At 33.5% G+C, this 50,552-nt stretch overlaps 5 protein-coding genes across 17 annotated transcripts; 2 read left to right on the top strand and 3 right to left on the bottom strand.

Moving 5' to 3' along the window:
- Positions 9,732-11,874, top strand: LOC109325088 (probable glucan endo-1,3-beta-glucosidase A6). The gene is made up of 3 exons (XM_019557234.1): positions 9,732-9,862; positions 9,998-11,287; positions 11,819-11,874. Exons 1-3 carry the CDS (start codon positions 9,805-9,807, stop codon positions 11,854-11,856), a joined length of 1,386 nt encoding a protein of 461 aa, XP_019412779.1. The 5' UTR covers positions 9,732-9,804; the 3' UTR covers positions 11,857-11,874.
- Positions 12,908-22,755, bottom strand: LOC109325246 (cyclin-C1-2-like). 7 transcript variants are annotated; one of them, XM_019557476.1, is made up of 12 exons: positions 22,632-22,738; positions 22,232-22,263; positions 21,313-21,489; positions 19,792-19,887; positions 19,584-19,690; positions 18,964-19,003; positions 17,955-17,999; positions 17,248-17,366; positions 17,006-17,120; positions 16,152-16,202; positions 15,033-15,180; positions 12,908-13,327 (listed from the first exon to the last, which is right to left on the bottom strand). In XM_019557476.1, the coding sequence occupies exons 4-12, from the start codon at positions 19,821-19,823 to the stop codon at positions 13,223-13,225; spliced, it is 762 nt and encodes a 253-aa protein (XP_019413021.1). In that variant the 5' UTR covers positions 19,824-19,887; positions 21,313-21,489; positions 22,232-22,263; positions 22,632-22,738; the 3' UTR covers positions 12,908-13,222. The 7 variants fall into 7 exon arrangements, 6 of the variants coding, with proteins under 6 accessions (XP_019413021.1, XP_019413023.1, XP_019413022.1 ...); XR_002105109.1 differs by lacking the exons at positions 21,313-21,489; positions 22,232-22,263 and having other exon boundaries at positions 12,908-13,025; positions 13,068-13,327; positions 22,632-22,755; XM_019557478.1 differs by lacking the exon at positions 21,313-21,489.
- Positions 25,129-35,248, top strand: LOC109325244 (putative G3BP-like protein). Of its 5 annotated transcripts, XM_019557471.1 has the most exons (11): positions 25,130-25,271; positions 26,202-26,279; positions 26,372-26,509; positions 26,737-27,013; positions 27,108-27,337; positions 27,546-27,723; positions 27,837-27,958; positions 28,036-28,095; positions 33,913-33,976; positions 34,525-34,768; positions 34,802-35,248. In XM_019557471.1, exons 2-11 carry the CDS (start codon positions 26,229-26,231, stop codon positions 34,875-34,877), a joined length of 1,440 nt encoding a protein of 479 aa, XP_019413016.1. In that variant the 5' UTR covers positions 25,130-25,271; positions 26,202-26,228; the 3' UTR covers positions 34,878-35,248. The 5 variants fall into 5 exon arrangements, with proteins under 5 accessions (XP_019413015.1, XP_019413016.1, XP_019413012.1 ...); XM_019557470.1 differs by having other exon boundaries at positions 25,129-25,271; positions 27,114-27,337; positions 34,525-35,248; XM_019557467.1 differs by having other exon boundaries at positions 34,525-35,248.
- Positions 40,043-42,807, bottom strand: LOC109325243 (cyclin-D-binding Myb-like transcription factor 1). Of its 2 annotated transcripts, XM_019557466.1 has the most exons (3): positions 42,629-42,807; positions 41,341-41,878; positions 40,043-41,265 (listed from the first exon to the last, which is right to left on the bottom strand). In XM_019557466.1, the coding sequence occupies exons 2-3, from the start codon at positions 41,855-41,857 to the stop codon at positions 40,265-40,267; spliced, it is 1,518 nt and encodes a 505-aa protein (XP_019413011.1). In that variant the 5' UTR covers positions 41,858-41,878; positions 42,629-42,807; the 3' UTR covers positions 40,043-40,264. The 2 variants fall into 2 exon arrangements, with proteins under 2 accessions (XP_019413011.1, XP_019413010.1); XM_019557465.1 differs by having other exon boundaries at positions 40,043-41,878.
- Positions 43,842-47,749, bottom strand: LOC109325245 (RPM1-interacting protein 4-like). Of its 2 annotated transcripts, XM_019557474.1 has the most exons (5): positions 47,512-47,749; positions 45,097-45,310; positions 44,756-45,042; positions 44,279-44,467; positions 43,842-44,177 (listed from the first exon to the last, which is right to left on the bottom strand). In XM_019557474.1, exons 1-5 carry the CDS (start codon positions 47,518-47,520, stop codon positions 44,148-44,150), a joined length of 729 nt encoding a protein of 242 aa, XP_019413019.1. In that variant the 5' UTR covers positions 47,521-47,749; the 3' UTR covers positions 43,842-44,147. The 2 variants fall into 2 exon arrangements, with proteins under 2 accessions (XP_019413019.1, XP_019413018.1); XM_019557473.1 differs by having other exon boundaries at positions 44,756-45,310.

The following is a 50,552-nucleotide window of genomic DNA, read 5'->3' as shown; positions in this document are numbered from 1 at the left end:
AAATATGTTAAAAGTTAAATAAATATTTTTTAGTATTATACGATGCCGGCCCGCCATAATCACTTAAGGTAAGTTTGGACTAAAATTTGATACACAAAAATTATATCTGAACTTTTTAGCCTAGTCTGGTTTAGTCTGAACCTTTTGCGAGCCACCTTGAACCCATTCGAATATGTCATTTTGAGAGCTTTAGTTAACTCATAAGTCTAACATGTAAAGAGTGAGTCTATATATGAGGTATAAGATGACCATTGTGTTTAATAAAGCATGAATATGGATTTTAATATGGCGAATGGGCTGATTTGATTAGAATTAAGTGTGCAATCATGTTTAGGAGAAGGTTTTTTTAGGAAAAATTGGGTTCATAAGCTTTCATTTGATAATTTCTTAAAGTGACTTATATATCTTATATTCTCCTAATTTATAGCTCTTTAACTTTATATTTTACTAATAAGTAAATAAATTATCAATTAGTTTTACCAAACATGTTAGCTTATCAACCTTAAGCCTTAGACTTCAATTTTTAGTTGGCATCTTGCCTTTGATTATGTTCTTTTAGTGAATAAGTTTGGTTGGACTGGAGGTTCGGGTAGTGCTTCTTTAGTATTCAGGCTGGAGCTCTTCAGGAATCTGGATGGAGTTGACTTAAACCCACTGGTGGAGATACCTGAAAAGGTTATCCGATGAACAAGTCAATAAGACTATAGAGATAATGCTCTGGAACAATAAGTGAGATAGAGAAATAGAGATAACAAATATTAATGATAATGATAATCAATGTGTGTTACTTCCTGATGGGGAAGGCCCTTATTTATAGTGAGTGAGGTGGATGACGTGGCTCACGAGAGTACTGTTAGCATGGTCGACCATTCTGATCTATTGAGAGTTGTTTTTCCCATGCCAGACAGCTTTAGTAGGGTCATACTTTGTACATAATTAACTTGTTGCATGTGGCAGGTCTGGTAGTCGTATTACATTCTATTATTGTCGTGAGGCAGGAGGGTATGTGGGATTGTAAGGTGGTGTGGCATTGCGTTGTCGGTGGCATGTTAGACGGGTAGTGGTCTTGAACTCGACCTGAGATATTCATTCATGAAAGAGGTTGGCTCTCGGACAAGCTCGATGACTAGTCATACTCAGCCTTCGCTCAGGTGAATATGAGACCATCTTGGTCAGCTAGGATGTTTGAATGACCGAGATGGAACAGTTGCCCCTAGTCTAATAGTATGTTTGGTAGGCGAGCATGATGGTAGACTTTAGGTGAATCAGTAAGGTGTCGTTAAATTTCTATTTTTGCGACACATGGTTGATTGTTATGATGTCTTTCTTGGTTATCAGACTGTTGCACATCGTATAGTACTTGAGTTTAACTTCGTCGATTCATTTATTGTCGTCTTTCGTCTTGGATCTTGGGTCAATGTTAGATCGCACTTGAGTGCCTTCTTGAACGGATAGGATGCATTTGGAATTATGTTGTGGGGGTGGCCCTGACCTTGCTTGGTCTATAAATATGGAAATGTTTTTTTCTTAATGTTCTTCACTTTTGCTTTATGAATTCTTCTGTTATCGTGCTTACTCTATCGTCGATCAACTTTTCCTTCTTTCAGCTCTTTTTACAAACTTCATTTTAGGTAACTTCTTATATCCTTACTCTTTTTCTTGATAATGTCTTCTTCTTCCGAGCACGAGCTTAGATCGGGTAGCATGGAGGTTTTGTCCCATCCTCCCCATATCTTCATTGTCCTTTCCCGACATTGTCGGTGTATAGAGCCAGCTTCTGAGAGGAGGTCGGGTGATCTCTAAGTCCAAACCTTGGTTACCAGTCAAAGAGAGAATGACGTCATGGGGAAAACACTAATTGATCTAGCAACAACGCTCGGGAGGCGATTGTCGGATGTGAGTAGTGATTCTAGTTCAAAATCTGATGTTTCATCTAGTCGTAGGTCCTTCATGGTGAGAACATTTGCAGCGAAATTCGATCAGCTGGTCATTCCTCCTAGTATGGATAGGCCTGGAGGTCGGTACTCGTGGTTGGATCAGGAGATCCTAGGATTGAGTAGTTACTTCCCAATTGAGGATCAACCCAAAATGAACATTCTAGAGAGTCCATCGGGCACGGTTGTACTAAAGTCCCCTTAGGCCAACGACAAGGTTTTCCAGGATCTCTAGGCCGATGAGGGAGTTGGTTACACCTTCTATTTATACAACATTTACTCAAAAAATCTCGGATTACGACTTCCATTAAATGATTGGAGTGTGGTCGTTCTGGATCACCTCTAGGTCGCTCCTTCCCAACTGTACCCCAACGCGTGGGGCTTTATGCAGGCATTCACCATTTGGTCTAGGGTCAACGAGCATCCTTGCTCTGTTAATCTCTTCTTCTTGATCTTCCATGTTACTCACAACACTAATTTGGAAGAGGAGAATGAATGCCACCATGGGTGGGTGTGCCTTTAGGCGAGGAACAAGCGAGCCTTGTTCATCCCCTTTGACTAGTCATTAAAGAACTGGAATAGGGGCTTCACATTCACATAGGTGAGTCTATCAAAATTACTCATGTAGCCTAGGTACTCCACTCCAATTGGAGTATAGATCTCATTAAGAGTTTAACTCATCCTTACATATGTTGCAGGAATCATGCTTCTCATAATTTTATAGCATGTTCATTCTCATATCACTTCACAACTGGTTATTATCCATTGAACCTATTTCTTGGGATCTCCAGCCAGTTAGGTCGGGTTACCATCATGAGTGATCTCCGTTCTAAGGGCAATAGTCTCATACTCTTAGAAGTATTATGGACTTTCTCTCTAACTAGTTCTTTCGTCAAAGGATCTGCTAAGTTATTCTTAGTGCGTACATGATCCACTCTAACAGCTCATATAGAGAGTAACTCTCTAATGGTGTTGTGCTTACGACATATTTGTCGTTTCTTACCGTTATAAAAGCGGTTCTCAATTTTTGCATTATCCGCGATACTATCACAATGGATCAACACAACTGATATATGTTTTTCTCATAGGGGAATCTCTGCAAGCAAACTTCTCAGCTAACTTGTTTCTTCATTAGTTGTTGCTATCATCTAAACTTTCATAGTGGATTGAGATAACATAATCTATTTTTTGTTATACTCTAGATAGTCTATCTCATCATTTATGGCTTCTCGCCACAAATCAACATCCAAAGACGTCAAAACTTCTTGGAGAGTTAATGGATTATCCTCCAATATGTAAATCATATAATCAGATCTATATTCTCTAACAATTATTGCTCTCTTACTTCTTCTAGGTTCTATTTCAAACCTTTCATTTTCTATCATTATCTGTAATCACAAGTATGTGACTAGTTGATGTGCCCCACTATTCCTCAATTTAAAAAGAAATTTCTCTTCATTGAAGCCAACATCGTTAGACTCAATAATCACTTTTGCGTTAGACTCATAGTGAGAAAAATTTCATCTTATGTTGCTAACGTTTGAAATTTGACCCATCAAACCAAAATGGTTTGTTCAGGTCATAGATGTTCGGTCAAGTAATATTATCTATGAATGTCACTACAGTAGAAACGTCTTAAAATTGTTGTTACCGTAGTTTGCAATAATTATAAATGGCACGAAATAATACTTACTGACTGAGTCACAACCAGATCGCTCTCTTTAAGGCGTTTCGTGGCACTGCCCAAAATGTGCAAGCAGACTATCAACCATGCCGTCCCCAAGATAAAACAACCCAAATCTCTATTATCGAATTCTTATTTTATTACAAGAACCGATCTCGAACTCACCTACCATAATATGACTATCAGTGCCAATTCTCGAAATTCCCACAATATGGCTAACAGTGCCAATTCTCGAAATACCCACAATATGGCTACCCGTGCCAATTCTTTTCCCATGATACTGACTACCAATGTCAGTCCTCGAAATGCCCACAATTTGGCTTACCAGTGTCAGTTCTCGAAATTCCCACAATTTGGCTGCATGTGCCAATTCTTAGTGCCACGGAAAGAAAGGGGGATAAATTTGTCGAAAATGCATCGGCGGAAAATATGAGGAAGAAAGTAAAAGTTGAATGAAAACGCATTCAACTTGGGGAAGTTATAATGATGGGAGAATGCATTTATTTATAACATGAGATTTTTTTCGTGTTCCTCATCTCTCCAATATGAGACTTGGAAGTTTTTTAGATTTCACACCCAAAAGTTCTCACTAATGATTTTCAATAAACCATGTTCCAACACTTGATTTTAAAACGGAACACTGAGTCGAGCATCTAGAACAATGGACATTATTGCTTTTTTTAAGCAATAGTACTTTGACATAAACTTCTCCTTGTTTTTAAGAGACTAATCATATATCCTCATAATAAATCTTCTTATAAATTCTTTTGTGACATGTTACTTGTAAATAAATTATTAATAAAGAAAGTATTACTTTACAAAACATGTTACTTTTTTTTTGTGTATGAGGATTTATATGAAGAGTTTAAAATCTATGCACCGATAATATAAAGTTTTTTACATTATCAGTATATTATTTATCATTGATTTATATCTTTTGTTTAAGAGTCAATAATGATTAACAAATCAATAGTAGATAATTTATTGATAATGTAAAAAACTCTACATCGGTCAATATATACATATTAAATCTTTATAAAAATATTTATAGGACCAAAATTAAGGTTGAATAAGTTACTCTATTGTACCACATATATATAATATAAGATTTAATATCTATACACTAATATTGTAAGAGTTTTTTACACTATCAGCAAATTATTCACCATAAATTTGTTAACCACCACTGACTCTCAAACAAAAGTAAAACAAATTAATGATAGATGATGTGCTAACAGTGTAAAAAACTTTACATTATCAGTGCATAGATTTTAAATAGGTGGAACTTAAAATATTGCTTAAAAAATGTTTAGTCAAAATTTATACTTATTAAATCTAATAATATCAATTTATGTATTTTTATGTTTTAATATAACAAACTGTTATATATGAAATTTGGATATAGAAAATATGAAAAATGTAAGTTGGTTGTTAGTATTAGACATGTTTATTTAAAAATCAGTCATGTTGACCTACTTAAATGCAGAGTTGTTAATATATTTAAATATTATAAAAGAGAATATGCTTTTAAATATTTGTACAATCATATTAGACTTTTAAATATGTTTTTTTTTTATATAACAAAGGTTAGGAAAATGATATATCATCATTCTAAATCCTTATACTAATTCTCATACCCACAAAAAATGGATATTTCATAAGGTAATACTTTATTTATTAATAATTGGTTTTCAAGTGATATATATATATATATATATATATATCTTTTGTGTGGAAGATGATTTGTATGAGGATTTAGTAAAATAATATAACATTACTTACTATTAATGTTATTCAATCACCAAGTAAGTAATTAAGTCTCTTTGACTCTTTCGTGACACTGTCCAACAAGTATTGTTCTATGCTACCAGAGTAAGTGTTTCATTATATATATTATTAATATTGTTAATACTATATTATTTGTCAACAATATAAAATAGTTTTTAAAATCATTTTTCTTTAATTAAATTTATTCATTTATTTTTCATTCATTTAAGGAATGATTTTCTATCTCCATTAATTAATAATTTCTCCTTTCCCATCAATTATTTTTAAGATACTTTAATAAAAAATTAATTAAATTACAGTATAAAATAAACCTAAAAAATTATAAATATATCAAAAAATGTATTTCATACTATTTAGTTAAACACATTTGTTGAAGGTCAAAATCAGACACTTCAAAAAAGATTAATTCTTTATCGATAAGAGATATATTTGATTATACAACAAATCAAATAAATTTGAATGGAGACTAGTTTATGACAAATATATCTTAAGGGGGAACACAAGAATTAAAAGAGAAAACAACCCATTCTTAATCAGAATATGTTGTCCTAGATTATATCATATATTATGTCCTAGACCAATGGAAACATATTATATTAATTAAAGAAATTAAATATTCATTATTTTTTCATGGAATACTAATTGACTCATTTATCACTCAAACAACTAGCTTCTTTATGATGATAAACACTTATAATTAGAACTTTTTGGGAGTTATTTTAGCTTTTCACAATTTGCCAATAAATCAATCAATTTATGACTCAAAAAGACAATTATTGTCAATGACCAAAGCTTATGCAAAAAAGATTCTCACTTCTTTCCTTTTTATTTTATTTCAGATCTACCATAAAAATTAGAATAATGCGAATTAACAAAAAATGCTATTCTAATAATAAATTTATGACAATTTTAAGTTCTCTTTTTATCTATGCATGCATTTATGAGTAAAGAATAATTAAGAAATCAGTTCCATTTGTTGTAAGAAAAATTATTTAATAAAAATGTACAGATAACACTTCATTTAACTATTTTAAATCAGAATTAGTCATTGATTCCCTAAAAAATAAAATAAAAAGTATGAAATAAGAGAGTGTAAGAGTTTATTGCATTGTTATTTGATCACTCATGTTGAACTATATTGTTGACTCTTGAATATAAGTTAAATATAACTAATAAGTAATGAGAAAAAATGTATGTAATTAGTGTAAGAGTTTGATACATCATTAGTGAAAAATGAATCAAGTTGATTTTTGTTTGGATTAACTCCTCTTTAGTTGAGCTTTGCTCCTACACTTAGAACTTATCAATGATCCATCCTTATGGTGTTCATAGGCTTATCACCATTGGTGTTGCGCCTTAACCTTGTTCGTATCAAGGATCCTTCCTTGTGGCAACATCATTGGCTTATCAAGCTACTTTGCTTGCGGCGCCTCCATCTTCATTCTTATCCACTTTATTTTATCCAAACATAAAAATAAAAATACAAAATACAAAATCGTGCCTGCATACAATATACTTTTTCCATATACATTTCATCTCATCTTCATACACAAAAACGTGAACATTCATATAAAAGTGTTATTCCGCGAGTCAAATTAATTTTCAGGCAAGAACGACCGGCAAAGAAAGAGAACCACCCCCGGTGGTTCGCATCAACTAAGTTGCATGCTTGAGCAAGTTGGCTTGTGTCAGTTAGAATTTGACCGTGTTAGGTTGGTGTCCAGGTCACGTGGATTTGGTCCAAGTTAAGCTGCTTAATGAGCAGCTTCATGTTGACTTCATACTTTTCGTATAGGCCAAATATTGTCGAGTCATGCTTAAGGCTTTAAGCACAAAGCTTGCCATGTCAAGCTTAAGCATGTCATGTATGGATCATTTTGGCATATTTTGAGCATTTGGCTTGTACTTTATTAATTCTTCTCTTTTCCATCTAAATCGTACAAAATATAATAAAAAAGAAATACACAAAGGATATATACAAGATTGTGACATTTTATCCAAAAGTGTTGAATTAAGTTGGTTTTCTCAATTTTTCCATGGATAAGTGACATAAAAAGTGTATGAAATTTAGACATTTTTGGCACTTATCAGAAATTTGGATATAAAAAATATTAAAAATGTAAGTTGGTTATTAGTATTAGACATGTTTATTTAAATATTATAAAAGAGAATATGCTTCTAATTATTTTTAAATCATATTAGACTTTTAAATACGTTTTTTTATATAACAAATGTTAGTAAAATGATATATCATTATTCTAAATCCTTATACTAATTCTTTTACCTACTAAAAAGGGACATTGTCATAAAGAGATACTTTATTTATTAATGATTAGTTTATAAGTGACATGTATATCAGTTTTGTGTATAAGATAATTTGTATAAGGATTTAGTAAAGGGAATAAAGTATATCATGATATAAGGAAATAAGTTATCTCCTTCTGTCAGTGAAATGATGACATGTGTCATGATTCATCATTTTCTATAAAAATATTTCTAAAACTAAACAAAATAGTACACATGTTATATTTTTTTTGCCGGATGAGATAAGTTATCTTCTGGTATAAGGAGATATATTATTCCCTTTACTAAATCCTTATGACAATATTTTCTATAAAAATATTTCTAAAACTAAACAAAATAGTACATGTGTTATATTTTTTCTGGCCGGAAGAGATAAGTTATGTTCTAGTATAAGGAGATACATTATTCTCTTTAGTAAAAGAATATAATATTTCTATTAATTTTATCCAATCACCAAGTAAGTAATTAAGTCTCTTTGACTCTTTAGGTGTGTCACACTATATTCTCCAACAAATGTCATTCCTATGCTACTAGAGTAAGTGCTTCATTATTTATATTATCAATAATGATTAATATTGTTAATACTATTAAATATGTCAACAATATAAAATAGTTTATAAAATATTTTTCTTTAATTAAATTTATTCATTTCTTTTCCCTTCATTTAAGGAATTCTTTTCTATCTCCATTAATTAATAATTCTCCTTTCCCGTCAATTATTTTTAAGATACTTTAATAAAAAAATTAATTACACTAAAAACAAACCTAAAAATTATAAATATATCAAAAAATGGTATTTCATATTATTTATTTAATCAAATAAATTTGAAACATTTTTTGAAGGTCAAATCACGCCCTCCAAAATAGATTAATTCTTTGTCAATAAAAAATGTTATTGATTATACAAAAAATCAAATAAATTTGAATGTATATTAGTTTATGATAGATATATCTTAAGGGGAGAACACAAAACTTAAAAGAGAAAACAACTCATTCTTAATAAGAATACGTTGTCCTATATTATATCATATATTATATCCTAGACCAATGAAAATATATTATGTCAATTAAAAAATTAAATGTTTAATATTTTTCACATGATACTAATCAACTCCTTTATCATTCAAACCACTAGCTTCTTTATGATGATAAACCCTTATAATTAGAACCTTTTTGGGAGTTATTTTAGCTTTTCACAAATTGCCAATAAATCAATCAATTTATGACTCAAAAAGACAATTATTGTCAATGACCAAAGCTTATGCAAAAAAGATTCCCACTTCTTTCCTTTTTATTTTATTTCAGATCTACCATAAAAATTAGAATAATACAAATTAACAAAAAATGCTATTCTAATAATAAATTTATGATAATTTTAAGTTCTCTTTTTATCTATGCATGCATTTTTTGAAATGCATGTATGAATAAAGAATAATTAAGAAATCAGTTTTGATTTGGTGTAAGAAAAAATATTTAATAAAATGTACAAATAACACTTCATTTAACTATTTTAAATCAGAATTAGTCCTTGATTCCCTAAAAAATAAAAGAAAAAGGTATGAAATAAGAGAGTGTAAGAGTTTATTGCATTGTTATTTCATCATTTATGCTGAATTATATTGTTGACTCTGGAATATAAGTTAAATATAACTAATAAGTAATGAGAAAAATGTATATAATGATAATATAAGAGTTTGATACATAATTACTTCATATTTCATCATTCATGTTTCGTTATCAATGATTCTTCAAGAAAAATAATATAAACGAATGCTAGATGATATACTAAATGTACATAAATATTAAACTGATATTATATAAATATTACACTCATAACTAATACAAATGAGCAATGAAAAATAATATCTTGCATGTTATTAATCTTTAAATTGACTAAGTAGAAATATATTATCCCAAGTCTTTGATTTTTTTTTTTGGTTTGGGTGTAATTATTCAACTCACCCATAATAGTTTTCCTTTTTCTTAAACCATTACCTTTTTCAAGACTCATCTTTCCATACACCATCTCCTATAAGTGAAGAATCCATTGATCTAATTATTTAGCTTCTTTACTCACTACACACACAATCACAAATGACTATGCTTATTCTCATCCATCTTTTACTTCTCTCCATGCTCTTCACCCTTTCAAGTAAACTCATTTCTCATTTACTATAGACTATTATAACATTATTCGATATATATATACGATTGACATCGATTTAGTTGTTTTTTATTAATAAATTAACTTATACCACAATTTTCTTTGTTTTATTTTCTTCAACAGACACAAAGTTATTACCACAACAACCAGGAATATGCTATGGTCAACTTGGTAACAACCTTCCACCACCACAAAAATCATTGGAACTCATCAAAACCCTAAAAACCAAGCGCGTGAAGATTTATGACACGTCACCACAAATCCTCAAAGCACTTAGAAACACAAATATAGAAGTCTCGATCATGGTACCAAACGAACTCATCTCAAACATCGCAAAAAACCAAACATTCTCAAACCAATGGATCAAAAACAATGTTTTACCATTTTACCCTCACACGTTCATTCATTACATCCTCGTTGGAAACGAAGTCACAAGCACCAACAACAAGCAAACATGGTTCAACCTTGTCCCCGCAATATACAACATTCAACACTCTCTTGGAATATTCAAAATTTATAACATCAAAGTTGGAACTTCATCTGCCATGGATGTTATAGAAAACTCATTCCCTCCTTCAAATGCTGCATTTCGTAAAGATATTTCGGATGATGTCATAAAACCCATGTTGAAGTTTTTAAATAAATCTAAGTCCTTTTTTTTCTTAGATGTGTATCCTTTTTTTGCTTGGGCCTCTGACCCTAAAAATATAAACTTAGACTATGCATTATTCGAGTCTAAGAATATTACAGTTAAGGATTCGGGTACCGGTCTAGTTTATACTAATCTTTTTGATCAAATGGTTGATGCGGTTTATTTTGCTATGAAGCGTCTCGGTTATCCAAATATTGAGATTTTTATAGCAGAAACCGGTTGGCCTAATAGTGGAGATAGTAACCAAATTGGAGCTAATATTTACAATGCTGCCACTTATAATAGGAATTTTATTAAAAAAGTTACGAAAAACCCGACGGTTGGGACTCCGGCTCAACCACGATGGGTTATTCAGTCTTTTCTATTTTCTTTATTCAATGAGAACCAAAAGCCGGGTCCGGGCACAGAGCGGCATTTCGGGTTATTTTACCCGAACGGGTCGAGGGTTTACGATATTGATCTTTCTGGGAAAAAGTCAGAGTATAAGAAATTTCCAGTGCCGAAGAATGATTCGAATGAGAAATTGTGGTGTGTGGTTGCTAGTGGGGCTAATGTAACATTGGTGGCTGATGCATTGTCTTATGCTTGTTCTCAAGGGAATGGTACTTGTGACCCGATCCAACCCGGGAAACCATGTTTTAGACCCAATTCGATTTTATGGCTTGCTAGCTATGCGTTTAGTTCTTATTGGGCGCAGTTTAGGAAGATAGGTGGAACATGTGACTTCAATGGACTTGCCACACAAACTTCAACGGATCCTAGTAAGTTTTTTTTTTGTTTTCTACTATGTTTTCCAAAATTGTCATTTTTTCGGTCGAAATTATTTGTACAAGTCGAGTTTAATGTTTGTCTTTGGTCCTTATTTTCGTGTCATCCCTCAACAAAAAAAAACTAAATTACTATTCAATGATTGATAATGAGTTAAAATAATCTCCATAAGTGTTATAAAAAATACTAAAAAGAATTAATTTGACTCATATTTTTTATATTTTAGGTATCATTTTGAAAATTTTAATTTTTCAGGGATCAATTCGGTACATCCACAAATTTGTATGATCAAAATAGGTTTTTTCTTTTAAAATTTTACATAATTAATATATCATTCGTTTATATTATATTATTTATTTAAGAATTAACGATTATATAGTAAACACATGAATATGAATTATTATTGAAAATGTAAAAACTTTTCCATTTTCAATATATAGATTATTTTTCAAGTGACTCAAGTTTGACCCTTTATTAGAAAATGAAAGTGATTAGTGTTTTTATTTTGTTTTAAATATTTGTAGGTGATGGATCTTGCAAGTTTCCAGCTGTGACACCTTGAAGGAGGAATTACTACATTCCCTTTTATTGTGATATAATGTTAATTTGATTTAATAATGTATTCCATTATATGATGGATAGAAAATTATTCTGTTCCTTACAATAAATGCATCTTCCAGTCATTGCACTCTTTTTTTAAAATTACAATATAAGAATTTTATGAAATTAAACGAAAACATTAAGTTGAATTGGTTTAAATTGTTAATATATTCTGCTGAACTAAGTAATTTAATATAATTAATAATTATGTATAATAAAGTAATATATTTTTATCTTTTTTTGACAGTAATAAAATAAAATATTAGATTGATTGTTCCCTTTTTTTAATTTTAAGTAAACTATCAAATTCACTTTTCGGGTTATTTCAATTTAATCAAGTTTAATACAGTCAAATCAAAATTTTCTCGATTCAAAGAGATATAACATCTTATTCAATTAAAACTTAAGACGGCAAACTAAAACCATTTACAAGGTGAAAAATAATCATAACTTGTGAAATTCTACTAACTGATAAACTAATCTTTTGGTTTTCTCGTTAGCTCAAGCTATAACAATAGTATGCACACTTAATATATAATATAATAATGCTTATAAAATACAAAGAAAACAAGTGTTGAAATAATTTAATAACCCAAATCCATTTCTTAACACGTTTATATTATCTAATCTAATATGCATATAAATGTCTAAAATAATTTATTTTTCTTTAAAACTAGTACTGGTGTAAGCCCAATGGATAAAAATCTAAAGAACAAAACAATAATAAACAAAATGTAACAAAGGGAAATGTTGAATGTTCAGTCACATACCTCATGTCAATAAACAAAACAATAATCAGTCTTTTTTTCAAGGAGTTGAGTCACCTATATGGATAATAAAATGTCAATATTTTTTTATTAAAATAAAATTTATGACACAATAACAACAACTGTTGCGTCAACTATATAATTTTCGACATCATAATGAACTACCATATTTATCAACAAAACATTTATCTATAAGCTTTTCTTTATCATTTCCTCTATAGTTTTTCTTGGTCTTCCTCTAAAGCACGAGACAATAAATAGAGATAAAAACAGAAAACATGACAGTTTTGTTGATTATGCAGACATTCTTAACTAAATGGAAACCATGTTGCTCCTAATCAAGAATCACATTGTTCATCCCTCACAGTTAAATTAACCCCAATATTATGTGCTCTTACATGTAATATTTAGAAGAAGTTCAACTGTGGAACATGTCACAGGTTGAAGAGTAGACTTTTTTTGTTTCCCTTGATGATCATGCAGTGAATGATCAACAACATCATTCAGAACAGTCACTCCAGCATTAACTTCATCCCGAATCGATGCATCACCGGTAAGCTTTCAGGGCCTCAAGGCTAGTTTCTGGAGAGCAGCATTGACTCTGTCCTCAGTGAACATTTTATTGCTTTCATAAAAATCAAGTATCTCCATTGATATATTTTTAACCTGTAGAAAGAACATGAATGATTATAAAAAATGTCTTCTTATTCTATACCATACAAAGTAAGTATTAGTTCTGATGCATCATATTCAAGATATTTGCAATAACCTGTATGACATCAGAACAGACTAATGCATATTATGGATCTCTATATAACATAGAATATTAAGAGTTGCACTTTCTGAATAGCATCCACAGCTAGTACAAATTACTATACCCATTGCTACATCAGAAGGCATACATGCAGAAAACTCGGTTTCAAGATAATTTCGCTGCAAATTCTCATCTCAACTTACATCACTTCTACAGATAACAATCGTATTCTCAAGTTGATCAGGATGATTCATAAGAAAACAATGAAATTCATCAAAAATAATAAGAACAATCAATGAATAGGCTAGCCAATCAACTATTAATCCAATCCATTCCCGTCTTATACGATCTTTGACAACAAAAAGAGTCATGCAGCTTGTTGCCCAAACTACACAACACTCCTCTCCCACAACAACATAATAAAAGATTTGGCTCCTCTAAAGTAGAATGATTCAGTTTGGAGGATAAAGTGCAAAATCTAACCATTGATTGGAAAACCAACGGTTGAGATTATAATAAGATGCATGCACATGTATAACAAATTATGGAGCTGTCAAAATCTCAACCGTCGACTTTTGGATCAACGATTAGAATTATACATTTCATTCTTTGAAGTGCAGCCCTCAAATTAGGAGCTAAATAACAAATACTGACCCAGCCAAATTCTTATTTACCTTGACCTCTACACCCTGCTTTATTCCTATGATACTACAGAATTTATACACCTAATCATTTCATAACAGAACTTACTTGAATTATAACAAAATACTTCATATTGCTGAGCCAAACATAAGCTCACATTGTTCACAAATACGTAAATGTTATAAGTTTTCAGTTTATACTTTAGTTCATATTGGTCCTATAATTATACTAATGAAATCATGTAACATAACAACGGAACAGCATTTCTGTCCTAATACAATACAATGATAAACTCACTCTGTTATTGGCCATTTTATTGGTTGGATGGAAAACCAAGTTTGAGGCTAACCTAGTTCACTATTTTAAATCTTAAATCATATTGGATTATTTGGGTTGTGAGGTATGTGCCTTTCAGTAAAATATTCGACTTCTTTTGACTCGAGCTTAGTGAAGCTGTGTTACTTTAAAATTCCAGTTCGATCCCACGATTATGGGATAAAAAACTGAGATGAATTTTAGGTGTACTCCAGATGGGGTCACATTCGCTGCTCCACAAAGTGTGTCACTCCATGTACCACTGCTTATGATTGGTTGAAAAAAATATATTTAAATTTAATTTTTAATAAGTATTTTTCTAACGAATCACAAGGGTGACACATAGAGCGATACACTTTTTTGGGACAAAAGATGTCCACCCCTCCAGATGTGGGTTTGAGAGTGGAAATAAGCCACTTTTTTGGATAAAAATAGAAATAAACCATTAGTGTATTCTATTTGATCATTCAGTGAAGTTGTTTACCATCTTCGCCTGTCGAAGTAGGCAAAAGCCAAACAAAATGTAGTTTGTGTCCACTATTTCTCTCTCAGTGTCATATTTATCAAGAAATTATGAAAAAGGTTAGACAGAAAGAAAGAGAGGCCAAGACAGTTAAGAAAATATGTAACGCGTGCTTAGAAATACAGTGGAATACTCACCAAGTTCATATCAACACGGAGTTCTTCAAACCAAACAGTGGTGTCTTTCTCTCTGAGTACACTAGCAATGTATATGCAAGCTAAACCAATCAGATGTGGTGGATGTACAAGAATTAGGTCCATCTTGTATGTGTCATTTACAATCCCCCTGCCAGCATTAATATTCATGTCTATTACTTTTTGGGAACATTAGTTACAAAACTATGTTTCTGGAAAAAGAGATTCAGCTATCTACCGCACTGAAACAACGTGATTGGGGATACTTCAAGTTGAAACCCAAAAGAAAGAAGACACTCAAACAGAAACAACAGTAAAATTAACAATCCCCAAAGTTGTTTACAACTATGATATTTAAGCACCTTAGAATGATGTACCATCGTCCTTTATTGTGATTACAGCAACCTTATGTATTATAAGATAAACGAGCAAATAAATAAGTCTTGAAACAGCTCAATAAGAAAATGTGATTCAAGACTAATAAAAAACTTAAAGCCCCTTCTTCATGCTTTCATTATTATCTTAACAAATACATTAAAAAGATATATATGAGAGTTGCTGCAGTTAAATTACATAAAAATGTACAGGAGTCCAAAGGGATGATACTGGCCCAGAAGTTTTCGGCCTTATTTAATAGAATGCCATGATTCATATGCAAAGGAATGATAATTTATATAGCATGATGATTGTGCAACATATCAAGAATAAGCACAAGCACTTAATTGGTGGATGTGAAGTGGGTAATGCTTGCTTGAGTAGTTGACTATAAAGGAGATGTGTTAACCATCTTGTTCTAAAAAACATTCAAACGGGAACAAGGGCAAGCAAGTTCCACTAAAGACTTCACAGAACCCAGATAAATGTGACAACCTATACTATTTTTATTTTACTTTACAGAAAATAATTCATCAAGAGATGAATGAAGTGCAAGCACATGGTATTGAATCCTCATCCTCCCAGTGAAGCCTAACCGTAATTCCATAAGGGAAAACTCTAATGCTGGGAACTAAGCGTTTTCTTCATCGGGGAGAGAAAGAATAAAAGGGGCAATTGTAAAACAAGAAAAGAAAGGAAAACCTATTTAAAAACTATTCTCATCTGTTCAACAGGAAGGACTCTTACCAAGTTAGTTGAGTCATGCTTATATCATTCAGACCTGCATCCTGAAGCAACCTGGAGAATTATCATTATAAAGGCAGTGAGAAATTATTGATGAACATAATTTCAAAATTGTTGCCATCAACAATATCCGGTTACGAGAATTTAAAGGATTATAAAACAAGCAAGGAGATATAGGTCATGAAGGCAAATATGTAATTGGATTTTGGAATAAACCTGGAAGACATTATATGAGATGTGGTTAAATGATAATAGATAAACAGAATCAATGTAAAATTCTCATCTAGGGGTAGTACTTGAAGAAATAGATATCACAATAATGATCCAAATGGGGTTTCTATTCCCATTTGTACAGTGCATTTGTTGTATCTCATTGTTCATGAACATTAAATTTGAATGACATGTAATAAATTGCAACACTAAAACTGTGGAGTACAACAAAAAGTAGAAACAAACTGAATAAATAGGACCAAAATCAATTTTGAAGTGGCATCCATGGTGACAAAGTAGCTAGGAAAAAATTGAAAAACCAGGAATTGAATGGCTTTAAAAATTGGATTTTGGTGACTTGGTTTGTCAGTGAATCAGGAGTAGTGAAACTGAAGAGACAGTTAAATAGCAATGGTCCAAGTCCGTGTGAAGGTAAAGGGTTCTGGAAATTTGCACAAGGGTTCAGGAAATTTGCACAGTAGACTCAACCAGGTCTACTCAGATAATTATTACTAAATTGTAAAAAAAATAATGTTGAAACCAAGCATAGAGACTGTTTGTCCAGAAAGGTCAAAGTGAAGCGGTATCTGTGCATTTTGTCCTTATTGGAAGGGGTGTATGAATAACCAATCTTAACAAACACTTACTGCGATAGTGAACGGTATGGGTGGAATACAACCAGGTAATAGTTAAGTGCTTCTAAAATCTTCATTTCCATTTCAAGTATGTCCTTGATTTCACACCTATACTTATCATCAGCATCTGCATACAAAATTGCTGTTTTCAGCTCAAAAATGAAATACAATTGCAGGGACAAATAGTCCACTTTTAAGATCTGAAGTCAGCATGAATCACACTAAGAGAAATATATACAAAAATTACGGCTTACATAATTTTTTAATGTAAAATACAAGTAACCGCGCCTGCACTGTGCTTTCTTCAGCTTTTGATGCCAGGTACAAGCAGGTTGGAGCTACCAGGCGTGGATCATATTCAGTCATACTCTTCCTGAAAAAAAAATGAAGATGATGTTTGCAAAATGAATTGAAAGTGTTGATAAAATTAGCTTATCAGCTAGACGGATATGTGTAAAATGACATTAAAAAACATGCTTATGCACCTAGATAAATAATAGATTTATTAGAGAACAAAAATGATAATTAAAAATAAATACATCTATTATTATTGTTGTCATTATTGTTAACTGTTAGGTAAGTATATATCGGAAGATATTTGAAAGTGGAATATTTGAGGCTGTAAATAAGGGTATTAATTATGGGAGGATAAATGGTTTTTATTTTTGGAAACTGACTAGGGGTAAAAACTGGGTAAAAAGAGGTGCAGCCCCTAACTTATAAGCCAAAAGCTGCCTCTCCTAACTAATGTAGTAGCATTTTTACCAACAAAAAAACTAGTCGACTAACTTATAGGCTACTTGCCGAACACAGTCGATACTGCTGTAAATTTCCAATCGTTTCATAAATACTGAAAAAGAAACACAAGCTAGGCTCTAGCTAAAAATAAGACAGGAACTTTCAATCATTTCAGGAGTAACTTCTTCCCTCCACCAGAGACTTACAAGTTTATAACACATACCTGGTGTAAACACGCCTCATGTATGTAACAGCAGTGGCAACAACCCTGAAAGGTCAACAACATATTAGATATTATCATGGAACTTCACATGAAATAATAAGCAAAATACTTTCTTGGACCTTTGATGTGATAATGAAAATTTTTGTTCCATTCTTTGACATGCCAAAAAAAAATTAACGATACGCAAATCCTTAGAGATACTTCAGCGGAACAGCTAAAGGATGAATGGACTCCTTGTAAAATGTTTTTACAAAACAACAAAAACCAAGCCTTTATCCCATTAGGTAGGGTCCGCTACATGGATCGAACGACGTCATAATGGTCTATCATAAATCATGTTCATTGACAAAGCATTAAGCTCTATGTCTTTCTTTATCGTTTCCCCTATAGTTTTTCTTGGTTTCCCTTTTCCTCTAGGAATTGGATTAGCTTCCATTTGATCTAATCTCCTAAAGAGGCTTCTACACGTCTCCTCCATGCATGTCCAAACCACCTAAGGCGCAATTCTACCATCTTTTTTACAAAAGGAGCTACTCCAACTTTATCTCTGATGCATTCATTTCTAATCCTATCTTGTCTGTGTGTTCACTCATCCAACACAATATTCTCATCTCTGCTACATGAAGTCTATTCTCTTGTAAAATGCTTTTACACATTCAACTAAATTTAGCTACAAGTAGGGGTAGGGATTTCTTAAGTTTCTCAAATTATTGCTCCCTTTTTCAAACATGAATGATATAATTTGAAATTTTATTCATTCAATTTTTACTTCTCTTCATACTCAGTGTTGTCCTTAGGACTAGTTGTCACAAGAAGTGCAGGGCTTTTTATACATGGATTGTAGACAACATTCACATTCAAAGTGAGCAAGATCTGAGCAATGTACAAATCTTTACTCTAAGTAATTCACTGTATTTTCTGTTTATATCCCACACATTAAGCTGCACTAGATTATAAACACACAAAAATATGGTTGCACATATTCTTATTCAAGAAATACATTTCACACCTCTGCCTCACTTTTACTTGTTGAGCCAATTTCAAAATATCTGCATGAGCAAGAAAAGAAAAAGTACAGTTTAGTAAACCTAAATAATAAGAACCAAGCACTTCTTGGGAAATACAGGATATCAATAGTAATGGTATTAATGACTTTACTTTTTATAAACATCTTTTGAATTTCTAATTATAAGAGAAACAAAGAAAATCCGTAAAAGAATTTAAAAGACCTAAGAGATCACTAATCAGTATAAGAATTTGGAGCACATTTGTTGTCCCATTTTTTGTACCATTCCATGTACCATTACCTCTGATTGGCTGAAAAAATTTATTTACGTTAAAATTGCAATTATTAAATATTTTTCTGACCAATCATATCTCCTGCCACAAGGAGTGGCACAAAGGAGTGGGATAGCAAATGTGGACCCATAAGAATTTCCCTTCAAAATCTTGCACACAAACCTATGGGTGTCAGTAGCTATTACAAATTCAGCACTGGACATCATATTAACAAGTACACAAATTACCATTTAAAAAACAAGTAAAAGCACAAATAATCAATTTAAAGAACAAAAGAGTATGGTAGAGATTGGTTTAAGAAAATAGGCACACTCAAAAAATAGAGCATACAATTGGCCATGTGCATCTTAATGAGCTTGAAATCCTCAAGTGTGACACCCTTTTCTTTGTCAAGTGGATTCACCATATCCACATCTTCTTGATCCAAAAGGTGCTTGCTGCAAGGTACATAGCACCGCGAAACCGAAATTAGAACACAGATGAAGACACAAATACCACATACAGAGAAGGGAATTATAAGGGAGGAAAAGAAACATACTAGTGAGATGATGTCCAGAAATTGGCAGCCATTTCTTAATCGGAGTTCCGAGAAACTCGGTCAAAGAGGAAGTAGCAAATGATGTGGAAATATACTCTGCAGTGTACAGCAAGCCATTTAGAAGAGGAATACCATTAATGATCAAATATAAACTACATTTCTTCTGCCTTTCTTCCAATTATAATCATTATTCTTTTCATTGCTTACCCCACAAATTAATTAGAAAGCATTTTGAAGAAGTTGAAGAAAATGCAAACAGAGGGAAAAAAGATGAGATGAAATCCCAATGAACCTTCTGTTTCTTAGTTGCAGAAGACAACCCATACTACATATATTTTTAAAAGTGCACGTATAGGACAAAACCCACCGCAAAAGGCAAGTGACAAAACAACTACATAAAACGCACAAGACAAAGGCAAAAAACGCACCACAGCCCATTAGTAACAGTTAGTATGAAACACAGCATTCAAAGTGTTTGAATTTTAAAAAAAATCACGCTAGGTTGTGCAGGGCAGCACGAACTGTTTGAGTTGCGTAACAGCTTAGGGTTTTTGGATGGGCTGAGAGGCTGCGTTTTGTATCGTCGTCCTTGTCATAGATGTATCTCACTGTGAAACCCACTATGGCCACTGGCCGCCATAATAGTGGCCTGCAGCACATGCAATACTCCTGTCGATACAGTCGCGGCGACCCCCAAAATCGCTCTGTGATTTTGCGATCACCTACTATAGTGTCACAATTGACTACCTAGCCTAATATCAGAGTTAAACCTGAGAATGCTTAAAACAAGTTTATTTTAGCACATGGAAGTAATTTTCTATCAATCTCTTCCATTTTACTACCTAAGTAGCCAAATCAGGAGAGATGGTGGCAATTGATACAAAGCGTGAGAGCTGGCTTCTTGAAGAGCCAACACAGATTCGGTGGAATGCTGTAAGAAACATGTTGCAATAACGGTTTTGGCAGGAAGAGCAATCAGCAAGATGCACCAGCTATGATTCTAAACAAATCTATTTAGCCAATTTTGGACGGGGTGGAGCACCAATCCAAAAAATGCTATAGCAAGATAGTGGGTAGCGGGATAGCCACCACAGGAATGATTAGGGAAACAATACACAGTATTTATATGGTGGACATGTAAATGCACAAAATTAAAGACTTGCTAAAAATTAATTAACAAAATTTATTGTCACTAAATATTACATATTTTGATAAATTATATGACACAATAACATTAAGATTAATGATGAGCAATATTATTTTGTTAATTATTACTTTAGTTTGATTTTATATTATATATTGTATAAATGTATGAAATAAGCTAATGCCAATTGAAAAGGAGAATGCACTGTTTGAAGTAGTACAGCACCATTATTTTCTATATATGACCTAATAAACTAAGCCCACTAAAACCAATTGAGTTCATGGTAGTTGTACGAAATGCACCGTTTGAAATACGTAAATTATAGAGGAAAAAAGATGAATTAGTATATCTTTCTGGGTTGCATGGGTCATCACAACCCGACTTCTAAACCCGTGAAACTGCTCGAATGCAGCTATGAGGAGTTTTAGCTTCTATTCACTGCCACAGCTGCAGCAGCCCTGATTTCAGCCAAACAGCTCTGCAACTCATTAGGAAGTAGTCCTGCAGTGCATCTCCACTCCGCGATTCTGCTATCACGAACTGTGATTAACTACCTAGAAACAAATAGAACAAGGTAACTAAAATTCTAATCCCGAACATTAACAAATCAAAAACCAACCTTATGACAACATTTGCTAAGACCATGAATTTGTATAGTTGACTCGGATTTACGAATAGAAGCTGGGTACAGAAGTACAATAGCCACCGAAAAAAACATGATGGCTTTAAGGAGCTGACATTATGATAGACTGATAGTGATAGAAACGGACCAGAATTCAAGAAAAATCTGAGATACTATTAATGGAACGAACGGATGTGTACACTGAATTCCCCATGTATTTGACTAAGGACTCACCTCATCTTTCTCTATTCCAATGGTTCGCACTTTTTCTAACCTTTTATTCCTTATTACTTACTCCAATAATCTAACAGAAGACAACTTAATTAACTGACATAAAACTGTATTACAGTTTTACTTGTAACCCTGGTTAATTTTAATCACGAATAATCCATTGTTAAGCATTTAAAATCAATGAGATAAAGAAGAGTTATGGGATTAAAATATTACAATTGAGATTTTTTTGTAGTACCAAGGGTATCCCTCAACTCAGGGATAAGAAACTAATCTCTCTTTCAGGGTGCATGATTATCCCTCCCAACAAGCAACAAGTGTCCCTCAGGAATCAAACTATTGACCTTTTGGTTTTTCTAGGGACCGAGCATAGCTTTATACCACTAGACCAACGTATTATTGGTATATTATAATAGGAATTGCAATAGAGGTTAAAATATTACCTATTTCTGAATCCTAAAACTATCAAATGAATCTGCAGGAGAAAAAAAACAAGGAAAGCACCCTTATTAACACAAACACCAGAACTCATTTTAACCAAACAACATAAGTCCATACATTTCATCAAACAGGTTATAGGAAACATATCATTTAACATGATTACACATACCCAAATCACAATAACACACAAGTTTAATCTTGCACTTATTTTTAATCAGTTTCTTTTTGAAAAAAAAGCTTAAACAAAAAGGACCCAAATTTAGAATTATAAAAAGCAGAGCAAGAATTAATATGGATGGTTGTAAATCAGATTATTTTGCAGTGAAACAAAAATGAAGAAGCTGAGAATCAAGAAAACGAAAATAGCTCAAAATCAGATTAAATGTTAATGAATATATGTACCTTGAGTGGATCTGAGATGAGAATCTCAAATCACTCTAAGACAAAAAAACAACATTTCCAAGACAAGGAACAGTGTTGCCCCACACATGCAAAGACTTTATTGTGACTTTGATTTTCTTAAAACCGATTTTTTATAGATTAGCTAATAATAAATCTCCATCTAATCATTTAATATCAACAAGAAAATAAAAGTATATTGTCACTCCACCATTCATCATTAATCTTTCGATTATTGGTTGTTTTTTAAAGTAATAAAATGAAGTACATAATGTGATATGGTATATACATCTTTATATTGACAATGCATAGATATTATACTCATAGATTATCTTATCCCACAAAATATAGAGTCGTGTTCATGTTTTTAAGGGAAGTTTTTCAAGATGGTTATTATGAAAAAATGAAAACAATTAATATGAATATTATTTGAACGGTTAAGATTAAACGATACAATCACATGATTTTTGTAAGTGATCATCTAGTCATATTAACTTTTAATGTTAATCATTCATTACATTGGTTGTAATACCAAAATTTATTATTCTCATTATTTGTATAGAAAAGCATTCTCATTTTTATTTCTCATGTTTTTTAGTTTTAGTTTAAAAAAATTATAAACAGTGAAATTATAATCTAATCATATTTGACTATCTTAGTTCAATACTAAATATAAGTTAATTTATGTTTTGTTTGAATAAAGTATAAATTTTACATACTAAATTACTATAAAGTTATATGTTTATGTTTTAATTATTCTGGTTATTTTAATATATTTTTAATATTTATTATTATTATTATATATATATATATATATATATACGTGGTAATATGAAAAAACGAAATTATAGAGCTGTATATATTAAATGAAATGGGTATGAGAAATTAATGGAATGGTGATGAGAAATTAATGATACTAATAAGATTTTTTGATTTAGTAGTTGAATTTAAATGATTAGATTGAGACTTCTTTACATATTAGAAAGAACAAAAACGGTTTTTAAAAAACCATAGTCTTATAAATGATTTTTTTCAATGTTATTTAATGTTAGATATCATTAAATCTAAGTATGAATTTGTTTATAGAGTTACTAATTAAGTCTTATTTATTATTAAGTCTTATTTATCATTATTAATGTTATTTCATGTTGTTATCATTAAGTTGAAGTATTAACGAATATTCATTCTTATTTATTATATCATTTTCTTCACCACCACAATCACCATTATCTCTAACATTAATGTTGTTATCACCACTATCATCAATACCATCAAATTCAACATGTTGTCACTACCATTCTCATATAGTTCCCACTATTGTATTATCATTAGCATCAGGCATTTGTTTTACACTTCATATTATTTTACTTGTGTTGTGCATTTATAAGTAGACAAAATAAAAGATTGTGATGTTTCTGGAGTTATAATGATATTGTTAATTGATTAAGTTACAGACTAGGTCGATCTTAAAAGTCTATGACTCTACTATCTATTGTGCAAGCAATTCTTATTGAATTTATCGTCTGCATGATAAAACAAAACAATTCTTTATGTTATTCGATATTCCATTGCACGATGAAAACTACTCACTACATTTTAGATAATGTCATCATGTTCTTCTCATATAGTTGCCACTATTTTCATTAGCATCATCAACATAGAAGGTATTTGTTCTAAACTTCATATTATTTTACTTGTGTTGTGCATTTATAAGTAGACAAAATAAAAGATTGTGTTGTTTATGAAGTTATAATGATATTGTTAATTGATTGAGTACTAGACTAAGTCCATCTTAAAAGTTTGTGACCATGCTATCTATTATACAAACAATTCTTATTGAATTTATCGTCTTACATGATAAAACAAAACATTTTTCTGTTATTCGATTTTTCATTGCATGATGAAAACCACTCAAACTACATTTTAGATAATGTCATTATGTTTCAAGATATATTCTTCTCTTTTTATGTTATACAACTTGTGCGTTTTATAATCTACTACTAACAATAATAAATAATCAAAAGTTGTATGAAACCTCAACTGGCTTAAATTTTTTAAAAATTCACTCTCATTATTCAAACAACTTGTATTACCTATTAGGATGTGTTTGGTTTGTTGTTAAATGAGGATCAACATAATACAAAACTAAATTATCCAATTTATAAAAGATTTCAATATGGAACAAAACATCCTTAAAATAGTAAACAATCTTTTTTTCTCTCTCCCACTCAAGATTTTTATTTGTACATTATACTAAATTTATCCTATATTATTACTAACCCCTAAAAACTTATGTTAACTAATCTCTAAATTTATTCCCAACTTAAATTCTTATTAACATGGCCAATCACCAATTATTCAGCACAAAAGTGTAGAAATAAATCACATAAAACTTCAAAAAAATAAAATATAATTTCATACAAAGATTTGAAGTGGCCCCACACAAAATAGTTTAGTATTTGAGTATAAATAAAGCAATGAAGAAATAGTTCACCTTTGTTTGTTGTTTCTCTCACTAAATCGTAGTAGTGACGCTGTTCTCTCTCTCTCTCTCTCTGCGATCCACACACACCAAACCCTAACTAACCCCTACCTCACAGAAGGGATCGCACAAGAACACAATCTTTCAATTTCTCTAATCAGGTAAAACTTTCACTCTTTTTTATCCAAGTATCGTGTCTGTAATGTTGGTTTTTGAATTTGGATTGAAGTGATTTTTTTATGGAATATGAGAATTTTGGGCCGAAATAGTGAATTTTCGTTACTTTATTAGATGTTTGATTAATAGTGTATATGTAAAATGTTAAACCATTTTTTTTTGTGTTGAGATGATAAAGTATGATTTTACATGCTAAAATAGTGAAATTATTATGTATTTTAGTATCTCAATCTTTTTATATTATCATCAATATCTGTTCGTCCTAGACTTCGAGTACCAAGAAGCCCTGCTCTCTTAAAGTAAGGTTTCGAGTGCGAGTCGTTGCTAGAGTTTTGCCCCTTAAATTTCAGAATCCACTTAGATAAGCGAGTATCCAGGATGACGTAGAGATACAGAGAGTATCCGAACAATAAATAATAAAAAATATTATTTGGCATGGTTTTATTGGAGAAAATAATTTAATCCTCTTGGTTGTAGCATTGTGCATTGGTAAGGTTGCTTGACTTGGGGCAATACTGTTGCCTGTCTTGTGACCTGAAGATCATGAGTTCAAATCTTGGAAGTAGTCTATTCGCTTGCGAGTGTAAGACTGCGTACTTCTACCCTCCTCAGGCCCCACTAGGTGGGAACTTCGTGCATTGGGCTACCCTTCCCTTTTGTCTTGGCTGTAGCCTATTTAGATGCTTTTAATTGCTGGTGGTTATAATGAAGGGTCAGCTTTTCACTATTTTATTTTTTTCCTGTACAAAGATTGTCTTAAATTATTTGAGTTCACTTTCATTTTAAGTTACTTCAGAACTCCAGGTTTCAACATTATTGCATGGTTTAATCTAATTACTTTGAATTTTTCTAGTTTTTAACCTAAAGCATTTATGTTGTTTACATGATGCTAAGTTGGTGGCTTTAATTGGCAGTTGGATTAGTTTTTGGTAACCATTAGCATGGCATCTTCAGAGCAGCAAGTCCCACCTAGAACTCCTGCAGCTGATATTGTATGTTATTTACATTTTATTGTGTGTGATACCTTTCCTCTGTTGATCTTCATAACTGACTGGTTTTGAATGAAATTGAAACTACACTATAGGTTGGTAATGCCTTTGTTGATCAGTACTACCATATGTTGCATGAAAGCCCTGAGCTGGTGCATAAGTTTTATCAGGATGTCAGTAAGCTTGGCCGTCCCGAACAAAACGGTCTAATGGGTATTACGACCACACTTGAGGTATTGGATATTATTATATCATCATGCATGTTATTTGTTGAGGTTTTTATCTATCAAATACTGAAATGTTTTGGTGTCAGTAGTTAATTTCTTGTTTTTGTCATTCTGCCCAGCACCCAATATTGCCCTAATGTAAAATTAGAAGACATGTTTTGAGACTAGACCATAATGAAATTAATACTTCTCTCTAAATTTTAACAAGTTTTTTTTTAAATTCTTTCGAACAGGATATTAACAAAAAGATACTATCACTTGGTTATGGTGAACTAAGTGCAGAGATCATATCTGTGGATGCACAAGAATCTTATGGTGGGGGAGTCCTTGTCTTGGTCACTGGATTTATAACAGGAGAAGACAACATTAAGCAGAAATTTACCCAGTGCTTCTTCCTTGCTCCTCAAGAGAAAGGCTATTTTGTTCTGAATGATGTTTTCAGATATGTTAATGAAGATGGAATCCAAGGATCTGCTCGTGATATTGGGTCTCCCGTTTCTCATGACAATGGTAATAATAGCATGCTGCATGAGTTGTGATTTTAAATATTTTTAGTTCACTTTAATTGTTATCTTAGTATTCCGCATCCCAAACCTTCTTTTAGTGGTAGATCCAGCTGTGTTGGAGACGCAAGTTTCAGAGCAAATTCCTGTGACAGCTGAGGATGGTGAAGGGGAGGAAGTCTACAATCCAGAAAATGGGCAAGCTTCAATTGAAGAGGAAGAAGAAGCTCCTGTACCTGAGGTTGTTGATGAAATTCCTGATGACTCACAGATGGTGTCTGGATTGACATCTGAAATTGATGATGTGCCAAAGAAGTCATATGCCTCTATTGTTAGTATCCATTCTGAAATACCCTCTTGCCTCTCTAGCTCATTTCCAGACTTATGCTGGGTTACCATTGGGAATGCCTCTTTTTATAGTCTATGATTTTGTAGGGAGTAAGACTACAAAATTTGACCAGAATGATACTTTTATTTGGATAATAATAGTTGTTCCTGTTACTTGTTATTTTCCTTTCTAACTAGTGGATCAATCCTAGGTCAAGGTCATGAAGGACAGTGCAGCACCATCTTCCGCAACAGCAGTTGTTTCCGTGAAATACGCCGTTAAGAGCCCAAACCAACAGGGGGCTGCTGCACCTCCACCACTCAATATGTCAGAAGCAAATGGTTCCAGTACAAATACTAATGAGACTGGAAACATACAAGAAACTGAAGGTGCGATGCCCAATATAGGACACTATTAGTTTAATAGTTCAATTTTTTTGGGTTAGTATTCTATATGTTAATCATAGTGAGATGTATTGACACGATTCCTTACTCTTCGGAAGCTGAGGGCTATTCCATTTATGTGAAAGGCCTTTCACCAAATGCTACACCTGCCCTTTTGGAGAATGAGTTCAAGAAGTTTGGGCCTATTAAGAGTGGTGGTGTCCAAGTTAGAACACAAAAGGTATTTCTCTTGTTAATGCTTTGCTTTATAATATCAGCTTCTAGCTAATGTATTTTTGCATATGAATGGTTGAATAGGGATTTTCCTTTGGCTTTGTGGAGTTTGAAGTGGCTAGTGCTGTGCAAAGTGCACTTGAGGTATTTATCATATGTACCTTTATTCAAGAATTCCATATGCAGTCTCCATTTGCATAGTTAATCTTCATCTGACTTATGGAGAAAATTTCCCTAACCCGAATTTTAAATGGATGGATCACCAAATAGGGAAACCTATTCAGTATGCATTGTTTCCATTAATGTCTCACCCTTCTAGTTGTCATTGAGTCGCCTGATAAAGGAGATAATGACTTTGTTGATTGTCAACATGTTGCTTTTGCCATTGCGATCTGTTGGGTGCTGAAGCATAATTTCATCTTAACTTTTCTTTGTTGTTTGCATACTTCATTATAGTTAATAATTAATTTTGATTTCAAAATGTTTCTGATTTTAAATGATTCAAGAAATAATAATTCCAGCAATTAATTTTAATTTTATATCAACTTTTTAAACCATGCATAAGTACATAAGTATGTGTTCATTTCCTGACAATTTATTCTGAACTGAAATTGAGATGTGCTCCTGTCTTTGTCAATGAGCATGGATGCTTTACATTTCTTATGTTTCTGATTATGCTATGATTGATATGCATTTCTTATGATTATTGATAGGAGAAATAGGGTTGGGCCTAGACCTTGTATTAAGAATGTATACAGAAGGGGTAGAGGAGTAGTTAAGTGGTAGTTATAATACCCACTTTACCCCTAGGTTGTTAGACAGTTAGTAGTTAGACTTCCATTTAAGGAAGGTTGTAGAAACAGAAAAGGGGAGGGGAAATTAGTTAGTGAATTCCTGGTTGTGGAACCGGTGAAGGGGATCGTGGGATCTATTGTAATTTTCCATTCTACTCTTGTAATTCTTCATCTGCTACCTAATAAATCTCTTAGAACCCTACCAGGATCATATTGATTCTAGGTTAAGGGACATTTCCTTTCATTTCTACCCTATATTCTATACATTGATACCAGTGTCTATCATTGGTGTCAGAGCACTGTCTCTAGTGCATGAGGGAAGTGAGAACCACCCGTTTCACTGCTGTGTTGGTGTATGGTTTCAACTAGAAGCATGTCAAGAGAAAACGAGAGCTGGTTGCAGGAGATTCGTATTCGTTTGGAGCTCAATGAAGCACACACAAAGAAGGCTGAAGAGATCTTGGAAGCCATATCCACCAAGCTAGGGATTTCAAACTGCAATCCTTCAGCAGGGGTGGGCAGTGAAGACGAGGAGGAGGTAGGAAGTCATAAACCGCATCAGAATCACGATAAGTGGAGGAAACTTGAAGTTCCAATTTTCATGGGTGATGATGCTCATGGGTGGGTACAGAAATTGGAGATACTTCATCATTAGAGCAGTCACAGAGGAGGAAAGGATGCAAGCCACTATGGTTGCTCTTGAAGGAAAAGCACTCAACTGGTTTCAATGGTGGGAGCGTTGCAATCCATCACCCACATGGAGTAGCTTCAAGATAGCTGTGGTAAGACGTTTCCAACCCTCTATGGTGCAAAACCCTTTTGAATTACTGTTGTCTCTGAAACATGAAAGTAGTGTAGAGGCATATGTAGAAGAATTCGAAAAGTATGCAGGGGCATTACAAGAAATTAATCAGGATTTTGTGAGGGGGATATTTCTTAACGGGTTAAAGGAAGAAGTGAGGGTGGAGGTGAGGTTGTATGAGTTAGAAACACTGCCATAAATCATACAAAAGGCCATCCTTATTGAACAAAAGAATATGGTGATGAATAGAAGGCCCAATTTGAGTTATGTTAAGTCTAGGACTCCTTATAGAAGTCAGTCCTATAACAAGGTGGTATCTTTGGATCCATCTAAACCAATAGTAATAGAAGGGAGGGCACATCTGTTAGCAGTGTGGGTAGTAATGCTAGACCCATTTCAGAGGCTGAAACTTCTAAGGGTAGGGGGAGTATAAAAGACTCACCAGTGTAGAGATGAAGGAAAAGAGGGAGAAGGGTCTCTGCTTCAGGTGTGATGAACCCTTCTCTAGGGATCACACCTGCAAGAATAGGTAGTTGAGGATGATCATTCTTGCTGAGGAAGAAGGGTATGGGGGAGAAATAGAGGTGGGACAAGAACAGAAAGCTCTTAATTCACTGCAATTGTCCCTCTACTCTATGAAGGGGCTCACTTCCACTAGATCTTGGAAGATAAAGGGGACCTTAGATAGCAGACCAGTGGTGGTTATGATAGATTGTGGGGCTTCCCATAACTTCATTGCTAAGGAGGTGGTTGATAACTGGAAATTGAATGTGCAAGAGTACAAGGCTTATGTCGTGGAGGTTGGGGATGAACATAAGGTGAAGTGTCAAGAGAGGTGTTCTCAACTCAAATTGATCTTGCAGGGGTTAGAGGTGGTGCAGGATTTCTACTTATTTGGGCTGAAAGGGGTGGATTTAGTATTGGGTATTGAGTGGTTGGCAGGGTTGGGTTGGGTGAGGTCAATGCTGATTTTTCTAAATTCACCTTGGTTGGAGATCCAACTTTAACCAGAACAAAACTATTATTAGGGGCCTTCATGCAGGTTCTCATGGATGAGGGTGAGGGTTTATTGATTCAATGTAATAATCAGCAATACCCTAGTTCTTTAGAAAAGAACACCCTAGTTCTTTAGAAAAGATCCCAACAGAGTTGTAGGGGGTACTTCAACAATACAAGGAGGTTTTTCAGGACCCTCAAGGCCTGCCACCTTCTAGGAGGCATGATCATGCTATTCATTTGAAAGGAGCTGAAATTCCTAATATTAGACCCTACAAGTGTCCATACTAGCAGAAGGTTGAAGTGGAAAGACTGGTTGCTGAAATGTTAGGGGTTGGGGTAATTAGGCCTAGTTTAAGCCCTAACTCTAGTCATCATCCTGGTGAAAAAGAAAGATGGGGGTTGGAGGTTCTGTGTGGACTACATGGCCCTTAATAAAATCACAGTGCCTAACAAGTTCCCTATACCCCTGGTTGATGAACTGTTAGATGAAATTGGTGGAGCAAAGGTCTTTTCCAAGTTGGACCTCAAGACAAGGTATCATCAAATAAACATTAGGGAAGAGGATGTGGAGAAAACAACCTTTAGAACCCATGAGGTCACTATGAGTTCTCTTGGTCATGCCATTTGGGTTGACCAATGCTCCCTCTACTTTCCAGTCTTTGATGAATGAGATTCTAAGACTATTTGAGGAAATTCACCCGGGTCTTTTTTTATGACATTCTGATTTTTAGTCATGATCTTGTTACTCATGTTCAACACTTACAAGCAGTCTTGGCTTTGTTACAAGAGCATTCCCTAAAGGCTAATTAGAAAAAGTGCAGTTTTGGCAATAGAGTATTGAATATTTGGGCATATCATCTCTGGAGAAGGGGTTTCAACTGACTTATCTAAGGTTGAAGATATGAAAACTTGGCCTCAACCTACCAATATCAAGAGTTTAAGAGGTTTTTTAGGGCTAACAAGATACTATAGAAGGTTTGTTAAGGATTATGGAAAGATTGCCAAACCCCTCACTAACCTACTTAAGAAGGATGCTTTCCATTGGAATGAAGAGTCTGCCCTGGCTTTTGAAAAATTGAAGGCAACCATGGAAGACCTTTTTCTGCTTGCAGTCCTAGATTTTAGCAAGGAATTTGTAGTAGAAACAGATGCATCTAGTAAAGGGCTAGGAGCTGTGCTAATGCAGGATAGGAGACCCTTAGCCTTTTGGAGTCAAGGGTTATCAGTCAGGGGTCAACAGAAATCTGTGTATGAAAGGGAGCTTATGGCCTTAATCCAAGCAATTCAGAAATGGAGATATTATTTGATGGGCAGACATTTCATCATTAGAACAGACCAGAAAAGCCTTAAATTTCTGACTGAACATAGACTTTTTTCAGATGAACAATTTAGATGGGCAATAAAACTAGTAGGTTTGGATTTTGAGATTCAATATAAACCTGGTAGTGAGTATTCAGCAGCTAATGCCCTCTTCAGAAAGTTAATGTACTCTGCTATTTCTATTCTAACCAGTAAAGAGGTGGATACTTGGAATCAAGAGTTACAACAGGACCCTAGGTGGAAGAGGATCATCCAAGAATTGGTGGTTTCTCCTAATGCACACCCTAATTTTCAGTTAAGAAAGGGGATGCTCTACTATAAGGGAAGGTTGGTGTTGTCCAAGGGGTCTAATAGGATTCCAATCATCATGGTTGAGTGTCATGAGACACCTATGTGGGGGTCACTTTGGACACTTCAGTACTTATAAGAAGATTTGTGGAAAATTGTGAAGTATGCCAAAGGAGCAAATACTCTACACCGGCCCCAGCTGGGTTAATTTAGCCTCTACCTATCCCTCAACAGGTGTGGATGGATGTCTCAATGGATTTCATAGGAGGGTTACCCAAGGTGAAGAGGAAGGAATACTATCTTTGTTGTTGTGGATAGACTAACTAAGTATGTGCATGTATTTGCTCTAGGACACCCTTACTCAGCCAAGGATGTGGCCTTTGTTTTCCTAAAAGAAGTGGTAAAGTTACATGGCTTTCCCTCATCTATCATCTCTGATAGGGACCCTCTATTTTTAAGCATGTTTTGGAAATATTTAAAATGGCTGGCGCTCAACTGAAATTCAGTACTTCAGACCATCCACTGACAGATGGACAGACTAAAGTGGCCAATAGATGCTTGGAGATCTATCTGAGGTGCTTTGTAGGTCCAAGGCCTAGGCAGTGGCTAGAGTGGTTACACTGGGCAAAATTTTGGTTTAATACCAATTATAATAGTGCAGCTGGGATGACACCATTCAGGGCCTTGTATGGCAGGGAAGCACCTACTCTTTGAAAGCAGGGGCTATCCCTTCTAAGTGGAAGAGGTGAACAAATTGTTTGATCAAAGGGATGCCATTATAGAGGAGTTAAAGCATATTGTTGAAGGCTCAAAATTTAATGAGGCAACAAGCTGATAAACACAGAAGATTTGTTGAATTTGCAGTGGATGACTGGGTATATCTCAAGCTACAGCCCTACAAACTCAAATCCTTAGGCTAATAGACCTTATGCTAAGTTAACTCCAAGGTACTATGGCCCTTATCAAGTGATGGAAAAATTAGGAGAGGTGGCCTACAAATTAGCTCTGCTTCCTCATGCAAAGATTCACCCAATGTTCCATGTATCACTTTTAAAGAAGGCTTTAAAACCTCATCAATAGCCCAAGCCCCTACCTCCAATGCGGAATGAAGAATTAGAGTTGGAAGTAACTCCAGAAAACACCATGAGCAGCAGGGAGGATGACCAAGGGAATCTAGAGATATTGGTCAAATGGAAAAATCTTCCTAACCATGACTGCACTTGGGAGGAAGTAGCAGCCATACAAGAAAGATTTCCATCCTTTCCAATTGAGGACAAGTTACTTCTTTTATGGGGGGTATTGATAGGAGAAATAGGGTTGGGCCTAGACCTTGTATTAAGAATGTATACAAAGGGGTAAATGAGGAGTAGTTAAGTGGGAGTTATAATACCAACTTTACCCCTAGATTGTTAGACGGTTAGTAGTTAGACTTCCATTTAAGCAAGGTTGTAGAAACAGAAAAGGGGAGGGAAAATTAGTCATTGAATTCCTGGTTGTGGAACCGGTGAAGGGGATCGTGGGATCTATTGTAAATTTTCCATTCTACTCTTGTAATTCTTCTTCTTCTACCTAATAAATCTCTTAGAACCCTACCAAGAATCATATTGACTCTGTAGAATGTTGAATTCTTTTTGTTGTTGTGTGTGTGTGGAACTGTTCTATATGTAATCCCCTGTTTTTTGTCTTTCTCAATTGCTATTTATAATTTTTAAACTGCATATTTATTTGGTAAGTCAATACTTTTAATTGTCATCTCAGGCTTCACCAATTCTGATCAATGGCTGCCATGTTGTTGTCGAGGAAAAGAGATCAACTAATCGAGGCAAGTGCTTTTATTATCATTGAAATCTTGGTCCTTTTTGCATTAAATTGCCAATTTACAGTTTCTGCATATTCGCTTTAAATCTAAGTCTTCCTTTTCTCAAATCCTGGCTGTCTTTGGCTAGAACCCAAAAAAAAATGACACATAGTCAGACAGACACTATTTGGCATGAGGAGGGGATACAGATATAAATGTTTCCTCTGTCACTAGAAGTACAGAAATAATGTCACCATCAAGTTTTTGTCTGATCCCAGCTATTGAAAATCATCCGTGTTGGTGTGCATTGTTTTTTGGTGAATGCAAGTTTCCATTTTCCAACTTCTTTAGGGAGAACTTGGTAGTTCATGTTTGATTCTTCATTGGTTTGTAGCCAGGGGCATGAAAATCCTTTTTCAAATTTATTTTGCATTTACTTTTCAGCTCCTATTTCTCAGAGTGAGAATATGTTTGGGGTCTGGCCTTTGGTTTTTGACCTGTAAAGTGGATTTATACTTCGTTTTGTTGACTATGTTGCTCGTAAAAGTTAACTTTTTGCATTATCTGTTCAGGTAATAGTAGGATAAGATTCCCAACTGGAAGGGCACCAGGTTACAGGAGTGAGGGACCAAGAGGGCGTGGTGGAAACTATGGAAATGGAAGAGGCCATGGCCGTGGTGGTGACTTTAACGTCAGGGGGGATCATGGTTATAGGAACAGCAATCGGGGAGGATTTTCAAACCGTGGTAGCTATGGCGGGTATCAGAGAAATGATCATATGGGAGCCAACGGTGGCCGAAATGATCATATGGGAGCCAACGGTGGCCGAAATGATCATCACATTGGAGTCAGTGGTGGCCGAGTGAACCGTACTGGTGGGTCAGCTGTTAATCCGGCACCGGCTCGTGTTCCTGCTTCTGCTTGAAGAACTATCAATAAGGAGAGTCAGATAAGTACAAAGGGTATTCCAATTTGCACAAATTCAAGCAATAGGAAAAAAAAATTAAGGAGCTCTATTTTCTTTTCTTTGTGTATGAGTTACCTAATTCTCTTGAGGGCCCTTATTTTTTGGTCGTTCTTTTTATATTGTTGATTTTAGTAAAGGTAGTTTTCGAATTCATGTTCATTAATTATAATGCCCTAGCCAAAGTAGTTTTATGCTTCCCCAGTTTTTTCAGTACATATATTTTGGGGAAATGCCTAGTATTTGTAGTTGTGTCATGATACAATGCTATCACCATGAATTTGCAGAAATGATTTATCTAAACATTTGGATTTAGTATTGGGGTGCACCAATGTAGAGATGGGCATCAATCTATCAAATTATTGTAAGAGAAAAAAAATGTATGTACTGATAGGATATGAGTTTTATACGTTGTTACTGAATCGTCCATTATTTAAGTTTAATCATTATTGATTTTTGTAAAAAAAGTAATACAAATAAATGATAGATGTTATAATTGTGATATTCTTTATATTGACAATGTAAAGATATCACATTCTAATTTTAAAAGTGATTGGATTTCTTACTCTTTACCACACACCTTCCATTCAACATGATTTAAAATATAGATTTGGTAATAATGCCTTATGGTTTATGTCTTTGTACCTAAAACAATGATGAAGAAAATAAGAAACCAATTAAGAAATTTCTTGGGATGCTTCATCCAATAATACTTAATGTGAGTGCACATACAAGTGGGAATTACCAAACTATTTGACTTGCTGAATATATTAATGTGCATCAAGGATACATTCCAAGCTGATGGTTGGAGATTAATATGTTGAAGCATAAAATAATTGAAGTGATTTCTGTTTCTCAACATAACATTTTTCTATGAATAAATAACATCATTTCATAAACATTATGAATAAATAAGAGGAATACATCTCTAAGAATTGCTATACTAAAGTATTTTACAATTGGATAGAAGCAATTCTTTTTCTTGCACTAGCTAAGAACCCTATAAAAAAGTATAAGCATTATATATCAGAGTAAACCAGAAAACAAATGGTGTGGCACTTGAACAGCATCAAAGAGTGAGTAGAGACTGCAAAATTGCACGCCTGGACGAAATCTAACTCGTAGTCAACAAACTTTGTCCAAAGTGGCTTGAACTGAGTCATTGCAATGTCAAGCCACGGTTTCATGTTACCATTGAAATGCACCACTGCCAATGATGCATTGATAACATCACATGAAAACTAACAGTATCATTCGGTATCAAAGAGCATCAAATGATTTTAATAACAAACTAAAACCCGGGATGTATTCTCTAGTACTAAATGTTAGTATGTTACTTCAGAATGCGAAAAATAAAAAACCAAAAAATGTGGTAAAATAATACAAGAGATCAGCTTCAAATTCATACCAGGTTCTGCCAGTAATGATACTCTTCTGTGCATTTTTCTCTTCTCCAAGCGTCCAAATCAAAGAAGTTCATTCCATAAGCCCACGCACAAGCCTTTGGATTGAATTTTGCTTTAATCAAGGGATGTGAGAAATTTATGTAAAAAAACAACATATTACACTATTAAAATTTGAAGAAAAAAACTTTAACTACGTCTGTGTGATGAAGTGTCACATGGAGGTGGTTTTCTCATTCTTGGCAATATTCAACTAGTGTTAGCACTTCATCACATTGACGTCATTCTTGGCAATATTCAACCGTTTCAAATTTTAATAGTGTAATATGTTCTTAATAACTAGTGTTGGAAGAAAATATTCATTAGTGTGTTCTGTGTTGTTAGGGTTTGAAATATTTTAATTATACAAAACACTCTCCCATTGCCGATTTAAGGGGAGGAATGAAAAAAATAATAATACAAAACTCCCCCCATTGCCAATTTAGGGGGAGAGAGAGAAAAAAAAAAAATATAGAAATCCCCCCATGTTGACGATTTTGGGGGAAGAAAACAAAAAAAGGGGAATCGACAATTGTGATGCCGATTATTATAAAGTTACACCACTTTCATAATATTTCTAAAAGGTGGTGCAACAGGCAAATTAAAACTCCCTTTTTATCACATGCTTAAATGTCAAATAAGTCTGTTAGATAGTTAGTTAGAAGAGTAGTGTTATTATTTTGTATAAATAAGTGTATTTGCATCCTTTAGTAAGCAAGAAAAGAAAACTTTCTCTGTAATTACTTTGAGATTCAATCAATATACAAATAGGTATTTTTCATTCTCGTTCTTTGTTATTTCTCTCTATTGCATGGTGCTATCACCATTGCAATTTAAGAATACCAAAAAATTTAATATGGTATCATAGCTTTTTTAAAAGAGCTCTGCTACACCTCTTACTATCCACCAACCATGTCACTCAACAAATGGAGTATCCACAAGATCCATATTTCGTGTATCCTTCAAAAAATCGAGCAACGCATTGGTGTCTCCTCTACTGGATAGTGATAACTATCATCAATAGGTAAGGTCTATTAGAATGAGTCTGATCTCTAAGCAAAAACTTTCATTTGTTGATGGAACCATGAAGACGCCCTCCATGACATATCACATTTATCCTGCTTGGGAAATGGCAAACAACATAGTCACATCTTGAATAAACAGGTCAGTATCACCTTCAATCGCACAAAGCATACTTTGGGTTGATAAAGCCTATGAAATTTGGGATGATCTTGAAGAATGATACTCCCATGGCAATCTCTTTCGAATAACTGAATTTCAAGGATTAATTGCTAACATTAGGCAAAGAGAACTGATCATAAATAAATATTTTATGAGGAAATACCCATTTTAGCTCCTCACATTTTTCGACTTTACTAGTTTAGTCCTTTAAAAAAGAAAAGACCTAAAATGGTCTACAAAAAGTTCAAATGTAGGTCAAATTAGTCCTTTTTAGCATGTTTTACAACATTTGGTAAGGACTAATTAGACTCAAAAGGGACTAATTAGACCCATATTTGAAATTTTTGGAGACTATTTTCGTCTTTTTTTAGGACTAAACTAGTAAAATCAAAAAATATAAGAGACTAAAATGGATATTTACTCATACTTTATTTGAGTTGAAAACCCTTTGGGATGAACTTGACACTTTTACATGCGGTGCTATTGGAGAGATCAAGAAGACTACTTGGTTATCAAGACTAATCATATGCTTGAGCAAGATAATGGGAATAAAGACCAGAAAGATGACAATATATTTGGATTGAGCCAACAATAATATAAGGGCCTTGTTAATATGTTCTAATTATTAATCCCATCAAAGTTCAATTACCTAATGGACATGAAATTGTGTAAAAAAATTGGAATAGTCAAATCTTCTGCACAACTTAATCATACATAATGTCTTATACATTTCCAAGTTTTTCATACAACTTGTTGTCCATACCAAAATTAACAATGCACTCTTCTTGTATCATCTCCTTTGATGACTTTTATTGTCAAATTCAGGAGAAGGGATCTTTTTAAGAGGATTGGTAAAGCTAAATTACAAATAGATTATATGTGTTGTAGAAGATTAAACTTCATCATGTTGTTAATTCCACCTCTACTAAAAATGAAACTGTTTGCAATGGTAAAATATAGCATTATAGATTAGCTCAGTCCTCTTATACTTGTATGGATGTTATTAAAACTAAGTTTCTTTTTGTAACATTCAATAAAAATCACATATGTAATATATGCCATCAAGCAAAACAAAAGAAATTACCTTTCTCTTTAAGTCAAACTCAATCTTTGAAATGAATACTCATTTCTCTCTCGTGTTTTTTGATCTTACCATTTGTTCATTAAAATTTGAAGAACCCAAAATGTTCACAAGATTTTCAAATATGACTCAAATTAGTAATTTTTATCGTCAAATTAGTCTCTATCAAGTGTTATAAAATATGCTAAAAAAGATCAAACATACTACATTTGAAACATGTCAAACTCGTAAGGTCGAAAAACATAAATAACTTTATTAATTAGTATTCAATAATTATAATATATGAAAATTCTAAACTCATTTATACTATTTGTATCAACTTATTTTATTTTTTTCAATTTAGTTTCTCAGCTTTTTTCTTCTTCATTTCAGTTTAACTTTAATTTTACTGGATATAAATATAAGTTTTAATGAGAAAAACTTGTATGAAAATACATATAACACGTCACATTTAGAAACAAGCGTATTTATGTTTGTTGATGTTATTATTTATGATTAAATTTTAATCAAAATTAAACATTTAATGTATTAATAAAATTTAATTGATTGTCTCCACATACATACGTCTTCATGTAAATCTTTCTAGTTTTACTCCTATCTGAGTTTTACTTGGATATCATTTAATTCGTCATAAATCTGTCAATTTACATTCCTTTTTCCAGAATCAAAGAAAGTATATATATTTTTTAAAAGAGATTTCACTTTTAAGTTTAAGCAAAAGTTCAATATTTTGGTATTTGCTGGTGAGATTTTACTTAGGGATTGATTTTGCAAATACATCAAGATTGAAGTACACACATAATCCTAAAACTCTAGCCAATCCCCTCCACGTGTACCGAAGTATAATTCATAAGTGACTAAGTATACAGTTGAAAAGTTAAAAACCAACAACAAAAAGTAACAGAATTGAAGAACTTGAATCACAATTGTTTAAGCAAACAAATTTTTTGGCATCTTGGAAAAGAGCCAGACTAATAAGTATCCCTTTGTTTGGGTAATCAAGGTGTCAAGTGCCAACTTTTTCATCACAATTCTGGTAACAAATGAAGCAATGCAGTATTTGAAAACCAAGCACATTTAAGAACCATATCAAGCTACCAAAATTACTCTTGTACAAAGAACTTAGGAAAATGAAACAGAAACAAGCAGAGCCAATAGACAAGATTTCCATGTCATTGTAGAAACTAATAAAATGACCCTCTTCATTTTCCCTTCTTACTTCTTTCAAGTTCTGGTTTAAGGACCAAATCACATTAACCAGAAGGCAACTTGTATTTTCCTGAAAATCATTAATGGAGCATGAAAGCATATTGAATGGGCAACTTAGCAAAGACCATGCTCAACTTAAATCATGAAAATGGGTATCTTACTACATTCTCAGAAAATGAAAATAATTAAAAGTAAACAATCTCTTGAGGCAATAAATAGGGTACTAAGATTATTTGTATATAAAGTGAAGTTCACATTATAAGTAGCAGAGACCACTAGACCACTAGACCATACACCAAAAACACAACACCAAAAAACAAAAGATTATAAGAAAACCACCTTATAAGATTGGATGGTCCCACAAAAACATCATAACCTCGGTCTTAATACAGTCTTGTTTAACAAAATAAAACCCACATGACAAGATAATGACTTCAATTAATCACAGGTTTGCTGTCAAAGGCTTCTCTTGCTTCCAATAACTCAGGGCAGAATCTCTTTGCAAGAATTTCCACTTGGTCAACAAATGACTTCCCCACAAGCTCTCCAATATGTCGGACCATTTCGTTCCATCGTTTTCTACATACATCACCAGGTCTATGATCAAGCAGATAGTCCCACTCAACCTCCTCAAAGCAGCAAGCATCCAAGGTAAATAAAGCATTAATCAGGCGGTAGTCATCAGTATCACTCCACATATTATCAGCGACCATCGGTGATGTTATTTGCTCATACCATTTTTTGCAGCAGCGTTGGCTAGTTCTAGTTTCCAGTTTGCCAGCAATTGCCTCCCAGCTAATATTATCTCGCAACATACCATGTCTTGATTGCTTACTTTCCTCTAAAGCCCTCACACGTAGATCCAAGTTTACTAAATCAAATAAATTTTGGTACTCCTCTTGGGTCCAATGTCCTGTTTTTGCAGTGTCTAATTTTATTCTACGCCACGTATCCTTGACGTGAAAACGGCTTTTACCTAATGCTTCAGCTATTGATTTCCAATCGGATCCATGTTGTTTCTGGACATTCTTAATAAACTCAACCTCTTCTTCTGTCCAGTTACGCTTCTCATCCCTTTCAAACAAAACATGAGCACGATTATACACACTTCCATGAGGCCTATGAGGTAAGGTTGCTGCAATTTCCTTCCAACAATCTTTAACTTCTGGATGCAATCTGCAATGGAGTACCATATCTAAACCTTCATCGCCCAAATCATGACTCTTTATGTAACTAAAAACAGCCTCTTTAATCTTTTCATCTTCTTCCGGTGTAAATCTTATCCCACGCACTACAATGTCATCAGAACAAACCTCGACTTTATCAGAAAAGGTTACTCGTTTGGGTTTAGATGTTGAACCAGGTGCAGGGCTTGGAGATTCAGTTGTACTAGCCTTGGTTTTCTTCTTCGCCTTCCTCTTCTTGCCCTGTTCATGTTCATTAAAATCATTACTCTCCTTACGTTTCCCTTTACCACTGAGTTCCTTCTTCATCTCCTTGCCTTGGTCATCGTCTTCAGTTAAACTGCTTTTGGCCAGATCTTGATCACATTCATTGATTTTAGACTTGTCCGTGAGTTTACTTTTTCCACTCGACTTCTTCTTCTTCTTGCCTTGATCATCACCTTCAGCTTCATTGTCTTTTACCAAAGGAAGATCATGTTCATTGTTTTGGAATTCGTTATCCTCAGTCATTTTCCCCTTTTTGCTAGGCTTTGAGGCATCCACTTCTTGCATTCCATCTAATAAAGCATCACACTCTTTTCTCTTCTTTTTCTTTTTTTTCTTATTGATATGGTTCTCCGTTTCCCTGTTTCCATCAATGGAGTCAGTTTGTCTCTCAGTTACTTCACCAGTACAATTTTTCTCCTGGGCTTCACTTAAATCGACTATTTCATCAGTTCCATGCTTTTTCTTTCCCTCCTTATGCTTCCTTTTCTTTCCTTTATTTAGCTCCAACTCAAAACCACTTCCTGAGTTGCTTTCATCAATCTTAGACCCTTTCTTCTTCTTCACCTTCTCATCCATGAGACAGGTGATATTGCAAATCTGCAAAATAAAAATAAAAACGAAAAACATTTTGACTTCCGAATCCATGTAAATAAATATGTACTCCGGGACTAAACTCATGAAGAAACCAAATCCTAGACGACAATTTAATCGAAGTAGATTAGTTAGCACTTCCATCAGATGGGAACTCTGAGATTTTTTCTCATAGTCAACAATGACTCAAAGCCCTTGCGCAATATCCCAACATCACTTGGAAGTTTCTAGTAAAAAAAACTCAACCAGCTAAATCCATGCAATAATGAACACAAAAATCAATCATATATCCAAGTAATCCAACTACTAAGGCATTCACAACAGAGTTTTCAAGATCAGAGTGTTAACTAAGCTAAAACAAAGAGTTTGGGTGAAATCTCATTCATAGCAATTTGCATTAAGGAACAACTGAGCTAATTACATTGTGAGAGTCATACTAAATCATACCAATGCAACTAATTCCGATGAGGTGCAGTGCTGAGACAACTGCATTGAAATACACAATAGTACAAAATACACTAAATCATACCAACGCTACAAATAGTGTTCTAAATTGCGGTTGCGGAAAATTGCAACAAATTGCAAAAGCAGGAATTACATTTGTGGAGACTCGAAAAACCGCAATATTTGGACATCAATTGGGGAATTCAATTTAAAACAGCGCTATAACACATAGTAGGAAAATAAATTCGTAAATTGAGAAAGCATATATAAAAAACAAAGTATTAAAAATAAAGAAAGAATAGAATATGGTACCGTGCCGAAATGAAGAAAAGAGAGACGATAGGCGAGAAAGCGAACAAAGTCCTAAAAATAAGGCACCACGGTGGAGAGCGATGAGAACGGCGGCGAGAGGCGGAGGGAAATGAGAACGGCGGAGAGAGGCGGCGCGAGGAGATGGTGAGTTAGGGTTCGGGAACGAAGAAAATGAGAGTCACACACTTCATTTGTTGGTGAGGTTTGGGCCGAAGCCCAAATAAATTATAACCGTCCATCACTATCATCTCATAAATTTATTATTTTTCAATGAAAGCATAAGTTGAACAAAAACTCTAATTAAATGATTTATGACGTGTACACACTCACATTAATCTTCCACATTCTTGAATCCAATTAAATTGGATTGGAACATATTTTCTATCTCAAGATCTATACTATATATAATCTTATATTTTCATTGATTAAAAAAATTTAAAATTAAGATATATTTACTTCATGTTTTGTTCTTCTGACTAATAAAAGTTGTACAAACTTTAGTACAGTATATATAGGTACATCTGCTGTCCCATAAAAGTATATCACTATATGTGACATTATTTATGAGTGATCAGAAAAATACTTAATCATTACTTTTTAAACTACAATATATTTTTTACAACCAATCACAAACAGTGCCATGTAGAGTACCACACTTTGTAGTATAGTAGATATGCTCCCGTTTATATATGGCTCCCAATTGTATACCCAAAACCACAACCCAATGAGCATCTTTTTGGTCAACTAGGATTGCTAGAGATATTTTGACAAAAATTCTCAGCCTTGGAACCAAAGCAAAAGTGTTTGTTGTTAAAATATAGAGAGAGAATTTGTTATATGTTTATAATGTAACCTCTTTGGTTAGCATCCATGTTGTATCCTCATGCAGTTACTCTTGCTTGCGATTATTATTCAATTCGTAAACTTTCTACAAACTGATGATTTATAATGGAAATTTTCTTCTTGGAATGTCAGGATGATATATCCACATATAAAAGCAACCATTTTTTCGGTATGTTTGCGGGTTAATTTTTTAAGGGAAAGATTATGAGAGAGTTCTCAAGTCTTTCTTTTCATTCTCTTCCTCTCAAAAAATCACAACTCTTTAGTGAGGTCAAAAGAATGATGAAAAGGGTCATAAAGGTCAATAAGACAATTTGGAACAAAAATATGGATCACTTCGAGTTAAACTACACTATGAATACAACTAGTACTTGAATCAAGAAAAAAATTATATAACAAATATTGTAGGTCACACCTAAATACATATAAATTGAATTGTAACAACCTTACTGTTCTGTCGAGACTTACCCGAAGTCTTTATTGCCCAAATGAAAGAAAATATAGAAAGATGAAAAGAAAGGCACAAATTTAGGATAATACACATGAGTGAGTCCATTCCATTCTTGGAGGGAGAGAGTCTTCAATATCTACAAATGCTACACACCACCTCATTACCATACACAACACTATTCTTATCTCCTTTTCTGATTACAACATAATTCACACTTCCAATAAATCATTTTCTGCCCCACCAAAAACAGCAACTCTGGAGAAGCAATTATGAGTACAAAGAGAAGCATCAATAAGGTGAAAACTCGAAACTTACGTATCTACTGTCTCAAATTAAACAGGTTTTTGCAGGCATACCTGGCCTTTGTTGTCGGCTGGTTGGTTCTTGACAGCGTATGATCTTCCATTGGGTGTGCCTGGCGCATTTCCCGCAGCAACCTGTCTCTCCTCCCGCACTTGGTTGAAAATGTGAGTATAGCCGTCGGCTGCTGCAGGGTTACTCTCATCCCACTCCCCGAACTTTGGAACAGCAGCACCTCTATCAGGCTGCCAATTCAGAATACTAAAAGTTAGATGTTATTCATGACGAAAAGTCTCGTAATGACGCTGAAGTCAACTAATTCAAATTTTGCAAATTGTTCAATCATTGATGCAATATATGCAACAACAACAACAATCAAGCCTTTATCTCACCAGGTGGGGTCGGCTACATGGATCGAACGATGCCATAATGCTCTATCGTATTCATTGTGATGCGATATATATACATTCAAGAGTTTTATTTTCATAGCTACACATCGGGATAAAACAGGACAGTAGAAAAAGAAAACTAACACTTTCATCGCCTCGATTAACTGGTCTTAATCGGGACCTTCCTGGTGTGGCATGACCGCTGTCATATGAACTTTTTCTTTCCCAAGAGGGACTATCCTTGCCTGGGGCTCTAGACTGACGGTGAAGAGGCGAACGTTCAACACTGTTGTCAGAGCCAGTACTTTGTCTTGAAGGTCTTCTGCGGGTATCAGCAGAACCTACTCCATAACGAAGGGCGGAATCACCGGCACCTCTATTGCCTACATTGTTTTGACGAGCTGGAGAATCAGTGAAATGCTTAGGATCAGCATCCTCCCTTCTCTTTTGTAAGCCATCAGTTGATCTCATTGATCCATTTTCAGATGGATCCTCTGAATGTGAATCAATTCCAGGTTTTGAAGGGGGTGGGTCAGCAGAAGATGAGTTATCAATAACTGAATCCAAATTTTCCTCAGGGTCATTTGGATTAATCATCTTCGTACGGGGTCGATCTTTCCGGGCTTTCTCGAAATAAGCTGTATAAGGAACATTGTCTTCACTCTCCCAATTGCCAAATTTTGGAACTTGTGAACGCTGCTGTTAAATTACATGTTGAAAAGATCCTATCAGATAAAGTTTCAATAAATAGACCCTAACATACATGTTTTAAATGCTTATCAATAGGCAATAGCAAAAAGGAAACAAGATATTGCTCCTCTTGCTTTCTTAGCAACTAGTATCAAATTTTGGAACTTCAAGATCAAATAAAAAACCCAAACATGAGATTCAACATGTTACAAGGTTATTAGTTATTACACAGAGAAAGGTTTTGTTGTGATTCCCACCCAACAATCTTATACCATATAGTACATTGTCGGTGATAGAATTATTGACAGTAGATGATTTATTTTTCCATCAATTCCCATTTAAGTCTCTAGAAATTTCTGAATAAATTTTACTCAGACGAAGAAAGAAGCAAATGAGGAGCACTAACTGAAGTATGGAGGACTAAAATTTCCATAAGTAAATGAAATATTAGAAATCAAAATACAAAATTCTAGCATTTCTGCAAGAACAGCAAACATTTTACTTGCCAACAAAATTTCTTAGTTTAGCTTCTTCTCATACACCAAAATGGTTTACATCACCAAGGAACTCTTCAATGTTGGAACTACTTAGGAGAGGAAAAAACAACAGATAATCTCTTCCAAATCATCTATCAACTTTACAATACAAGAATATATTTTAGGAGAGTATGTTTTACATGGTTTCTGATGAGAGCAAGTTTTACATGTTATGCAGTAGTATTGATAACTTAGATAGATACAATAAACCAGGTTAATACCTTGAATAAAATCTTGAAAAAGGGTATTTCTTTCTTTAGGGGATAACTTTAGAGACCTCTATTGGGATCAAAAGGGGAATGGAGAAATGACACTGTTATATAAAGTCATATATATCATATACTAGGTTTAATCTTTTAGAAACTCTCTTAAATTCAACCTATAAAGGGGGTCCATGCAATTTAGTCATTTAAGATTTTTCATTTACACTTTCATCAAGTTCCACTACTTGAACTATGTTACATTTAATCAAGATTTCTTGACACAAAATCGACAAAGTTGGAGCCTGTTCAAAAGTCTTACCATCTTTCTCACATTGCACAAAACTACCATGATTGTTTAAAGATAATTTGAAGCCAAAAAAGGTAAAGAAATCAGGTGTGATATAAAGTTTCTGTTTCGTCTGTTATGACATCTTTTCATCGGATCCTAGCTCGAATGACCAGCACATCCATCATTTATCATAGTTTGGCTGTCATTTGTGCTTATCCAAAGGAAGTTGTAGACAGAAGTTTCTTAGACATCTTTAACAAATATTAGGCCTTCTCGGGTCATTAATTTACGCAAAAAGTGACAGGCTTCTTAAGCATCTGAATCAGCCAAACTCGGCTCGTTTTGGATTTGATATATAAAGAAATAGGTACTAAATATATGTGAACTAATCTGTGTAAAGTATATAAAACTTTCTAAAAGCAAAGTTTGAAGGAAGCTCGAAAGAGCCACCAATCAGGAACACATGTTCTCCTATTTTCAAATATAGAAACCTTGATAACAAACAATAACTGTAGTCATACATTGTTGTTGCTAATAAGCTAATTTCGTTTCCTAAAATACTCAGAGATCAAAAGCCAACATGAAATAGGTTCAACCCCTTGAAGTCCATTCAATAACATAACATAATTCTCCAATAGCAGTCTTATATTTACTATTACTTGTTCCCTTTGGTGCTCTACCAATGGACTTTGTAGTGTTGTATCTTTGTTAGACATGTAGAAGGATTAGCAGCATGACTCTGTTACTTAAGATCGGTTTGTGAGTTAGTTTTTGAAGGGTAATGGACGGAAGGGAAATGCTTAAGAGGCATGAAATACACTTGTGATATGACTCTGAATCATTTATTTTCCCTCCAAAATCCAACTCACAAACGCATCCTTAGGTTTTATTAGTTACTGCTTACTATTATATAAAAAAAGTAGCTTATGGTTCCATTAAGCATAAAAAAGTAGCTTATGGTTGATTTATCATGTCAATGTTTGAATCTAATTTTGGTCAACTACATCAAAACTTCATAACATGAAAAAACAGATAAACAGTGAAGGAAAAAGATTGCAATTTGCAACATAATGCAATATATTAAAACTATGATTCCTTACCATTTTCCTCAAATTTCCTGAACAATCAGAGACAAACAAAGCATGAATAAAACAAAGAGGAGAGAGAAAAGAAAAATCTCACCGTTGCCATTTCCAGCTTAGAAAAATAAGCACTACCCAGAAATTGAAAAGTAGAATTAATGAAGAAAGTTTAGATTTTTCTTTAGATCAGAGGTAGCAAAGGTGAAAACTCAGAACCCATCAAGCTCCTCCACAGAATTCAGAGACTCAACATAAAGTGCTTTAAGAGAGAGAAGTTCATCAACCGATGACCGGCGCCACCGGTAATATTTGACTATCTTCTTTGTTTCAAAGTCTATCTTACTCTTACTTTGAAATTATTCCACATTTCAACTTCTTTCTAGAGTACACATTTTTTCCACCATTAGTAACATGTGAAATGGTGAACGATAATGGGTGTGACCGTAAAGAAAAAACTATGAGTGTAACATGTATCTATTACTACCATAGTGATTTATATATGTTTAGTATATTATTTACTACAATGTTATAAAAATTAGTTGGTGTCAGTCGGTTTAATCAGTAAATCGGTTACAATACTGGTACGATACAATAATTTTATCGGTCATATGATTATATAGGTCAAAATTGGCCAAAACTGGTTATACCGACTGATTTTTAATTGAAACGTACTGATAATTTTTTAATAAAAATTAAAAAATAAATTTTTATTGATTTTTCAATATATGTATATCTAATTTTGTCGGTATGCGGTTTAACTAGTAAACTACCAGTAAAACCGTTATATTACTATACCAATATCCTAACTAGTTTGATGATCGATACAACAATATTTCATCATTTATTTATTTCATTTTTAAGAGTTAATAACGATTAAAATTTATCTGTTACAATATATATCATAAATCCTAAACTTACAATGTAAATGTATGTATGAATAGATCTTAATTTTGTAATATAAATATTTAATGTGGATTTGAGACATCCTCCTTGTAGTCTTGTAATAAACGATCAATAATTTGTTTTCCTCAAATAGTTATACTTGGGTGCATTTATTGATAAGCACATGTGCTATCCAATGACATGTATGTTCGAAAGATGTTTGCTTATTTGTTATTTTTTAATCAAATGGACAATATATTTTCAGGGGTATAAATGTTTATAGTGTTGATTATATTGAAATAGACGTCCATGACATTTTATGTATGACTTTTATAGAATACAAATTTGAAAATGTTGTATATGGTTTGATATTGGAGATAGCGTTCTAGACTATGAGTCACGCTAGTAAAATCTGGATCTTACTCATTATGCAAATGTTGAAGTCACATGACACTTTTGTTCACGCATAATCTTATTGAGACCATAGAAATTCTCGGAAATTGTTTTTTAATTTCAAATGAGGATTGTTAGAACTTGCATTTTTGGAGGCTATCAATAGACATTTTTGGGTGTAAAATAAAAAAACTCACAAGTCCCACATATGATGATCTTTGGTAAAAAAACTCAAAAGTTGAGGTCTCCTCCCTTCATTTTTTTCTTGTCCCAAGTGCAATTCTTTGACTTCTTCTCTCCCTTCTTATATCCTTCGAAACATTTCCTCCCAACTTCTCTCTTCTTCTTTAGGTGGTACTAGAATTGACACAAATAATCAAATTATGAGAATTTCGAGAACTGATACTGGTAGTCAGATTGTTGGAAAGTGGAATTGACACTGGTAGCTTGTGGACATTTCAAGAATTGATACTGGTAGCCATATTGTGAGTATATTCGAGATAAATTTTTACAGTTTAGTAAGAACTCGAAAACAAAGAGATGAGTTATTTTATCCTGGGGATGACTGATAGTCTACTTGCATATTTTGAGTAAAGTCACAAAATGTCTTAAGGAGAACCACATCATCATGATCAGCTAATAATTTTTCTTTTATGTCATTTAGAATTATTGCAAGCTACAAAAATAATAAGAATGATAATTCCTCAATGGATAAGGGTAAATAAAATATGCAAAGTAATTAAACACATTATCAATCAAATGGGCCATTTTATCACCCACTCATACAGTGAGAAATGTAGTAATCAATTATGCTATTCGAGTAATCGACTATCACCATTTTAATTTCACTAAAATTGCAATTTTAACTTATTAATACTCACTCTGACTAATTAATCACACATATAGTTACATTCAAACATATTTCTAATAATAAAACACCATTAATAACGGATTATCAACAATGCTATAAATTATTTTGGTACAAAATTGTGTATATTATATGGGCCAATAAAATGTAACACCCAATTTTGATCCTAAATGGTCCAAGGATTAATTGAGCAAGTCAAACCCATAATCTCATAGAATGATCTTTTTGGTTTGTTTTTTTATTTTAAATTCAAATTTATATATTCTATAACCATGTTAAAGTTTTAAATATTCTTAATATTCTTTTCAAAGAGAAACACAATATTACAATATTAGAAATTATATTCTACTCTAGTATGACTAGTAATATTGATATAATATTGTATTTATTTTTATATTGTCATAATAATTTATAGTGGTCTAATAATTCAAGTGGTGTTTTACTAAGTAAAAATACCACTAGTACTCAATCTAATTAATGTTATATATATTATAATAAACTTATAATTAAATATAATTACTTTGTAACACATAAATAACCAACGGACGTTGGTTCAAGTGGTACATGTTTGAGTCTCCTTAAGTAAGAACCTGAGTTCGAGTCTTGTGGATGGAAAAAATGCCCGTTGGGAGAGTTAGTTCCACGTATATGTTTGAGTCTCCTTAAGAAAGAGATGATATTGTGGTTTAAATGACAAAAGTGTAAAAGTGTTCCTAAAATAAAGGAGAGCAGTGTTATTAAAACCGTACCGGTTATCAAACCGGTCAGGGTATTGGTATAGTGGTACAGTGGTTCAACCGGTGGTTCAGTAATTAAACCGCATGCCGGTTATACCAAATAGACATACTTATATTTATTATTAATTGTACTATAAACCTTACACTTTAAAAAATTCAGTGAAAGAGTAAATAAAATTTCTATATTTTTTTGATCCTATTAAAAAATCCCAGGCAAAAGCAAAACTAATGTCCTGAATTTTTTTTGGGCAGTTCACCATG

This window comes from Lupinus angustifolius, chromosome LG13 (assembly GCF_001865875.1).
Source record: "Lupinus angustifolius cultivar Tanjil chromosome LG13, LupAngTanjil_v1.0, whole genome shotgun sequence".
Classification (NCBI taxonomy): Eukaryota; Viridiplantae; Streptophyta; class Magnoliopsida; order Fabales; family Fabaceae; genus Lupinus; species Lupinus angustifolius.
This window is presented reverse-complemented; position numbering and strand designations above follow the sequence as displayed.

Coding starts and splice junctions, on each gene's coding strand:
- LOC109325088 (XM_019557234.1), top strand. CDS start 9,805: ATGACTATGCTTATTCTCATCCATCTTTTACTTCTCTCCATGCTCTTC. Junction 9,863..9,997: donor CATGCTCTTCACCCTTTCAA/GTAAACTCATTT, acceptor TTTCTTCAACAG/ACACAAAGTTATTACCACAA. Junction 11,288..11,818: donor ACAAACTTCAACGGATCCTA/GTAAGTTTTTTT, acceptor AAATATTTGTAG/GTGATGGATCTTGCAAGTTT.
- LOC109325246 (XM_019557475.1), bottom strand. CDS start 19,823: ATGGCTGCCAATTTCTGGACATCATCTCACTA. Junction 16,203..17,005: donor CCATACCGTTCACTATCGCA/GTAAGTGTTTGT, acceptor ATAATTCTCCAG/GTTGCTTCAGGATGCAGGTC. Junction 15,181..16,151: donor AGCATGACTCAACTAACTTG/GTAAGAGTCCTT, acceptor TAATGCTGGCAG/GGGGATTGTAAATGACACAT.
- LOC109325244 (XM_019557467.1), top strand. CDS start 26,229: ATGGCATCTTCAGAGCAGCAAGTCCCACCTAGAACTCCTGCAGCTGAT. Junction 26,510..26,736: donor GTATTACGACCACACTTGAG/GTATTGGATATT, acceptor TCTTTCGAACAG/GATATTAACAAAAAGATACT. Junction 27,338..27,545: donor AGAAGTCATATGCCTCTATT/GTTAGTATCCAT, acceptor GATCAATCCTAG/GTCAAGGTCATGAAGGACAG.
- LOC109325243 (XM_019557465.1), bottom strand. CDS start 41,857: ATGGATGAGAAGGTGAAGAAGAAGAAAGGGTCTAAGATTGATGAAAGC.
- LOC109325245 (XM_019557473.1), bottom strand. Junction 44,468..44,755: donor TTAATCGAGGCGATGAAAGT/GTTAGTTTTCTT, acceptor CTGAATTGGCAG/CCTGATAGAGGTGCTGCTGT. Junction 44,178..44,278: donor CAGCCGACAACAAAGGCCAG/GTATGCCTGCAA, acceptor TTGCTTCTCCAG/AGTTGCTGTTTTTGGTGGGG.